The sequence below is a fragment of the Martes martes genome (genome assembly GCF_963455335.1).
Source record: "Martes martes genome assembly, chromosome: 2".
Lineage (NCBI taxonomy): Eukaryota > Metazoa > Chordata > Mammalia > Carnivora > Mustelidae > Martes > Martes martes.
Genome location: NC_137889.1, coordinates 195,367,048 through 195,428,315, shown reverse-complemented (window position 1 = coordinate 195,428,315; position 61,268 = coordinate 195,367,048). Strand labels below are relative to the sequence as shown.

Genomic DNA, 61,268 nt, shown 5'->3' with positions numbered 1-61,268 from the left:
CTAACTCATTAGGAACATCTTAAAAATTCAAATTGTTTACAGTCAGAATTGCTATATCTTAAAATTAAACTTTTCCATGAAATCTTGACATATCTTTACCTCTAAATATTAATTTCATACAACATTAAACCGATACAAAGAAAGAGTAATTCCTATGGGTGAATCTTAATATTATGACAAAACTCCAATATTTAAGTTATTTTAGGAGTGGTTCTTCAAGTACTGACCCAGCATACTGTTTGTAAAAATTGGGTCTATTCTTTAGTATTGCAGATTAAGTTGCAAAATCAGTTTTCTCCTTGGTATACAGTCACATTTTCAAATTACAAAGTACAAATTACAAGTCCCACATCTTTTAAAAAGACACTGAAAATTTTAAAGTTATAAATGATATATGAAATGATTATACAATTTTAAATATTTTATCTGTGATATGCAGGCTTAAAACTCAGCATAATTATTATATAAAATTTATTCCAATTTCTTTGTACAATGATCTGCAGTCTTTAAATTCTTATTGTTCATTTGAGTGAAAATGTTTAAAAAGTAAAGGCTGTTGTTACCTTAAGCTACTTTTATCTTAAATATTGGATCCATTTTTTTCTTACTATCCCTTCAATCAAAAATATCCTATAGTAGTTGAGATAAAATTCAAAAGCTATCAGGGAAAGAAATAAAATTAGAAAACAAGAGATAGACTTTGATTTTTTAATTATATTTAGCTGTAAGGTAATTAAACTAAATTTTTAAAAATTAAATAAAACCTATACATCCAAATGATACTGTCTACTTCAAAGTAGTGACATCAGGCACTACTCCTTTATTAAGTGATGCTACCAATGCTCAAAACATTTTCTTCTGCAAATTCAGAACCTGTGGCAGTCTTCTCAACTTTCCTAATGGTTTAGTTCTAAAAAAAACAGCAAAGTAAAGTTGGTTTGGTGACTAAGATAGGTCATACCAAGCTGCCAAAAGTTTTCAGTGCAACTAAAATGATGAATTTTCTTGCATAGTCATAAACCAATTCTCAGGTATCACTAAATGTTCTAAAAGCATTAAACCTTCAAAACATAGCTGGAAAGAGTAGTGCTCCCCCAGGAACCACTCTGAAGATCAACTCTCATTTGGATATTTAAGGTATGACATACTTACTTTAAAAGAAACTCCTACAACTTAATAATTGTATCTCACATATTTTACCATTTCAGTGGTTATCAAAACCTCTCTCAGAGAGGGTGTACACAAAGGTATAAAACAAATGTCATTTTGCTATTTTCCCATAAGCAAGGAAAATGCTAATACATAAAACGGAGTTTGGTGATTACATGTAAAATATAAATATCCACAGCATCTGTATTTCCTGAAGATAAGAGATTGTAGTGTTTTATCTTTCCTGATAACCAGGCAGTAACTCAGTCTGAGATATATTATACACTAAACCTGTCTTCTCCCACCCAATACATTTTATGCTGACCCTTTAGAATTTGCAAAGGACAAAAGTAGAAAGAGCAATCTAAAATCTTTCTATTTAAAGTAAACTGACCACCAAAGCCTCTACCAACTAAACTAATACATGCTACTGTTTTAATGCAGTCTAATGTCATGGTTTTTATGGGAAATAAAATAATCAAGTCAGCAAATGAAATCCAGTAGCACCATCTACTGCTTAGTGAAAGATTTTCACTCTTTGTTATTAACTTCTCTCCACCACCATTACTCCATCATTTAAAGTCATTCCTAAAACTTGCTTCATTTCAACATTTAACCAAAGCATTGTGACAATAATACTATGTTAACTTACTATTTTATATTTGAAGCTTTTATTAGTGGGTGAGAAAACCAACTTTTGCTTTTTAATCTCTGTATAAAGAACAAGGGGGAAAATCATTATCTTGCTTATTTATAAATTAAGAGATCTGGAAAGAATCTAAGACACATTCATAAGCAAACTCTGCTGTAAAACCATGATTTGATCCTTATTCTGTAAAGGGCATCTTAATGCTCATGGGAACTAGTCAAAGCAACGTTCTGTTCAATCAGTTATTTCTCACATGCTCCCGTGAGTGTTTCCTTACCTACAGTCATGTAATACCATGTACAATTCCAGGCCTCTCCCTGGGAGAACTTCTCTACTTTGTTACCATATATACACTTACACATCTCCTTACTTCCTAATAATACCTCTGTTGAAAGGAATACTCAGAAGCAGGCACCTGAGATTCTGACACAGTGACAACTCCTATCTACATACAGTAGAAAGTAGGGCCTACTACTAAACATTAATTTACAGAAACATTTTTCCATTTTTACAGTGTACTCGTGTGTAAGGCTTAAAAAGAGCAAGAACAATTTTTCACTATTCTCTACGCATGGCTATTGCAACCCCTTTGTTACTGGGTTGATAGAAAGTCAAATGCAGTATGGAAGACTACTTGAAAAATCATGTGCTTCGTTTTCATAAATAAACAGGACCCCAAATTATTTGACACTAAATTTTATTTTTGAATCAACCATAGTGGCTGATACTACCTATCTGGGTAATAAAAGATTTGTTTTAAGGAAGTCAGCTTGTTCTCACTGCAAACTGTGAAGAAACATTACAGTAAGTGTCCAATATAGTTGCCTCTGCCAGGATTTCCTGTTACTTCTACTATTGGTACTTGGAGAATGATTGTTAGAAATGAAATGGAGAAAAAGGCAGTTCCTAATTATCATAATTGCAATGGCATTAAATTGTATCACTGCTCTCCTTGTTAATGGCAAAAACAAAGTGATTTCATTTTAGATTCTTTCCTACTGACCATTTTTAGTCTATATAATTTCAGAACAAGATTTCTATTCTACAAGGAAAAAGGTGTGTATTTCAAACTGAGGGAAGACTATATATAGGTAACTGAAGGAATGAAATTTACTAGAAATTACAAAATTAAAACTGGAAGCCTGAAAAAGATACTTCTTGAGAATAAAACTGAAGTAAAAAATGCAATTATTATTTTTAAAACTAAGTTTCTGAACTTTTTACTCATGGGAATAATTCACTAGAAAGTCATGACAAATAAAATGTAAAAGTTAATACTACCAAATTAGCACTTTCATTGTTTGATATCACTGCAAAGAAAAAGATTTCCTTTCACAGTGGAAAAATCAGAAGTCAGAATGCTTCAAATTGGGCCTATCATAAGCAAAGAAGGTACTGTATCATTTTAAAATGACAGGCAAACACCAGCTCCATTCACTGAATGGAAATGCTGGAGCGTGATCAATTCCTCCAAACGGTCCTTAAATTCCATGATTAACATCTACACCTAAAATTAATAATTTATTTTTAACTTCTCATGGAAGTTGATTCTTAAAAGGAAGTCTCTAAGACTTTGTTTACAAGAAATTGATTAAAATCTTCATGCCACTCTATGCAAGGATTTTAAGACAAGACCTTTTGAACTTGACTCACCATACTTATCCCATCTATAGCTCCCCACACAAATTAACCCTCCCAACCAAGCACACACTCCTATCCATCCCCTCCTCTTCAAAACAGAAGGGAATTCTATAGACTTATGGCTCATTTGGCAATTGCTAAGAAACCTCACAGTTCAGCATCACCTCTGAAGATGGCAAACCTATATATAACCTGAAATTTTACACCTACAGTGCAGTTAACACGTGGAAAGAAGCTAAAATACAATAGGTATTACACTTCAACATCCTCAAGTTTTAATATCACAGATACCAAGAGATGGAAAAAGACCTGCTTGTAGAACTTTAAGCATTTGTTGAACAGAATTACCACCAATATCAAAAAATAATACTAATTTTTTATGTTCTACATGCACACCTTTACAAATTGTGTTTCTTCAATGTAGTAAAAGCTGGAGATCACCAATTTAGGTAAACTATGGCTTTTATCACAGATGTTTTAAAACATGCATCAGTAAGTGCCCTGGGTAGTATTTCTAATATTTCAAGCCCTGTTCAGTTCTATGTCTGTGCTTTGCACCTCAGAAGTGAGCCTGCCAAGGCACTTAAAAACATAAGTCTCTTGGGGACTTCAAAAACTGGCCACAATTTACACAACACAGAACCCCCATCCATCAGCAGTCTAATCAAGTAAGCATTTTCTTTCAACACACAGTATTATCAAAAATTCTGCAAGTAATCAAACCAAGTAAAAAAACAAAAACCGTATGCCAGCCACTAAGACAAAATTTACCCCTATCAAATATATAGAAAATGGTTCTTGGCTTCCTCTAGCAACAGAGTATGGTTTCATTTATTCAGAATAAAGAAAATCAAACCCAAACAAGCCCCCCAAACCTAGGACAAAAATGACTGAGATAAAAATAAAACACAACAAAATCCATACACTCAACACACTTCATCTGAGGAACAACTTGCACAGCTCTTCATCCTTTTATCTGTCCTTTGAGGTGAGTTTTTCAATCAGTTCTTGGAGTGGTGCAAGTTCTCTTCTATCGATAAGGTTGAATTCCTACGCATGTTAAAGACAGGAAAAAATAGTGAAGATGTATTACATCTCATTCCAAAACAGATTTCTATTAACACTTTTTGGAAATTAGCTTTCAAGGTCAGTAAAAGTCTAATCTTTAAAAAAAAAAAAAAAAAAAAAAAAAGTTTTTCTCTTCCCTAGCTATGTTCTCCTTAGACAAATCACTTAAGCACTTCGGATATTATGTTGTACATGTCTATAATAACCGTAGAGTAAATCCCCCTACCTCATAAAATTACTGTGGGGACTAAATGTGATCCTGTGTGCTAACCACTTCGTGTAATCCCTGGCATAAAGTGGAAACTCAGTAAGTGGGAATGCTTTTTTTGTTTGTTTGTTTTAAGATTTATTTATCCATTTGACAGAGAGAAACACAGCAAGAGAGGGAACACAAGCAGGGGGAGTGGTAGAGGAGAAGTAGGCCTCCCACCGAGCAGGGAGCCCCATATGGGAGCTTGATCCCAGGACCCTGGATCAGGACCCTAGCCGAAGGCAGACGCCCAACTACGCTTAACGACTGTGCCACCCAGGCTCCCTGTGAGTGCTGCTTCTTGTTAAAAGGGAATAACCTGAGTATCATTCAGATATAGTTAACCAGGTGGGGACTAAAAAATCTAGTATTTCAGGCAATTTCAGGATTATAAAAAGAGTGAAAAGAGTTAACATACCACATACCTTCACAAACCGCTGCCATCTGACTAGGCCCTAGATCTAGAGGTACACATATCAGAGATATGACCTTCCCTTGAAAGAATGGGCCCAAGGATAAGGTCCATGCAGACAGTGGAAATAAAAATGGGACCATGTGGAAAGGAAATTCTGAAGTGTCAGGTACCTAAGCACAAACCAGTGGAATCTACGAGATATGTTCTTTGCCCTGTGGGTCCCTTACACTGTGGGGAGTACAGCTAGAGAAGGGTCAGAATAGGGTTCTCTAAACAGTATGGCCCAGGGCAGAGGCCCCTCTTGCTCAGTCAAGGGGTGACTGTATAATTGATGGACTTACCTCTAAGATGGTCACAGTGTCTTGAGATATAAAAAGCCTCAGATGTGGTAAATGCTTTATTTATCAATCCCCTACTACTTGCTAAGAGTTGAGAGATAACATTGCACTTTAAGATATGATCATACACGGGTGCATGGATGGCTCAGTTGGGTGGGCATCTGACTTCAGCTCAGGTCGTGATCTCGGGGTCCTGGGATCAAGCCCCGTGATGTGACAGGATCCACACTCCATGGGGAGTCTGTCTCTGCTCTCCCTCTCTCCCTACTCATGCTCTGTCCCTCTCTCAAATAAATAAATAAAGTCTTAAAAAAAAAAATCACACAGTAAGATAAAACTAACCCTTCTGGTGGAAGAATATCCTCTAAATCACTAAAATCTGAACATTGGCAATCATGTTCTGCCTAAGCCAAAGCAGAAGAAAATTCTGAGATAACGTTTTCTTTGTTTCTGTGGGTGTCTACAGATGGCACTCCATGGTAAAGTAATTGCTCCAAGCAATAGTTTTGGCAAGTTAAGATCTCCTAAAATGTGTTTATATAGGTGAAATTAAGATACAAAATGTGTGTGTTCAGTATGAGAGGTTAAGTATAGAGGGAAAAACAGACACATTTTTCTTTAGTGGAGAGAGGGTAAGGGGAGGGCATTTATAAGCATATGCCCATAGATATATTAAAAAAAAAATTACACAGATTCAAGACTTGGACTTCTGCCTATCATCAACCCTCTCAACTTCCACCCAAAAAGAGCTGGTCAGCTTAATCATTTTCACCTCTTTTTCACTCCTTCCTAATTATTATACAGCAGGATGCAAATATCCAACTTCTCTTAGTCTACACCTCTGAGAACTAAAGGGAAAAGGAAGAGGAGGTCAACCAGAGCCAGAAAAAAAGACTAATGGACCTCTGGAATAGCAACACTCTGTGGATATAATGAGTAGTACCTAACTTAAAAATTACTCAGAATATGTTTTTAGAAAGGAGGAAAAAAAGGTATTATACACAAAGGCCATTTCTAGGATAGAATACGCTTTAAAAAAAAAAAATCTAGGGTAGACAGAAATTGAGGGTTCAGATGAATAGAAGGAATGTTAACATGCCAAAGGTACCAAGTTCATCTATAGACCTTCTAAACTAGTCGGGTTCCTAACTCAGTCCCTCATATGGCTTGTTAAATGAAGCAAATTCAAGGCAAGACCCCTCAGATCTATTTTACGAGACTTGCATGCCACCAACTTAGATATGAATGGAATGCAGAAACAAAAGGCTTTATCATCATGGCACGTATAAAAGACTAGAGAGAGAAAGCAAATTTTATCCTAACCATATGGATGCAGGATCCACCTCGGAACTCTGCAGATAACTGGTTTTACTGAAAAAAAGGCCTCCTAATTCAACTTACCTGGACAAAAAATATAAAGTGCTTGAAAGATGTATTGAGATGCGCTTCCTCCTGAAGTTGGATCACAGGGTCAAAATGCTGATGATAAATGTGAGCATACACCCTAAAGAGGCGTTTGAGTATAGTTTTTGCCACAGACATGAAATTCTTCGGAAACGGGACACCTAATAAATAGATAAACAACAGCCTCTATTAACAAGAAACAAGAACAAGGCAATGAGTTTGTCAACAAATGGCAACATAAATTAACAAGACAAAGCTGAAAAGAAATACTTGTAAATTACTAATAATATCCACTATACTTTTCAGAAGGTTTCAAAATATCATGAATGAAAATAAACTTTAAAACTTCCACAGAATAAGAACTAGACATAAGCAAGCCCCTTAAGCCTCTTATTTACCTACAACTTTACTGAAATGAAATAAATTTATGCCTAAGACGGTAGTGAAGCTAAAACTCACACTCACATCCTCAGATTTCTCAACATCAAGAATCAATACAAATCTCTGCTGAACACAGTGGATTAACCCTGTTCGGTTCTGCGTACAATGTTAGCAATATACTTTTATATTTTCTCCATGGAAATTATTTCATTACACTTCCAGCTCTACATTTATTCTGAAATTAGCTACGGTCCCTCTCAATGAGGCTCACTGTTTTACAAATAAGAGCACTTTTACAGCATTAAACAAATACAAGACTAGAAAAAAAAAATTCCATGTCCTTTGTTAAACTGGCTAAATGACACAAGTCAAATACTAATACTTCTGGATTCGGTGTTATCACATTTGCCTACCACTCATTTAAAAAATATTATAGGTCACCGGGCACCTGGCTCAGTCGATGCAACTCCTAATCTCGGTCAGGGCTGTAGTTCAAGCCCCATGTTGGATGTAGAGATGACTTTTTAAAAAAGTCTAAATACATACGTGTGTGTGTGTGTTTAAGAAACATAAGACAAACCAAAATGAAGGAACATTATATAAATTAGTATGCTTATACTCTTTGAAAAGATCAATGTCATAAAGGACCAAAAAAGACTGAAATACATGTATTACCTACTAAAGAAAGCTACAGAAACATGACAAGTAAATGAAAACAAATGTCAAGGATTTTCTTTTACTATAAAGGATGTTATTGGGAACATTTGAAAAATCTGAAGAAGATCTGTAAATTAAACAACAGTATTATATCATTGTTAAATTCCTGATTTTGATAGTTACACTGTGATTTTCCAAGAAAATGTACATTGAAGCACATTTTGATAAAGGGGCATCATACATACAAGTTACTTTCAAACAGTTCAAGAAAAAGAAAACATGATGTTGGGGGGAGGAGAGAGATGACAAATATGGTAAAACATTAGCCACTAAAAAGTCTGGAAGAAGAGGGGCGCCTGGGTGGCTCAGTGGGTTAAAGCCTCTGCCTTCAGCTCAGGTCATGATCCTAGGGTCCTGGGATCGAGCCCGCATTGGGCTCTCTACTCAGCAGGGAGCCTGCTTCCTCCTCTCTCTCTGCCTGCCTCTCTGCCTACTTGTGATCTGTCAAATAAATAAATAAAATCTTAAAAAAAAAAAAAAAGAGTGGGTATAAACTCACTAGCTCTTAAAAAAAAAAAGTCTGGAAGAAGAAAAAAATTCTGGAAGAAGGATATACAGGGATTCTTTGCACAATTCCCACAAATTTTCTAAAAGCCTAAAATTCAGTCAAAATAGAAAGTTATAAAATATATTATGGGAGATAAAAGATAAGGTCATAGCATTTAACCAAAACGATTATGATGTATGTAAGTAATGAAGTCCTGAAAAACAGATCTTTTACTACAAAGGCTCCAAAGCCTTTAAAACATTCAATAAATGTGTTTAAAAACAATCCATAACAGTAACTATTTATATTGCTATCTCCTCCACCACATCCTTCTTTCAAACTCTAAAAGCATAAAATACAGTCAAAAAGTTGTCTGTTGATAGAAGAACAAATTCTCTTTTTTTCCCCAGAAAACATAACTTTTTTAGAAAAACAAGAAGTTTGAGAGGGTAAAATCACATGAATTACCTAGATGTGAACAATTTCTACTTGAAAGAAAATATAATTTCCTTAAAAGCAAATATAAAAAAAGCAAAAGTCACTCAGTAGATAACAAGCCACCCTCTCAAATCCTGCCTTCTTCTCACCTAGCTTGATTGCAGTCTGTAAGATTCACACCGTATTCATAAATTCAAACTACCTCTCTGCCACAAATACACTGTAAAACTGGATGTAAGTCCTATAAACTCCTTCCCTAAACAAGAAACGGATATGACTGTGGCAGATGATACTCCCTGCCTACCTAATATTCAGTCTCTTTTCTCTGTAACACAGGGCAAATTTTGTTACTAAGCAAGATACACTACTCTTCTTGTTGTTTAAAATTACAGAGAGCTTTCACTTAATGTTCATGATAAACCTGGTGTGAAAAAGATAAGACACTTTCATTTATTAATTTTTTTCTTTTTTTTTTTTAATTTATCAGACAGAGAGAGCAAGAGAGCACAGCAGGGGTAGCAAGAGAGAAGAGGGAAAAGCAGGCTCCCTGCTGAGGGAGCCTAATGTGGGCCTTGATCCCAGGACCCTGGGATCATGACGTCCAGGATCATGACCTGAGCTGAAGGCAAACACTTAAGGCACCCCAATACGGTACTTTTGAATGTATAAGATTATAAATATTTTGATAGATATGGTAGTCTAGTTATGGTTCCTGGAATAGAGAGCCAATAAGCTCTAAAAACACATAAAATTAGATAAATCACAATGGATTCCAATTATACAAAACAATTATACCAATTTTTGATGGAAATAATGTCTCATCATCCAACTGGTCCTGTACCCAAGTCATTAGGTAATCAATATACTTTGGCGCAGAGCACTTAATAGGCTTCTTTATGTTTGTTCCATCTGCCCAATGATACTCATATCTGTATTGGAAAAATAACAGACACAGAGTATTAGTATGTACCTATACAAAATGTATATATTTTATGTTATATATGTACACATATGATGAATGTACATACACAGGACAGGTTTTAAACAATCTGCTCCTCTAAATAAATTTTGCATTTGGCATTTAAATTTAAAGCCTTTAAACTGTAACTGAACTATTTTACATTATCATGATCCAAACTAAGCAGGTCCCATCAAACTCATTTTTTGTACACCTTTCTTTATATACAGCATTTATATTTTAGAATCATAATGGTAGAAAACCTAGCTAACTTTCCACTTCTCTGATAACCACCTTTAATCTTTATGGTTGTTTTTCTTCTTTGAAAAACATTTCTCCTTATGCAATACAATTCTTTTAACTTGGGGCTTTAAATTTTGGGTTAAGGATAGAGAATGACATGGAAGTTCCAAAGTAACATGCAACAAGAACAGAATGAGTTAATATCTAAGTACATTTGGTTGAGGAGCTAAATATGCCTTTAAAGAAAAATGGCAACCCAAATAAAGATGCCTATAGGACCTGGGTATTAACAGGACACTATTCTTTGGTATAATCAACATTAAACGTGCACCTATAGCGTGATATGAAATACTGTTCTTGACCAAGGGATACTAAAATGAAAGACACTTTCCATACTGTCAAGGAAAATAGACTAGTAGAGGAGATAGTCTTGTAAATGAGTAGGTAGAAACAGTCTGGCAAGAATGATAATAGAGTTATACACACGCCCACACCCACACACAACCACAACCTGATTTTTAAGACAAGGAATAAGCACACAGCTGAAACTCCAAAGCATAAAAATCTCTAAATTGAACCACCTCATTTTGTATTTTAGTTTCCAAAAGATTACTTCTACCACTTAGCTTCTCTCTTTGAAGCTAATTTGTTTTTGTACCAGTCTGAACTAACAAAATGATAGGTCAGTGTGTCTAACGAAGAAGGTGAAAGAAATACAATGGAAAAACATTACAGAGTATTTTAAATGATGAAAATGATCTTGAGATAGGTCAAATAACAAAGCTTTCCATTTAATCATAGCTACTTACATCTGAACAATAAACCTCAACACCATACACCTGAACAAACATTCTAATAGCACACCTTCCTGCCAACCCTGGGCAACAGGGATGACTGTCAAGTCCACTTTGAAGGTCTCCAAGAGGAGATTCCCCAACATTTGGCATTCTAGTCCACTGCTTAATCACTTTCATGGTCAAGAGATCCTTTCTAATCTGAAATTAAAGTTCTGAGGGGAACTCAGGCCTGTTCTTATTTGATCCTTGAGAGACAGAGACCATGAATGGTAGAACTTTCAGCCATAATTACTCTTCACTTAAAGACAGGTACTTATCCATGTTTTCTTCCACATGTTAAGAAACCTGAAAATTTTTGCCTTTCCTCCCAAACATATTTTTCATTTTGTTAGTGACCAGGGGTTACATATTCACTTTTAAATGCAAAAATCAAAAGCAGACACAGTTGACCTAAAAATCATTTTCAATTTTCTGAAGTTTTGAAGCATACTAACTTTCAATATCCTAAAGCTTTTTGAAAAACAGAACTAGGGGTAAAAGGTGGGGTGAGCCTGGTGGTGGGTATTAAGGAGGGCACGTATTGCATGGAGCACTGGGTGTAGTGCATAAACAATGAATTTTGGAACACTGAAAAAATAAAATAAATTCAAAAAAAATAAAAATAAAAAAATAAAACTATATACTGCTTACACTTCCTGATCCATTCTTCTTTTGTCATGTTTATACTTAAGATGACTTCATCCTATAACTCTATTTTGCCCACACTGATTTTTTTTATTTCACTTTTGACAGACCATTCTCTTTGAAATGTATTTCTGTCATCATGGTAAGTTCATACCCATCTTTAAAAAAGAAAAAGAAAATATTTTGCAAACTGCAAGATATTCTTCATTTCTTGATAATAATAAATAATAACTGACAAAATCCTCTGAGCCATCACTCAGTAACACTGTGCAAGGGGCCAGTACTAAGCTACTAACAAATGCCTCTCCTTGGTACAATGCCAAGCATCGTCTGCTAAAGATGGCAAAGCATGAGGACAACTGTGTCTTCTCAGCACTAACAATGGACAAAACTTAAGACTCTCAAAATAAAAAGGAAGGGAGGCAGGTTAAGGGGAGGGAAAAGCAGAAAGAAGGGAGGGAAGAAGGGAAGGAAGGAAAAGGAAGGATAGAAGGAAAGAAAGGTAGTTGGACAGACAGACGACTGGAAGGAAGAAGAAAAGGAAGAGTATTTTTTGTTTTTATATTATCTTTATAGAGATCCTAAGCCTGCTACTTTTGAAGAATTACATACGTTCTTCCTAACCAGCAATTTAGGTAAGGTTTCTCTGAGCAAGTGATCACAGCAGTATTCTGCGTGGCAGTAACTCTCCCTAGTTCACGGGTATTGGTATAATACCAGAAAACCTTACAGGAAAATACTAGTCAATTTCAAGGGGGGAATGGCAAATTTGAGGTAAAGAAACCTTGCAGACACTAAGATGATAAAGTAATCAGGGTTAACATCACCAGTGATGGCATGGTTGACATTGTGTGCCCCCTGATATGATTCACTGAGAAAAAACATGATCATTTCTATGGCGTCCTGCCAAGAATGCATAGTCTGAATGTGGTCATAAGGAAACATCAGACAGACTGTGTAAGGAAGGGGTCCCCAAGATCACCACCAGGTTTGATGATCTGCTAAAAGAACTTACAGAACTCAGCACACAGTTGTACTCATAGGTATTGTTTATTACCATGAAAGAACACAAACCAAAACCAGCAAAAAGAAAAAACAAATGGGGCAAAGTCCAGAGGAAATCAGCCACAAGTTTCCAAGTGTCTTTTCTCATCGGAGTCACAGGAACGCATTTAAATTCCCCCAAGACTCAGTAATGACAGCACATGTTAAATACTGTCTACCAGGTCAGCTCATCAGAGACTCGTGTCCAGGTTTTAGTTATTGGGGCATGGTCAAGTAGGCACCCTCTGGGTGGCACACATTAAAATTCTAGATTCCCAGAAGGAAAGCATTAGCCATACTGTTTGTACGAAGAGTTTAGGCACAGTGACCCAGTCTTGAGTTGGGGAGGTGGGAACCCTTTTGAAATCCAAGTTCCTGGGGCACCTGGTTAAGTGTCTACCTTCCACTAGGGTCATGATCTCAGGGTCCTGGGATTGAGCCCCGCCTCGGGCTCCCTGCTCAAAGAAGAGCCTGCTTCTCCCTCTCTCACCACCCCCTGCTTGTGCTCTCTCACTTGCTGTCAAATAAATAAATAGAATCTTTAAAAAAAGAAAAAAAAAATCCAACTTCCCAGTTGCTGTCCACAAGGACAGCAACTTTTAACAGGCGTTTTAAGAGTTAACCGTCAGGCCTGCTATGTTAACTCTTTTCCATGTAAAGGGCAATACCAGAAAAAGACTGAAAAATTATTCTAAATTATAGGTACGTAAAGAGATAAGTCAAATATATGCAATATATATTCCTAGATAGGATCCTGAATCCTGGACCAGAAAGAGAAAACTGAGATACTGCTGAAGCAATTATTTAATGTGAATGGTGTCCAAATCACTAGAAGAAGTGATCTGGACGGTCTATATGCCGATTACATAGAAGAGTAACCTTGATTTTGGAAAATACACACTTGAATATGGGGGGAAGAGGCATTAATGTCTACAACTTGCTCGAAAGGTTTAGAAAAAATTAACTTTAATGAGTATACACACAGAGTAGGTGATGAAGCAGATGCACTAAGATGTTAATAATTGGGGAATTTGTTGCCAAAGAAATATGGGAGCTCTTCATGCTCTTCTGGAAACTTTTCTGTACACCTAAAATTATTGGAAGTTTCAAAGTTTAAAATAGTATGAAAATAAATTCTTTTAAAAAAAATTACCTTAGGAAATATTCAAATCATATTCTTTTGAACATCTCTGATGATGGCAAACTGTCAGACCTCTTTAAAAGTCCTGGATTCCAAGAAACACCTAAACTCATTTGGAATTAATTTGAAGGATAAGGCAGACAACTCCAAGTAGGTAATACTTTGCTCAATATGTGAATTTGGTCAAAAAATAAAGTATGACTATGAACTAGTAACACTGAATCTCTTGGGTAGTCAGTAATCTCACTCTTTAAAAGTCACCAAAAATAGTCTACAATAAGTGATTAGCAATCTAAGGCCACAACTTATAATGATAATACTCCTAAGCACTCCTAAGCTTGGGCAGTGCTGTTTTGCTTTATTTTTTTTTAAAGATTTTATTTATTTGACAGACAGAGATCACAAGTAGGCAGAAAGGCAAGCAGAGAGATGGGGGGAAGCAGGCTCCCCACAGAGCAGAGAGCCCAACATGGGGCTCAATCCCAGGACCCGAGATCATGACCCAAGCCGAAGGCATAGGCTTAACCCACAGAGCCACCCAGGCACCCCTGTTTTGCTTTATTTTGATATTTATACTATATATATGATAAGGGTGGAGGATATATGACTTTTTATATATGTATATGTAGGATATATGACTTTTTATAAAGTCAGCACTAAAAATTAAAACTTCTCTTTATGTCTTATAAATATCAATTAATATCACTTATAATAGTAAAATAATAATAATACAATGTAGCAAGTAAGAGTAGAGGCACTAGAATCAAAGCCACTTAGATTTCAATTCTGGTTCTCCAGCTTCTAGATAATAGGACCTTGGACATGTTACTTAACCTCTCTCAGACTCAATTTCTTTTCTTATCTCATAGGGTTGCTTTATGAAGTAAAAGATGAAATGTATGAAAGCCCTAATATTTTAGGTAGCACTAAATAAATGGTAGCAGTCATTATCAGCCATAGTAATAATAAAATCCAGTTTCAAAAATTTATTGATCGAAGCAAACATTTACCAAGTGCTAACTAGGTGGCAGGCACTGTTTTTGCACCAAAAGGGATTTAAATGAAGAAGGAATCTAATAGGTTAAATAAGACATGTATAAATAGTGTAAGTATAATATAAAATAAAGAAATGTAATCACAAAGACAAAAAAGTTAAATAGATCAGATCTAGTGTGAAAAAAATCAAAAGGTTTCATAAAGAAGCATTTGATGTGGGCCTTGGAGATGGGTAAGATTTTTTGAAATATTACCAGATAATGACTGGAGAGAGATGGGAAGAGAAGAAAAATATCCAAGAGAATAATGGAATGAGCAAGTTTTCAGAGTGGAGGTAATGGAGGGAATAGTGAGGCATTTCCAGTAATCTACCTAGTTTGGATAGACCAGAGGAGATTCATAAGCAAAGAGAGAAAAGGAGGAAAGTGGATTATACAGGGAGGGCCATAAAGCTCAGGCTTCGAAGTCTGGACTTAATATTTATCAGCCATTAGTGAACCACTGAAGGAGATGCTGAATAGAGAAATTATATGGTCAGAAACTTTCTTCTTATCTAAGAACGTTTAAGTAAAAATGAGAATTGATCATAAACCATGTCTTACTTTGGGCCAGCTGACATCACTGGACAACTTTCCTCTGTACAGAAATCTGTGATTGTTCCATAAAGCATATTAATCTGATTGAAGAAATCCACAGCTGCAAAGCAAGCATTAGTTATAAGAAAAGAATTAAATTTTAATTTTACTCAAGCAGAATCATATTATCAGTGTTCTTTCCTCTACAAGGAAGAGGTGAAAAGTATACACAGAAATCACAATACTTGGCTACTCTGAAATTAGGGGCTTCTATTTATTAAGTGACTCCTTTAAGAGGGTAAAAAAAAACAAGCACAGAGTGGGAGAAATTCTCTGCAACACATACAGTCAACACAAATTTGGGGACGCCTGGGTGGCTCAGTCAGTTAAGCAACCAACTCTTGATTTCAGCCCAGGTCATGATCTCAGGGTCCTGGGATCGAGCCCTACACGACTAATGTTGCTACCTGCAACAGTGTGGATGAATCTAGAGGGTATAAGGCTAAGTGAAATAAGTCAGTCAGAGAAAGACAAATACTGTATGGTTTCACTCCAATATGGAATTAAAGAAACAAAACAAAGAAAAGAGACAAACCAAAAAACAGACTCTAACCTATAGAGAACAAAAGAGTGGTTGCCGGAGGGGAGGCAGTGGGAAGGGGGAAACAGGTAAAGGGCATTCAGAGTACACTTATCTTGATGAGCGCCGAGTAATGTACAGAATTGGTGAAACACTACCGTACATCTGAAACTAATACAACACTGCGTATTAACTAAACTGGATTTAAAAATTTTTTTAAAGTCTACCCAAAAATAAAAGAGTATATCATAAACGTATTTTACTAACTTCACAAGATCATTATTGGTTTCCTTTTTTTAGGGGGGAAAAAAAGGCATAATGTAGACAAATAATTGAGTATGCTACTGAAAGAAGCAATTTAGCATAGTGGCTAAAGTACAGTCTCCACTTGTCATGATGAGCACTGTGTGACGCGTGGACATGCTATATCGCTGTATCATACACCTGAAACTAATACAACGCTGTATGTTAACTAACTGGAATTAAAATAAAAACGTAAAAAACACAGTCTCTAAAACCCTAAAGCTCTATTTATTTGAGCCCAGGTTCTACCATTTGATAGCTGTATGACCTAGGCAAATTACTAATCTTTCTGTCTCACCTTATCTATTTTAAACTGAAGTAATACTAGTACCTACATCATGAGATTGTAAAGATGAAATATAAATAGTCCATGTGGAAAGGATAACAGAGGGCCAGACACAGAATTAGTGTCCCATAAATATTAACTGCTATTAGCATTATCATTTTTTCTACTGAAGACTATGCTCTGTATTACATTGTAACAGGAGACAAAAATTTCATAAAACTCCATACTCACAATAAAATAACATAAAGGCTAAAGTGGACTGAGGTATCACTATAACTGTGGCATTAGGCTGGTAGCTAGATCCTTGAATAGACAACACGCCAACACTCACCTACAATTAGGCTATTAACATAATTTAGAGTCTACCTAGGAACAGACAGGCTACTTACTGTTCACTGCAACCCATTCATTCAGATCTTCCCCCTCAGGAAGCATGACAGCCATTCGGAGATTGCCACTACCAAGCGTGGCTTCTGCGTGCTTTAAGAGTTCATACTGGTGAGAACCCTCCGGAATGTTCTTCTTTGGTTTAAAAGTTTTAGAGGAGCGGCTACCACTATGAATAGAAGAGAAAAAAGAACCTCAATATTTAAGGCATGACTTTCAACAGAGTATACCACACTGTACTACTGAATAAATTAACATTGAGGTGACGCTAAAGTCCACAAATAAACAGCCCTAAATTGTACCCATGACATTAAATCCCAGCAAAATAATGTTGTAGCTACCATGTTTGATACCCGAAACTCCCACAAATCTTCTCTACATTCCCTACTACGACTTCCAAGGAGAAAGTGAATTTTTAACTATAATTTATCCAGCTTTTATAATTTTTATAAAATTATAAAATTTTATAATTTTTATAAATTAGTGATTCAGAATTACAGAGGTTGCAGTCCATAAAAACAAAGTATTTCTGTGATTGTTTTCAGTCATTTTATTCCTTTTCACCCCTATTAAGTCTCTTGTTCTAGTACAAATAATTTATTTCCTTCATTAAAGATATAGTTTTACATCAATAAAACATAAAAATCCTAGAGTGAGAAAGAGAAGCTACATGTTCTATGTTTGCCCAATTATAGGAAGCAGCAGCAATCTTAATGTAGAATTCCACATATGCAGATAAGTAGCTAGACCTTAATATGGTTGCCTCGCTAAAAGTTTCTGAATTTGTGTGGATACACACATGCATTTTTTTCAATGGGTCAAATAAAACTAGTCTTAGAACTGGTTTAAGAGTTTTTAAGAGATGGATTCTTCCATTAATGTTATCAAATTCTTATCAAACTGTATTATACCCCAGTCATCCTTCTTAATACTTCCCTTTTCTTCTCTTCATATAAAAAGGAACAGTTAAGAAGAATGAATTCGAGGAAGGTGGGTAAGTGGGAACCCAGTAAAGTTTAATATTACTAAATCCATACCACCAAAGTCTTCAGACTTGTGGAGCTTATGAATATGAAAGGGGAATTCCAAAAAGAACAGAGGAACAATAGTTATACTTTCCAAGCTCTCCATAACTTTTCACTCACTACCCCCTTTTCTCCCAAGCTTAACCCCATGATCTCTCCTGTCTTCCCCAAGACAAAGGATAGTTCTCAATGTTGGTTACATATTATAGTCACCTGATGTACTTTCAAAAAGTACTAAGGATCCTGAGATAAACTAAGAATCCACCAGTCAACCCTAATATTCAATTCAAATGACTAGTATTTTTCATTTCTAAGGCAACAGCGCTCTTTAACTGGTCTTTCCTCAAGTGTTCAACTGGAGTAAACTGAGGGTCTTCAACTCTAACACTGGCCCCCTCTCCCTGCCAGCTATCTCTACTTAACAGTCAAGGTATCCTTAAAAGCCCTGATCAGACAGACATAACTCCTCTGCTTAAAACCACTCAGTGGTTTTTCCATTGCTCTCAGAGTAAACAGAAATGTCAAACGTCAGACACAGTAAGTCCCTGGACCACCACTAGAGTGCAGAAACTCTTCTTCGGTCTAATCAGGTAATGCACTAAACACCAAATTCTCTCCCAGCATTTCTAAAATATAAAAACACAGAAAGGACCATTGTGGCTACACCAAGCTTAAGACTTACTTCATTTTCCCGCCCTTCTCACCCTTTGTTTATAAAAATTTAGTGTGAGAAACAACAAAGACATTTCACTAATCTATGTGTGATTAATTACAAAAATAACTCCTATGACTAATCTGGTACATGTCTTCCGGCAGGGTGTAAGTTAAGTACACTCCCTTTAATTCGCCGCTCTTTAGACTAATACAGCAACTGAGGATGGGACAAACTGTTGAAAGTGACAGGGACATCAGTTGTGCCTGCACTCGGAGGAGGGTCAGAGCCTCACCTGCCGCCTATGTACTGAATCACTCTACTACGAAATTTTAGGCTTCCAGATGCTTTTTGATTGTTGTCCTATCCAGAACTGGTCTTCCACAAAGCTAAATAAACCCACCTCAGAAGACTTCATTCTTGAGTAGAAAGAAAAAAAAACTCTGAGTTCGATTTTGTGAGGGCCAAGGTATGTAATCTCAGGCAAACACCCCAATTTTCTTGAGTCTATTCTTTCTTAAACAGTGAAAGCCTAATAAAAATAACAAAACATCAGCACTATCTGTATCTTAAATCTGCTGCAAAACGAGAAAATATATGTGAAAAAGTTTTTAAAACTGTAAAATGCTGTGCAAATAAAATGTTAGTTTTTTTAATTGTCTTCCTGTTTCTGAACCAGAATGACAGCGTAACAAAGGAAATGGTAGAGCAATACCCGAAGCTGAATTCAACCACTATTCCCACCCTCTTCTCCTAAGACTGGGGCAAAACATAACCTAAACTTTGGAAACAAATGCTTTTACACATCAAGTTTACAAAAGAAGTTTTAAAACTTTTGTTTTGTTTTTTGATGCTATTCCCATAACAAGGTTCAGGTGATCTAATGCTAATTGTGGGGCTAGACTAGAAATCAAGAAAACAAGGTTCTATTCCTCATTTTGCTATTTTCTTCTCACATTACTTAGGAAACCACAAATTATCATCTGGGCTTCAATGTCTTTATTTTGTCTTTTGAAAGTCTGGAAAATAACTTTTTATAAAAGGGTATAATTTAAGAGATGAGATAATGTTTATAAAATGATTTTAGTTCCTAAAAACTAAAACTTTTTCTTTTTTTAAAAGATTTTATTTATTTATTTGACAGACAGAGATCGCAAGTAGGCAGAGAGGCAGGCAAAGAGAGAGAGGGGGAAGCAGGCTCTCTGCTGAGCAGAGATTCCCCCATGCAGGGCTCCATCCCAGGACCCTGGGATCATGACCTGAGCCGAAGGCAGAGGCTTTCACCCACTGAGCCACCCAGGCGCCCCCTAAAACTGTTTTTAAACCTGTTGACTCCTTTCTCTGTTCCTCTTTTCCATGTATACTCAAACCTCCCAAATGTTCTCAAGTCCTTTAATTTTCTTTCTCTCTAACGTTTCTGCTTTATTCAGGCAGAATAACCTAACCATTTCAATACTCCATATTTTTTAAATATTATTTTTAGAAACCACATTCAGCTTTTTCAACCTGAAACTTCTACCAGTCTCCACCCTACCTCTGGAAGGTCAGTACTGCTCCCCATTTCTAGGTCAGAAAGACCAATGACAGAGTCCTCAAGTTCAAAAGCACAAATATGAAAGCATACACGCAAAAGTCCTTATCGATGAGTACAGACTCTTAAAATAACAATGTATGGCCAAATGCATATATCTCACATGGCATTTTAAGACATTTGATGCAAATATTCAAAAACATCTTCGGGGCACCTGGGTGGCTCAGTGGGTTAAAGCCTCTGCCTTCGGTTCAGATCATGATCTCAGGGTCCTGGGATGGAGCCCCACATCAGGCTCTCTGCTCAGCAGGAAGCCTGCTTCCCCCCACCCCTGCCGCCTGCCTCTCTGCCTACTTGTGATCTCTGTCAAATAAATAAATAAAAATCTTAAAAAAAAAAATCTTCAATACCAGAAAGTATGCTGCCTCCCATCCCACCCTCCTTAGAAGAGACCTGTGTATCAGAAGAATCTCAGAGAAGTATCTTGTATATCTTTCCAGAAAGTCTATGTCCAAACAAGGCCAAGAACACTTGGGCCTGTTTTGTGTTTTTACACAATTGCTGCATGCTATACTATACTAAATAATGTTTTTCACTTAATATATCCAGGAGATGGTTGTATATTAAGACAGAAGTAGATCTAACTTATTCTTTTTAAGATGCAATAGTACTTCCTTATATAAATGTGTAATACATTTTCATCAGTCACTTAATGATAAGCATTTAGGCTGTTCCAGTCATTTGTTATTACAACACTGAAGTAAGTATCCTCCTGCACCTGCATATATGAAGGATCAATCACTAAAAATAAAATTGCTGTGCTAAAGGACATCTACATTTTTAGATTTTATATAAGCCTATTTTTCCCCAAATAAGTTGTACCCTTTTACAGTCCCATTAACAATGTATGAAAATGTCTATGCACATTTTCAGTCTTAGAGGAAAAGGATTCTACCTATTCTTGTACAGCTCCAAACACAGTATCATAACTTTATGAGAATTTGGGGTTTTGGATTAAAATGTGAATGATACATTACACATGAGGGAATAAATTTCCCTTTTTGATAATTCATGGCATTACCCTGAGGTTTTTTCTTTCCAAGTAAACAACAAGGATTCGGGATTGTTTGTCCTGGTCGGTCCTCTTAGTCACATCAGAAGGCCAATTAATTTCTAAAGCAAGACATGTTGGTTTGACAAATAACTGCGTCCTAAGGGAAAACCCTGAACCCACCTCCCTTATAATTAATTAGTCATCCAATTTGATCTACCTTTTGTAAGTTTCTTTTTTTTTATTTTTTTTTAAGATTTTACTTATTTATTTGACAGACAGAGATCACAAGTAGGCAGAGAGGCAGGCAGAGAGAGGAGGAAGCAGGCTCCCCGCTGAGCGGAGAGCCCGATGCATGCGGGGCTCAATCCCAGGACCCCAAGATCATGACCTGAGCAGAAGGCAGAGGCTTTAACCCACTGAGCCACCCAGGTGCCCCACCTTTTATAAGTTTCAAGAGCATTATTTATTTCCTCTTTGAGAACCTAAAGAATAGATTAGCTCCCACAGTGATACCTAGGTTAATTTCCATAAACCATTTCCTACCATCTCAACACTGTCACATCCATTATTACCCTTAATTTTAACCCTTTATCATCCAATCCAACTATGATACTTTCAAATTTGGATAGGAAAATCTTAAGACTAAAGGAAATGGGGCAAGGGGGAGATACATAGAGAACTTAAAACTGGGGCATTAATATGGGTTAGAATAGGTATCTGTGTATTTTGACACTGAAGAACATGTCAATTATCTTGAACAAGTTACTTAATATTACCAAGCCTCAGCTTCCTCATCTATAAAATGGGAATAATAATATCTACCTTACTACTGAATCCTGTGGTAAGAAGTTCTCCTTGCTCTAACTCTAGGTACCAACCTGTTACTCACATCAGTAGCTCCTTCCATAGATCTAAGTCCAATACTAAAGATCAGGTACTTGATAAACACTTGTTAATTGACAGTTCCAATGAAATTCAGGCTAAGAACTCCTACCTCAGGACAGTAATGATGATGATTAATATTAACTAACATTTACTGCAGGCTTTGGGCTCAGAAGTATTTTACATGTAATATCTCATTTAATCCTTTTAACTCTATGATGTACAGGCTATTATTTTATTTTATGGGTAACAAAACTGAGGCTTAAAGAACTTACATAATTTGCTCAAGATTATAAGAGTGGTAGATAAAGGAGCCAGAATTTAAATCTAGGATTTAAATATTTAAAGCCCATTCTTTCACCCACAACTAAAGACTACATGATGCTTATTTACCTTTATCTTCCATCCAATTATTTCGAACAATTTTCTTCCTAAATCACCAAAGTTTTAATCAAGCCACTTATGAAAAAGCACAAGACTAATTCATACTGAGGGAATTATCAGACACATTTTTAAAACAATCTTCCAACTACTTAATTCCATTTCTTCTCCTCATATCTCTTCTAATTTATATGAATATTTAGTACTACCATTAAGGAAAAATAAAATCCCGCCAGAGAGCAATTTCTCTCAAAAGGCTGACAAACATAACTAATGCTTTCAGAAAGGCAGATATGTACCAGCAAAAAATGTTAGAAATTACCAAAATCAAGTAGAACATGTTCTAAAAATAATAAAGCTAAAGGCTATAGGCTAAAAGCTATGAGTATCAAAAAGACCATCTTCATTCAAGAAAGTCAGCAATCTGAACAAACATACCTACTTACATTTCTGCCTAACACAAACATTCTTTTCTTTTTTAAAAAGATTTATTTTAGAGAGATAGAGTGCACACACATAAGCAGGGGAAGGGGCAGAGGGAGAGAGAGAATCTCAAGCAGACTTTCTGCTGAGCATGGAGCCCAACAAAGGGCTGATCCCAGGACCCCTGATATCATAACCAGAGCCAAAACCAAAAGTGGGACATTCAACCGACTGAGCCACTGAGGCACCCCATGTCTAACATTCTTTTTAAGTCACTATTACTAGTGGTACTACTCCTGCTATAGTTAATGTTAGGAAAGTAAAAAGTCCTTACCATTGTTAGATACCCTGAAAGAAGGCTATCAGCAGACCAGCAATTGAGGAATTCTGATAAGATTAAAAAGCTGATGAGAATATACCTGAAACTAGGAGGATATTATATGTCAATTATACTTCAATTAAAAAAAACTAGATTAAAAAAATGTTGATGAGATACACTAACAGAGAAAGTCTATCTTAAAAAAACAACAACAACAACAAAGGATGTCTGGGTGGCTCAGTGGGTTAAGCATCTGCCTTCAGCTCAGGCCATGATCCCAGATTCTGGGATAGAGTCCCGCATCAGGCTCCTTGCTCTGTGGGAAGCCTGCTTCTCCCTCTGCCTGCTGCTCCCCCCTGCTTGTACTCTCACACTCTCTCTGGCAAATAAATAAATAAAATCTTTTTTTTTTTTTTTTTTTAAGGAAAGTCTACAAAACCTAGCCTAGGACATGCCCAATGATACATGGTATAGCATGAGTGAATCTTGGTAATATTATGCTAGCGCAAAGAACCCAGACACAAAATATGTAGTATCACATATTGTATGACTCCATTGTATGAAATGTCCAGAATAGGTAAATCCATAGAGACAGAAAACAGGGGCTGGAGAGAAAGAAATGGAAGAGTGACTACTAATGATACAAGATTTCTTCCAGGGTTTGATGAAAATGTTCAGGAATTGGGGCACCTGAGTGGCTCAGTGGGTTAAAGCCTCTGCCTTCGGCTCAGGTCACGATCACAGGGTCCTGGGATCGAGCCGCATCAAGCTCTCTGCTCAGCAAGGAGCCTGCTTCCCGCTCTCTCTCTGCCTACCTCTCTGCCTACTTGTGATCTTTATCTGCCAAATAAATAAAATATTTAAAAAAAAAGAAAAAGAAAATGTTCAGGAATTAAACAGCCAGGGTGGTTGTGCAACTTTGCTAAAAATCCATGAAATTATACACTTTAAAGGATGAGTTTTAGGGTATGAATTATAGTTCCATTTTTTACATTTTTCAAAGAATAATCTTTATTATTAAAAAAACAATGCTCCTAAAACAAAGAGAAAGAAAAAAGAAGGCAAAAAAATGCTCCTCACCACCTTAATAAGTGAGTTTCTTTCATCCACTGATCCACTCTTACGCTCTGTCTTCCAAATAAAATACTCTGACCACCATCTATGTTCTAAGTAGCACTCTTCTAAGCCCTAACATGGCACTAAACAAGAAAGACAAGATCCTTGGTAGGGATGGAAAAAAGAAGAAAGATTCCAATATTTGTAGGTAGAACCAAAAAGACTCACTATTGGATTTCATGATTTGTGGAAAGAGGTAAGGAATCAAGGATTCCTATGTTTTTAGTCTTAAGTAGGTAAAAGGCCATTTATTGAGATGGATTTGGGGCATCTGAGACATCTATCAGACATTCAAGTGGGTGTATGTTAGGTAGGCAGCTGTATTTACAAGACTCGGGCTCAGAGGAAAGATGAAACTAAGGGTAACAGATAATTTTGCTATCTTCACTGGTTAGCACAGTGCCTTTAAAAGATGCACAAGTGTATTATTAAATGAGTATTTTATAAGCTATGAAGTCCTACAGTAGTAAAGAAAATTGTTTATGATTTAGCCCAGGGCTTCCCAAACATCTTTAGTCATGGAAACTTTTCTTCCACATTTTAACATCTTGCTCTTTAACTATTATAGGGAATATTTCACCAGTGTATTAAACTGATAACTGGGTTGCCTCAGTGTAAAGCAGGTTCACAACACAACCTTAAAAAGTATAATTCAGTGACTTCGTATAAGAACAGGTAAAGGGTTGGTCAATTCACTATTTAGTGCCCCATGACATTTTATAATCTAACCCTTAGAAAATAATAAAGCACTTCACACACAAAGGCCAATTAGTTTCCACACCTGTGAAGTAATCTGAGGCATTATCTCAATTACAGGTGAAGACACTAAAGTTTAATCACTCATCTCCAATCACCCTCTGAGCTTTTAAGCGGGATACAGACCGCAGTTTCCTTTGCCCAGCACTACGTTCATTATCCCAGTCAGTAAACAGGTACTGAAGCCACAGGAGATTTTAGAAGTACCCAGAGTCAAATATCTGGGTGATTTCCATGCAGCAGCAGTGACTCCATTTTCAGAATCCTATACAATTTGCGCTGTTGAAAGGAGGAAACTGAAATTTGCTTGTGCAGAGCTCAGAATAAACGTGAATCTAGCACCTGAGTTGGCAGTAATTCCAAATATACTGGTATTTCAACCAAGAAACATCTAGGGAGCTTAAACATCACTTCTTTTACAAAATTTTTTCCTAACCTCCCAGGAAAAACTGTCCATTCTCTCTTGTGTTTTACTACAGCTTAATGTACCTCTAAAACTTTATGTGTGCACTTTTGTGTTTGTTAGTATACTGGAGATGATATCACCAATTATGCTGGATTATTATGATAAATGAGTGAATACAGGGACACCTGGATGGCTCAGTGGGTTAAGCCGCTGCCTTTGGATCAGGTTATGATCTCAGGGTCCTGGGATCGAGTCCCGCATTGGGCTCCTTGCCCGGCAGGGAGCCTGCTTCTCTCTCTGCCTCTGCTTGCCTCTCTGCCTGATTGTATGCTCTCTCCCTCTCCTTCTCTCTGACAAATAAATAAAATCTTTAAAAAAAAAAATGAGTGAATACATTTAAAGCAACTTAGTTTTAAGGTAGCTGTCACACAGCATACGCGCAGTATAGGAACTGACAGCTTTAAAATGCTCAGGGAATGAGTATGTATATGAATATGTATATTCACATTCACATGCATGTATATACACATATGTATAAATAAAACACCAATCACTTCATCACTGACTTAGTCTATTCAGGCTGCTGTAACAAAATATCACAGACTGAGTGGCTAATAAACAATACCAGTTTCGTTCTCATAGTTTCAGGGGCTGAAAGTTCAAGAACAGGGTGCCAGCACGGTCAGGTACTGGTGAAGGCCCTCTTCTGGGTTTGCTGCCTGCCTGCTTCTCTTCATATGCTGGAAGGAGTTAGGGAGCTCTCCAGTTTGTTGTTGGTTTTTTTGTTTGTTTGTTTGTTTTTAATAAGGGTACTAAACCCAGTCATGAGGGAAGAGCCCTCATGACCTAATGACCTCCAAAAGGCCTCACCTCCTAATGCCATTACATTAGGCATTGGAGTTCAACACACGAATCTGGGGTCACACATCCAGAGCACAGCAATTCTACTGCCACACTTATACTAATCGATAAAGGGTCCACTTAAAACATTCCCTCTCTTGCTTATTTGTTTGCATTTTACACTAGGATGTTAGTCAAGAATATATATAGATCATGTCTTAGTCACCCTTGAATCCCAAGTACCTAACACAGAACCTGGGATGTAACAGATACCTAATAAATGTTTACTTAACTTTAAATAATGATGTTGAAAGGGGAGAAAAAAAATGTTCTTATTGCAAGGAGCAGTTGTTCCCAATATTAAAGAAAAAAAACTGATCCATTGTCCTTACTTGGCACAAGAAATCTAAAAGATTTTAGCTGCAACAAAAGAAGCAGCAGATGGATTGGGGTTAGCTCCTAATCCTAATGCCAAAATTTCATTTTCAATCTTGGGCCCTTTGTAGTCCGGCCATACTTAAACCTTGGTTTAAAAACTCGTCAGTCAAAGCAAGACATCTCAGCAATTTTAAGCAAGCTTACTCCTCCCACTGCGGGAGAGGGAAAGGGGGAAGTAGTTTTTATACTTTTGTAAATTATTGAAATATAATTGATATACATCATTATATTAGTTTCAGGTGTACAACATATGGATTCAACAATTCTATGTGCTACTCAATGTTCACCACAGTAAGTGCAGTCACCATCTGTCACCATATGTTATTACAAAATTATTGACTATATTCTCTTCACTATACTTTTTATCTCTGTGATATATTCATATATATATATTCTTAATAACTGAACAGATTCCCATATCCTCCCAAACTTTAATCACACTTTAAAAGCTAACAGGCACTTCCTTGTAATAATAGGATCTTTTTTCTTTTTTTCCAAAGCAAAACAGCAGAATTACTCTGGTATTCAATCCAATACTATGACCCATCTTAAAGGGTGCAATAAAGGATCAAGTCTTCAGCCTTGGCAGTAATGGAACAATCTTTTCTCTTTTTTTTGGTAGGCTCCATGCCTAACATGGGGCTTAAACTCACGACCCCAAGATCAAGAGTCACATGCTCTTCCAACTGAGCCACCATGCATCCCCTGGAACAATTTCTGTATCAGATATAGATCTCAAGTAAACACTACGGCAAAGATTCACCTAAAATTCCTATAGCCTACCATTTGCCTACAAATACAAAGCAATAAAACAATAGGTATACAATGCAAAATACAGCAGTTTTGTGGTCTAAACGCTAGGAAATTAAATTCTTAAAATAACACCAGACTGACTAGAAAAAAAAAAAAAAAATGAAGTCAAAATGAGAGCCTACTCTACTTATCCCATGTACTGTTAGCTAAACTTTTTTTTCCCCATTGGTTGTCTAGTCATCCCTAGAGAATTAATTCAGGTATCATTTTCCTCAGGAGGCTTCCCTGATAGTCTAAACTGGGTTAAGGAAGCCGCCTCTGTGTTCACAAGGACACTATCATACGTCTCTATTTTACAACATACCATGAGTTTCTCAAAGGCAAGAACTATTTCTAAGACAACACTGCATCTCCAGAACCTAGCAGAAGGTATAGGCTAAAGCAGAGATCTTTGATAAATGTCTGCTGAGCTAAACCAATAAAGCACTCCAAGCTAAAAATGGTAAGGTAGAGCAAGTATTTTGGCAATGTTTGCTAAATTCATTTTCTGGGCTTATAAAATTAGGTTCAGTCTTGGGGCACCTGGGTGGCTCAGTGGTTAAGCCTCTGCCTTCGGCTCAGGTCATGATCTCAGGGTCCTGGAATTGAGCCCCACATCGGGCTCTCAGCTCCGCGGGGAGCCTGCTTCCCCACCTCTCTCTCTGCCTGCCTCTCTGCCTACCTGTGATCTCTCTCCCTCTGTCAAATAAACAAATAAAATCTTTAAATAAAAAAAAGGAAATTCAACACATTAAATGGTCTTAAGAAAAATAAGGAAGCTCATGTTTGCCTATGAAAAATAACAAAGTGTCCAGGAAAATGGGAAAAGCCTTTATTTCTTTTACTTAGTGGAGATGGAGAAAGGTATCAGAAACATGAATACAAAAGTTATAAATCACTTTCTCTTATAAACATAATTTCAGGGGCACCTGGGTGGCTCAGCCAGTTAGGCGGGAAACCCTTGGTTTCTATTCAGGTCATGACCTCAGGGTTGTGGGATCAAGCCCCATATCAGGTTCTATGCTCAGCTCTAAGCATGCTTGAAATTGTCTCCCTCTCCCTCTACCCCTCCCCTTGCTCTTTCTCAAATAAAACAAATAATAAAATCCTTAAAAACATAAATATATATAATTTCAAATGCAGTTGATTGGTTTTTGTTTTTAAATAAAACAGAGATCATTCCTGATTTAGAGATATATTTTAACCAATGAATAATTAAAATCAAAGACATTAAAGATTTAAATGAGATTTGCTAAAACATACCTCATAAGAATAATCTGAATAATGTAGAGTATCAGTGAAGACTGATAATAAATTTTTTTAAAGTTCCTTACAGCTCAAATTTGGATTAATCTGTTTCCTTGTAAAAATAAGTTATTAAACCCTGTTGGCTGGAAAAAGGATCTTTAGACTCACCACCAACTAATACATCACTGAAACAAAGCAATTCAAAAAACAATAGTTTAACACAAAAACAATTTCCTTTCACTTAGAGATACCATACAATTGTTGATACTTAACAGAATATGGCAATAAAATGAATTAGAACTTATAATAAGACTATTTTGAAGAGTGATAGTTGAAGATAGTAGGCTACTAGTTTCTATTTCCTCCTCAAAATGATAAAAAGTGAATTTTTTTATTTTTTTTAAATTTTACTTACTTATTTGAGAGAGAGAGAGAGTACAAGTGGTAGGGAGGGACAGAGGGAGAGAGAAAGAGAAGCAGACTCCCTGCCAGGCAGGAAGCCCAATACAAGCTCAATCCCAAGACCCAGAGATCTGACCTGAGCTAAAAGCTGATGCCTTAACTGACTGAGCCACCCAAGTGCCCCTAAAGTGAATTTTTAAAAAATCATAGTCCCATAAGGACAAAGAGAATGAAAGAAAAGACAAAAATGAAATTTTGAAAATTAAAAAGTAGATGAATAAATAACTGAATTAACATACCTAAGGAAACCTAATCCTAAACTTGGAAGCAACCTAATTTACACCACAGATCCCACAAAAGGTTCAGAAATAAAGCAGAGTACTCCGGAAGTGGGAATGGACATGGAACAAGACTTTTACATCCTAAGAAATTACACACTCAAATTCCCTCTGCAGTCAGCACAGTGGGCTTCAATACTATCTCCATCCTAAGAAAAGACTAGGAGCTGAAGTTATTCTGTGAAAAGGGCAAAACAGAAAGGGTGTCTGGCTTGGGAAATCACGCACACATGTGCAGGCAAATGTACCATACCTAACACTGGGAGATTGGGTAAGTGTGGAAAATCAATGTCAGGGCCTCTATCTGGCTTCCCCTGCACCCGCCCTCCCCAACCACAGGATCCCCAAAACCCTGCAGCCAGGATAATAATCTCCAAGCAAACACCAGAAGAGCTCTTCCAGACAAATCTGACCACCCGTGCACAAAGACCTAAAAAGATTCATACTCGGAGTTCTTCAGGGAAACAGCCTAGCCTTATCACCCTTCACTAAGACCACAGTTGAAACGGCCTTCACACACACGCACACAGATTCCAATTAGCTTTTCAGTTGTCCTACTTGTAAATAAAAGAAGAAAGCAAAAGGGTTGCCAGGCACTTGCAGGAAGCCTCCAACATGAAAGAAGACACTAAAATAGAAAACAGCAACTTGAATAAACAATGCAGAGAAATAAAAATGACCCCATTCCAAAAAAACTATTAATACAGGAAAAAAAGAACGCTGCTTTGTGAAATAAGAATAGGACACTACATAAAAAAGAAACTAAATGGGACACTTGAAACTTTTAAAAAATTGGTAGCAGAAATGAAGAACATAATAGAATAGAAAATAAACTTGAAGTAATCTCTTGGGACACAAAGAGATGGAAAGCAAAAAAATTAAGAACCAGTCTAAGAGCTCAATATCCAAGTAAAAGAAATTCCAAAAAGATATAACAGAAAAACAAAATATTTAATCATTAAAATATTTTATCAAGAGTAAGAGACCACCAACTCAGTGGATGAAAATAGACCCACACCAAAAGATGCCATTATGAAACTCCAGAACTGTATGTACAAAGAAAAGACCCTACAATGGTCCAGAGAACCAAAAAAAACGTTTTATACAAAAAGTTGGGAATCAGAAAGGCATTTGGACTTTATAAAACAACCAGAGCTTAGACACCATGTAAATTAACATTGAAATTCTGTGAAAAAATTATTTACAACCTAGAACTCTATATTCTGACATAATAAAAATAATATCAAGTAGGAAGGTAGAATATATCTCTATATACCAAAGGTCTCAAAATGTTTACATTCCACTTACTATTTCTAGGGAGTTTTTAGAGATCTACTCCACCACAGTAAGGGAGGAAACCAAGAAAAAGGACATAAGATCTAAGAAACAAGAAATTCAAAAGCCACGCAAGGGGGAATCCTCAGGACAAAGTGAAAGGATTCCAAAAGTAACGGCTATCCAGTAAGACTAGATAACATCAGCCAATACAGACAGACTAGAGCAGGTCAAAAAACCCCAGCAGGCATCTACTCAAGAAAATAGTCAAAGAATCTGAATGTTTTTAAAGGTTAACTGAGGAAATACTGGGGGATCAAAAGAACAATGAGTACATAGAAAATAAAACATTTCCAGAGATGGCTTAGAGTTGTTCAGGAAATGAAAAATAAAATTGTAATATGGGGCGCCTAGGTGGTTCAGTTGGTTAAGCAGCTGCCTTTGGCTCAGGTCATGATCCCAGGGTCCTAGGATCAAGCCCTGCATTGGGCTCTCACTCAGCAGGGAGCCTGCTTCTCCCTCTCCCTCTGCTGCTCCCCTTGCTTGTATTCTCTCTGAAAACAAATAAATAAAATATGTTTAAAAAAATTACAGGGTGCCTGGGTGGCTCAGGTGATTAAGCGTCTGCCTTTGGCTCGAGTCATGATCTCCAGGTCCTGGGATCAAGCCCCACATGGGGTTCCCAGCTCAGCGGGGAGTCTGCTTCTCCCACTCCTTCTGCCTCTACCCTTGTTTGTGCTCTCTCTCTCTCACTCTCTGAAATGAATAAATAAAATCTTTAAAGTAAAAAAAAATATATATAGCGTTTTTATAGTACTAATCATATTGAGAAACTGGCAGAATGGGAAGTATGTATATATGTGATATAGAAGAGGGGTATGATATTTTCTTCTTGCATTATAAGGATTCAACCCTGAGGGGCGCCTGGGTGGCTCAGTGGGTTGAAGCCTCTGCCTTCAGCTCAGGTCATGTTCCCAGGGTCCTGGGACCGAGCCCCACATCGGGCTCTCTGCTCAGTGGGGAGCCTGCTTCCTCCTCTCTCTCTCTGCCTGCCTCTCTGCCTACTTGTGATCTCTATCTGTCAAATAAATAAATAAAATCCTTGGGAAAAAAAGGAAAAAAAAAAAAAAAAGAATTCAACCCTGAATAGCCAAAATAACGTTAAAAAGGAACAAAGCCAGATGTATCATCTGGAGTCCCACGTCGGGCTCCTTGCTCGGCGGGGAGCCTGTTTCTCCCTTTGCTTGCTGCTCCCTCTGTTTGTGCTCTCTCTCTCGTTCTTCCTCTCTCTGATGAATAAATAAATAAATAAGTAAATAAACAAATAAAATCTTTTTAAAAAATAATAAAATAATAATAAATGAAGTGAGAGGATGGAAAACCATTTATCATCCTAATGGACATCAAAAGAAATCTGGGGTGACGACCTTTATATCAGACAAATTAAATTTTAAACAAAATACTGTAATAAGAGATGAGGAAGGGCACTGTATCATAATTAAAGGATCTATCCAACAAGATCCAACAACTGTAAATATTTATGGCCTGAACAGGGGAGCAGCCAATTCTATAAACCAATTAATAACAAATAAACACATTAATAACAATACAGTAACAGTAGGTGACGTCAACACCTCCTCACTGCAATGCACAGATCACCTAAGCAGAAGATCAACAAGAAAACAAGGGCTTTGAATGGCACATTGAATCAGATGGACTTCACAGATATATTCAGAACATTCCATCCTAAAGGAACAGAATACACATTCTTCTTGAGTGTACATGGAACATCCTCTAGAATAGATCACATCTTGGGCCACAAATCAGGTCTCAACCAGTAACAAAAGATTTTGATCATTCCCTGCATATTTTTAGACCACAACACTTTGAAACTGGAACTCAATCACAAGAGGAAGGTTGGAAAGAACTCAAATACATGGAGGCTAAAGAGTCCTACTAAAGAATGAATGGGTCAACTAGGAAATTTAAAAAAAATTTTTTTTAAAGCTCATGGAAACAAATGAAAATGAAACACAACTGTTCAAAACCTTCGGGATGCAGCAAAGGTGGTCCTAAGAGGAAAGTATATAGCAATACAAGCCTTTCTCAAGAAACAAGAGAGGCCTCAAATATACAACCTAACCTTACACCTAAAGAAATTGGAGAAAGAACAGCAAATAACGCCCAACCACAGCAGGGGAAGAGAAATAATAAAGATTAGAGCAAAAATGAATGAAACAGAAACCAAATGAACAGCAGAACAGATCAACAAAACTAGGAGCTGGTTCTTTGAAATAATTAATAGGATCGATAAACCCCTAGCCAGACTTATCAAAAAGAGAATGGGCCCAAATAAATAAAATCATGAGTGAAAGAGGAGAGATCACAACCAACACCAAAGAAATACAATTTTAAGAACATATTAGAAACAACTATATGCCAACAAATTAGGCAATCTGAAAGAAATGGATGCATTCCTAGAGTCGTATAAACTACCCAAAGTGAAACAGGAAGAAATAGAAAACCAGAGCAGACCCATAACCTGCAAGGAAACTGAAGCAAGTGCCTAGGGCCGGATGACTTCCCAAGGGACTGCTACCAAACGTTTAAAGAAGAATTAATACCTATTCTTCATAACCTATTTCAAAAAACAGAAATAGAAGGAAAACTTCCAAACTCTTTCTATGAGGTCAGCATTACCTTGATTCCAAAACCAGATAAAAACACCACTAAAAAGGATGATTACAGACCAATATCCCTGATGAATATGCAAATTCTCAGCAAAAATTCTCAGCAAAATACTAGCCAATAGGATCCAACAGTATATTAAAATGATTAAAAACAGAAACCAGTTGCATTTCTTTTTTTTTTTAAAGATTTTATTTATTTACTTGACAGATAGAGATCACAAGCAGGCAGAGAGGCAGGCAGAGAGAGAGGGGGAAGCAGGCTCCCCGCTGAGCAGAGAGCCCGATGCGGGGCTCGATCCCAGGACCCTGAGATCATGACCTGGGCCGAAGGCAGAAGCCTAAACCACTGAGCCACCCAGGCACCCCACCAGTTGCATTTCTATACACAAACAAGGAGACAGAAGAAAAAGTAAGAAGTCAATCCCATTTACAATTGTACCTAAAACCACAAGATACTTAGGAATAAACCTAACCAAAGAGGCAAAGGATCTATACTCAGAAAACTATAGAACACTCATGAAAGAAACTGAGGAAGACACAAGGAAATGGAAAAATGTTCCATGCTCATGGATTGGAAGAACAAATATTGTTAAAATGTGTAGGCTACCTAGAGCAATCTACACATTCAATGCAATCCCTATCAAAATACTATCAACTTTTTTCACAGAACTGGAACAAACAGTCCTAAAATTTGTATGGAATCAGAAAAGACCCCAAACAGCCAAAGGAATGTTGAAAGAGAAAACCAAAACTGGTGACATCACAATTCCAGACTTCAAGCTCTATTACAAAGCTCTAATCATCAAGACAGATGGTACTAGCACAAAAACACACACACATCAGTGTGTGTGAATAGAGAAACCAGGAATGGACCCTCAGCAATATGGTAAAATAATCTTTAAGAAAGAAGGAAAAAAAATCCAAGAGAAAAAGCCTCTTCAAATGGTATTGGAAATTTTGGACAGCCACATGTAGAAGAAGGATACTGGACCATTTTCTTACACCATACACAAAAATAAACTCAAAATGGATGAAAGACCTAAATGTGAGACAGGAATCCATCAAAATCCTAGAGGAGAACATAGGCAGCAACCTCTCTGACCTCAGTTGCAGCGACTTCTTGCTGGACAAGTCTCCAAAGGCAAGGGAAACAAAGGCAAAAATGAACTACTGGGACTCCATCAAGATTAAAACCTTCTGCACAGCAATGGAAACAGCTGACAAAACCAAAAGACAACTGACAAAATAGGAGAAGATATACGCAAATGACATATTAGATAAAGGGCTAGTATCCAAAATCTATTAAGAACTTAGCAAACTCAACACCCAAAGAACAAATAATCCAATCAAGAAATGGGCAGAAGACATGAATAGACATTTCTCCAAAGAAGACATCCAAATGGCCAACAAACACATGAAAAGGCACTCAACATCACTCAGCATCAGGGAAATACAAATCAAAACCACAATGAGATACCACCTCACACCAGTCAGAATGGCTAAAATTAACCAGTCAGGAAATGACACATGTTGGCAAGAATGTGGAGAAAGAGGAAACCTCCACACTGTTGGTGGGAATGCAAACTGGTATAGGCACTCGGGAAAACAGTATGGAGGTTCCTCAAAAAGTTGAAAATAGAGCTACCCTATAACCCAGCAATTGCACTACTGGTTATTTACCCCAAAGATACAAATGTAGTGATCCCAAGGGGCACTTACCCCCCAATGTTTATAGCAGCATGTCCACAACAGTCACACTATGGAAAGAGCCCAAGATGTCCATCAACAGATGAATGGATAAAGAAGATGTGGTACACACACACACAGACACACACACACATGCGCACACACTGAAATATTATACACCCATCAAAAAAAAGAAACCTTGCTATTTGCAATGATGTGGTTGGAACCAGAGGTGGTATGCTAAGCAAAATAAGTCAATCAGAGAAAGACAATTATCATATGATCTTATTGATATGTGGAATTTAAGAAACAAAACAGAGGGTCATAGGAAAAGAGAGGGAAAAAAAAAACAAAACAAAACCAGAGAGGGAGACAAATCATAAGAGACTCTTAATCATAGGAAACAAACTTAGGGTTGCTGGAGGGGAAAGGTGGTATAGGTATGGAGTAACTAGGTGACAGACACTAGGGGTAACTGGGTGATAGACACTAAGGAGGACATGTGATGTAATGAACACCGGGTATTACGTAAGACTGATGAATCACAGACATATCCTCTGGAACCAGTAATACATTATACGTTAATTAATTAAATTAAAATTTTTAACCCACTGAGCCACTCAGGCGCCCCTGAATTAAAAATTTTTAAAAGGCACAGGAAAAATATTTATTTATTTGAGAGAGACAGCGCCCACACATGCACATACAAGCAGGAAAAGAACATAAGGGAAGGGAAAAGGAGAGAGATAGTACCAATATCAGACTCCACAACAAGTTCAGAGCCCACACTGAGCTCGATTCCACATACCTGAGGTCATGACTTGAGCCAAAACCAGAAATCAGATGCTTAACTGACTGAGCCACACAGGCATGCCAAGGTTCCAGTGTTGGAAAAACTGGACAGCTACATGCAAAATAATGAAACCGACCACTGTCTTACATCATACACAAAAATTAACTCAACATGGATTAAAGACTTGAATGGGGGGCCAGCTGGATAAAGTGACTGCCCTCAGCTCAGGTCATGATCCTGGACCCAGGACTGACTCCCGCCTAGGACTTCCTGCTCAGCAGTGAGTCTGCTTCTCCCTCTAACCCTCGCCCTTCCAGTGCTCTCTCTCCCTCATTCTCTCTCAAATAAATAAATAAAATCTTTTAAAAAATAAAGACTTGAATATAAGACCTGAAACCATAAAATTTCTAAAAGAAAACAGTTGGTTAAGTCCTTGACGTCAGTCTTAGTGATACACTTTTTTTGGATCTGACCTCAAAAGAAAGGGAAACAAAAGCAAAAATGAAGGGGATTCTTAAAAGCAACCTACTGAATGGGAGGAGATACTGGCAAGCAATACATTCATTAAGGTGTTAATATTCAAAATACATAAAGAATTCATACAACTCAGTAACAATAACAACAACAAAAAATTAAAAAACAGGTAGAGCACCTGGATAGACATTTTTCTTTTTTTCTTTTTTTTTTTTTTTTAGATTTTATTTATTTATTTGACAGAGGGAGATCACAAGTAGGCAGAGAAGCAGGCAGAGAGAGAGAGAGGAGGAAGCAGGCTCCCCGCTGAGCAAAGAACCCGATGCGGGGCTCGATCCCAGGACCCTGGGATCATGACCTGAGTCAAAAGCAGAGGCTTTAACCCACTGAGCCACCCAGGTGCGCTTTTTTTGTCAAAAAAAGACAAATAGATGGCCAAAAAGCACATGAAAAGGTGCTCACCATCACTAGTCACAGGGAATTGCAAATAAAAAACACAATGAGAGATCACCTTACATCTGTCTGGATGGCTATTACCAAAAAGATCAGAAATCACAAGTATTGTGGAGGATTTGGATAAAAGGGAACCCTCGTGCACTGTTGGTGGGAATGTAATCTGCAACAGCCACTCTGGAAAAGTATGGAGGTTCCTCAAAAAACTAAAAGAACTATTAAATAAGCCAGCAATTCCACTACTTACTGAGTGTCTATGCACTCGGGAGGAGGGAAGCAGTACTAAATCAACAAGATATATGCACTCTTAACATTTACTGCAGCATGATATACAATATCCAAGATATGGAAACAGTGTTAAGTGTCCATTAATACATGAATGAGTAAAGAATGTCTCACACACGAGCGTGCACACACACATAAATAGTACTCAGCCATAAAAAAAGAATGAAATCTTACCATTTGCCACAATATGGATGGACCTACAGGGTATTATGCTAAGTGAAATAAGTCAGAGAAAGACAAATAAATACCACATGATTTCACTTAAGTGTGGAATCTAAAAAGCAAAACAAAACAGACCCAGACACATAGATATATAAAACAGATTGGTGGTTGCCAGAGGGAAGGGGCGACAGTGGGAGTGCAAAAAGATCAAGAAATACAAAGTTCCAGTTATGGAATAAATAAGTCATAGGGATGTAATATACAGCATAAGAAATATAGTCAATAATACTGCATCACACTTTGATGACACATGTTTAACTAGACTTACAGTGGTGATCATTTTGCAATGTATACAAATGTTGACTCAGTCTGTTGTACACCTGAAACTAATACTATATATGTCAACTATACTTCAATAAAAAAAGAAAGAGAATCTAATATTTAATGCCTAGAAATGAAAAAAATAAGTAACAAGAAATTAGAGATAAGAAATTAAAACAATCAGATAAGAGTTCAAATGGCTATATCCTGAAGCAGGAAAAAAGGGGTTGTTTTTATGACAAGACTTATAGAACTATTTAACTCTAAACTAAATCATGGACATGTATAATAAGAATAAAATTGTTTAAAGTACGAAAGCTTAAATTAAAAAAGTGAATGCTTATGAAAACATGGCAATAGATTGTTTACAGAAATGTTAATAAACTGCTCTATCTTTAAAATCAAAGCATACTATGCAATATATTTATGACATCATATTTATAGTACACCAAAGATCAGTAAGCCAAAATCACCTATATATGGAGACTTCTCATCCTAATGGCTTATTAGCTAGCTAGTGGCTGCTATTGCTTAGGTCTACTATCAAATTATTTCAGAAAGATTCATTCACCTTAGAAACTGCCAGATTCAATCAACTTGATAAAACAACGGCCTTTGAGAAAACCAAAAGCAATCAAATTCCTATCACCAGTAATCTAAGCATGAGCTTATGGCACCCAAGCACTGGGCAATTATTCCTCTAAATGAAAGCTAACAAGAACAGCCTGTAGTTACTAGTGTGATGTCAGGAAGGCCCATATGAAAATAATCAGATGCAGTCAAGCTTGGGAACAGAAGGCAGAGAAAGGTCTATATAAAACTCCAGGGGTGGTACAATTAAAAAAAAAAAAAAAAAAGCCCCTTCAATCCTAATACTGTAAAAATGACATTTTTGCATTACCTGGGATTCAGCAATGCTCCCTAGTACCTGCAATGGACTTCAACCTCAGCCATTTATAACTGTGAAAGGGGGGCACCTGGGTGGCTCAGTGGGTTAAAGCCTCTGCCTTCGGCTCAGGTCATGATCCCAGGGTGGAGCCCCGCATCAGGCTCTCTGCTCAGCGGGGAGCCTGCTTCCCCCTCTCTCTCTGCCTGCCTCTCTGCCTACTTGTGATCTCGGTCTGTTAAATAAATAAATAAAATCTTTAAAAAAAAATAAATAAACTGTGAAAGGGGGGCGCCTAAGTGGCTCAGTGGGTTAAAGCCTGTGCCTTCAGCTCAGGTCATGATCCGGGATCCCTCATCAGGCTCTCTGCTCAGCAGGGAGCCTGCTTCCCCCCTTCCCCCACTTGCCTCTCTGCCTACTTCTGACCTCTGTCTGGCAAAAAAAAAAAAAAAAAAAAAAACTATGAAAGGATAACACAAATCAGTGAAAACAACCGAAGAGGGGAAAAAGAAAAAAAATGCATAAAACTGCAAAAATCTCTCATCACCCACAGTTTCTTCTTTGAACTAAGTGAAATGTAAGTATCAGAACTGCCATTAGAAAAAGGAACAAATACATCGGGCTCTCTGCTCCTTGGGGAGCCTGCTTCTCCTTCTCCCTCTGCCTGCCTCTCTGCCTATTTGTGATCTCTCTCTCTCTGTGTCAAATAAATAAATAAAATCTTAAAAAAAAAAAAAAAGAAAAAGGAACAAATGTATTAAGGTTACCAGGATTTCTCATATATACAAATATGTTTACCGATAAAATGATAAAGTGTTCTGAGTTGTAACTTTCTCATGCTTAAAACAGTCAACCTTAATGCTCAAAACTATAAGCACTTCGTAAAAGCATACGCTTCAGATTCAACAGCAACTGAAATACTACTATTTACTCATATTTTAGGGAAAAAAAATCTACTTTGAAATAATACAGAGAGCAAAACCCGGCAGAGCTCTCTCTCAGACTCCACGAGAAAAGCAATAAATATGTTAAAAGTAATAGGTGAAAAGCTTCAGAATCCACAAGGCATTTTTACAGCTCCACGTATGCCATCTGCTTCCCAAACATATTCCTTATTTGCATTAAATTATCAGTTCATTATCTGCATTAAACTATCAGCAAAAAGAAATTCAATTAAAGTTAAATATTTCATTTTATAAAACCCCCCTTACAGACTATTATCTGTGCACCTCTTGGAGAAAATTAGTATTTTCCTATTAAGTTATTAATATTTTAAATTATTAATTCTGTGACCATTAAGCACACAACAAAAAAAATTTTAATTATATTTTTTATATGACTATTAAGATTTAAATTTCAATTATTAACAAAGAGCTCCATTCTAAATTGTAACATAAAAAGTATTATTTTACCCTTTTAAAATAAAAGAGTAAAAAGACTGATGGTAATAGAAGCAAGCGCCTAACTACTTTGTTAGAAATAAAGAGGGGGGCTCCTGGGTGGTTCAATTGTGACGCATCTGCCTTTGGCTCAAGTCATGATTCAGCCCTGCATCAGGCTCCCTGCTCAGTGGGAAGCCTAGTACTCCTTCTCCCACTCCCCCTGCTTGTGTTCCCTCTCTTGCCGTGTCTCTGTCAAGTGAGCAAATAAAATCTTGAAAGAAAGAAAGAAAGGAAGGAAGGAAGGAAGGAAAGAAGGGGGGAAGGGACGGAGGAAGAAGGAGAAAGAATGGGGACAGAAATTCTTTGGAAGAATCTTTACCACTAACTTGTTTACTTCGGGGGCACCTGGGTGGCTCAGACGGTTAAGCATCCCACCCTTGATCTCAGCCCAGGTCTTAATCTCAGGGTCCTGAGTTCAAGCCCCACACTGAGCTCCATGCTGGGCATGGAGCCTACTTAAAAAAAAAATTTAAAATTTAAAAAAAAAAAACCTTGTTTACTTGGTATTAATATGAAAAGCCCAAGAAACCAAGAAGTTTTCTTGATTATTCTTCTTAAGTGAAATGGTGGTAGGGATGCAAGGAAATGGGTACTCTCACTCACCGCTACTGGAACGCAACTTACAGCGGCAGGTAGGAAACATGCCTGGCATATAGAGATCCTGAAAAAAGGGTAAGACAAGGAGGTCTCTCCAAAACTGGGACATGGTTTTCTCTTCCCAGAAGACATCGAAGGGGGAGGGTGCATGAGTTCCCATGGGCAAGCAGGCCGGGTGGCAGAATCCGCCGGCCAGTCGCTGAGCTCTTCGAGGTGCAACAAAGGCTCTGAGATGAAGAAGACTGAAGGTCGTCCTGACGTTTTCCAGAAACCCCCAAAGGATGGCTGTAATAAAACCACTTGGAGCACAACTGCATGTAATGAGCATATAGGTAGATGCAGATGAATATTCAAGTCCATAATTACTGTGGTTAAAATTTTTCATTGCCTCAAAGGTATGCAATTAGAAGGAAAAATGAAGAATTGGTCAAGAAGACATGAATTGAAACAGATGATGAAAATTAATATTTTATTTAACACTGATCACCTCACAATAAGTTATGTAGAAAAATACATGCTTGAATACTTGTAACTGCTGGGCAATAAACACTAGTATCTTAAAATATTTTTTTTTAAATTGTGAGATAAAGATCCAAAAAACAGATGTTCTAAACCTCCCTGTGCGTGGTAGCCACCTACGCATATTTCCCAAGAAGTCTCTTGAAAGTCAAAATTAGAGCAGAATAAAAGGAATCACTCACACCTCCATCTACCACCATGAAAATACCTGAAAATGTCACTGATTTAAACAAAATTTTTGTTACTGAGTATGTAACATATACCAGGCACTGTGCTACGTGGTAGAGATTTTTTTTTAAAAGATTTTATTTATTTATTTGACAGACAGATCACAAGTAGGCAGAGAGAGAGGGGGAAGCAGGCTCCCTGCTGAGCAGAGAGCCCTATGCGGGGCTTGATCCCAGGACCCTGGGATCATGACCTGAGCCGAAGGCAGAGGCTTTAACCCACTGAGCCACCCAGGCGCCCTAGTTGGTAGAGATTTAAACACAGCTTTTGAAATTGCAAGGTCACACATTCTGATGAAGAAAGGCCTGAAAACTGACAAGCACAGTATCTTTTCGATGAGGGCTATAATAAGGAACACGAAGGAATCTGAAATGGTAGCCAACAAGTTGAAAGGGGGCACAGGGCACAGAAGAGGACTTGGCTCTTGAACTGAAGCAATGTGGGTGGGAAGGAGAAGGGCAGTCCAGCCAGCAGAACAGGAAGAGCATTTAAAATGCAGGCAGACCGGGGAGAAATGCCATGGTAAGAGAAATGCAAATCGGGCCCCCTGTGTGGCTCAGTGGATTAAGCATGTGACTCTCGATTTTGGCTCGGTCCTGATCTCAGGGTTGTGAAGCCCTGAACTCCACAAAAGGCGTGAACCCTGCTTTAGATTCTCTCTCTCCCTCTCCCTCTGCCCCTCCCCCGCCAAAATAAAAAATAAAAGAAAGAAATGCAAACATATAAAGTGGCTGGGCTCTGTGGGGGGCAGGACGGGGAAGGCGGGCTCCGATGAGACCGGAATGGTAAGCAAACACCGCATCACAGAGGCTGCCCTGGGACTTTGGGCAACCACTCCCAGCAGACTCCAGTCTCCACCCGAAAGACCCGCGTGAACTGCGGGAAGAAAATGGCCCAAACACCCTGGAAAATGAAACAGTCAATAAACCCTATGAAACTTACTGTCCAGAAGGGGAGAAAAGCCTTAATTAAGAATTAAAACAATCACAGATGTACAAAGACAACCAAGGGACCTAACCTCCTTGAGAGAAGTTAAAGAAAGAAAACCAACAACTGTCGAAGATGGTGCGGCAAACTTTATTCAAGAACAATGAGCTAAATACAGGAACCAGTGGAATGGGATTTTTACACTGGGGGGCAAGGCACAGGTGGAGACTGGGTTCAAAGCTAAGCACAGCGTGTGCGAGTGGAAATTCCAGCACGTGGGAGCAGGGTGCGGGGGTGAGCGGACAGAAAATTACCAGGAGAAAACATCAGGCTTAGAAGGGTTCTGGCTAAACTGACCCAACAGGATTCTTGATGAAGACAGGCCAGGTGATCGAACATCACCTGAGGGACGGCGGATGAGACGAAGCTAAATCAGATACTGAAATTGCGGGCTTCTGGTTAAACTGAACAAGCAAGGTTCCTGCTAAAAGCAAACTTTACACAGAAGTGCGCAGGTGAGCCTAGGAGTAGGTTCTAAGAGCCTGACTGAAGTCTGGTCAAGCACTGAATCTGGCAGGGCCTCACAGAATGTCTCAAGAACAGAGGTACTGTTATTTAGAATCTCAAGGATTTTTCTACTTTACCTTATTTTGAATCATCTACCTCAATACACGGGCATCGTCCACTTGCTATTATCTAAAGCTTCTCAAACTTGAATGTGCTTTTCACATAGGAATCTTAAAATTCATTCTAATTCAAGGTTTCGGGCCTGAAATCTTGCTTTCTAACATACTCCTAAGTGATGCCAAAGCTCCACCCCTTAAGGACCTAGAACAGACTTAAACCAAGAGCTGTAATTATGTAGAGATACTGATCTCCTCAGTCCTGGGGGTAGCACTGTGTCACCAGAGAGCCAAAAGCAGACCTTCTTCCCAATGGTATTAGTGGTACTTTTTTCTAAATGTTGAACAGCATTAAAAAATTGTAATAATGGGCGCCTGGGTGGCTCAGTTGGTTAAGGGTCTGCCTTCAGCTCAGGTCATGATCCCAGGGCCCTGGGATCGAGTCCCACTTCAGGTTCCTTACTCAGTGGGGAGCCTGCTTCTCCCTCTGCCTCTGCCTGCCACTCCCCCTGCTTGCACTCTCTCTGATAAATGAAATCTTAAAATAATAATAATAATAATAAAGTTATCTCTAGAACCTATAGTTATCACTAGACAACACAGTCCCAACACCCAAATTATGTTCCCACTTAACAAAAGCTAAAACTGGGGCGCCTGGGTGGCTCAGTGGGTTAAAGCCTCTGCCTCTGGCTCAGGTCATGATCCCAGGGTCCTGGGACCAAGCCCCGCATCCAGCTCTCTGCTCAGCAGGGAGCCTGCTTCCTCCTCTCTCTCTGCCTGTCTCTCTGCCTGCTAGTGATCTCTGTCAAATTAAAAAAAAAAAAAAAAAAAAAAGCTAAAACCAATACATCTCAATTGAGGCACATTTTGGTTCCCAAATATCTAGCAACTTAGAACTGCACTTTTGGAATAGGTTGTCTATAACTGGAGTTTGGAAAAAAAAACTTAATTTTGGTTCTTGATAACTTTTCATTTCCCAAATTAAAAACTGCAAGGTTAGAGTACCTGGCTGGCTCAGGCGGTAGAGCTGGAGCCGCATGTGGAGGCAGAATTTACTTTAAAAAATAAAAAAATAAAAAAAAATAAAACAAAACAAAAAATGGACAAGGCTGACCAATAAGACCCCTTTGGGAGTCCTTAACAATAAACTAGAGACAATCGGCACTGGCATCGGTCCTCAAAACAACGCTGTGCTCCAGTGGAGAGAATTCGGTTCTGTCAAACCAGTTTGTTGTTCATGGATTCAAAAGTGAAATTTTGAAGAGCTGAAAATAAGAGGCCCCTCTGAATATTTGGCAGGATGTGGGGAAGAGCTACAGAATGGAACCAGTCATATGTGAGTAAAAACTATAACCGTGGCGAGTTTTTAAACAAAGAGTTACTTCAGTAGCTGAATGTAACGCTACAGGGCACTACCAAGCAGATTCCCCACCGAGGAGAAAGGCCAAGCTGCTGCTCCTCTGTCTGGAACACGATCTAGGCACCAAGATACCAGAAAAGTTGCCATAAAAGGCTTTCACCCCTACTGCTTCTACTTAATCATCCTGTATTTACACTGAACATTAAGAATGTATTTGGGGTTTTTTGTGTGTGTTTTTTTTTAAGATTTATTTATTTATTTGAGAGAGAGAGAGAGAGCGCGCGCGCACGCACGCGTAAGCAGGGGCAAATGGCAGGCAGAGGGAGAAGGCGGCTTCCTCCCGAGCAAGGAGCCTGATGCAGGACTCAATCCCAGAATCCTGGGATCATGACCTGAGCAAAGGCAGACACTTAACCAACTGAGCCACCCAGGCATATCCCAAGAAAGTCTCTGTCATACAATTATCTACTTCTACAAAGAAACACACAAAAAATATTCCTCTAATACTCAATACTACAACTACCGAACTATTCCTATCAAATTTCAATTTGAGAACAAAGGATTTAGGCTGAAAGATAAAATAACAGTAGCAATAAAAGCAAATTCAAACTTCCCTTTATAAATAATAAGGCCACTTGGCCAGGAGGGAACTATTACCCAAATAGTCGCTTACCTTCAAACCTCCGTTTTTTAAGTTCTAACTGCAGAAAATCAAAGCGGCACCGATACACATGACTATAAACCTACAGAAACTGGCCATGATTTAAGTAATCGGAAATGATGAATATGTCAATAAAAAATAATAACAGCTACGAGCAATCATGACACTGCTGAATTATCGATAATGAACTAGTTACCACTGCTGTACTTAACTAGAATTTATTGAGCTAGGCCTTTTACATTCAGTATCTCTAATCCTCCCATCATATCTGAGGTATTGATCCTAAACACAGGATTCATGGGGAAAAAATTAGATTACTGTCACACTTAAACCATACACAGTGGAGTCTCAGACCGCTTTCAACCATAATACAGCTAAAGCAGAGGCCTACACATGCTCAGGAGACATGGATGACATTCGGAGGCCCAAGGTGCAAGAAGGGTGGCCGGGAAGGGTTAGAAGAATGGCTATATACAGTGGTTTGAGCAAATACATTATGTTGAGGATTACAGGAGCCTGGCAGACTAACAAAGTGAAAAATATGTAGAGGGAGAAGGCTAGGATGAACCCTGTACTACTTGGCTCAGAACTGCGGGTATTAATATGCACCCGAATGTTCATAGCAGCAATGGCCACAATCCCCAAACTGTGGAAAGAGCCAAGGTGCCCTTAAACAGACGAATGGATAAAGAAGATATGGTCCATACACACGATGGAATATTACTCAGGCGTCAGAAAGGATGAATACCCAACTTTTGTTATCAACATGGACAGGACTGGAAGAGATTACGCTGAGTGAAATAAGTCAAGCAGAGAGAGTCAATTATCATACGGTTTCACTTACTCATGGAGCATAAGAGAGAACATGGAGGACATTAGGAAAAGGAAAGGAAAAGTGAGTTGGGGGAAATCAGAGGGGAAGACAAACCATGAGAGACTGTGGACTCTGAGAAACAAACTGAGGGTTTTGGAGGGGAGGGGGTAGAGGGATGGGTGATCCTGGTGGTGGGTATTAAGGAGGGCACGTATTGCATGGAGCACTGGGTGTGGTACATAAACAATGAATTTGGAACACTGAAAAAATAAAAATAAAATAAAATAAAGAACTACAGGTATTAGTGTGAACTCATTCAATATATACAGATATTGATATCTGTATCTATATATCTGTGTCTGTATCTATATATCTATATATATCTATGTATGTAAATCTGTATGGATTATGTTGTTTTCTAGCACCGTCCACTGAGAGAGTCTGGGAACAGAAACATATCTTAGTAATGCGCATACTAATCACCTAGATACTTACCACCTGTTTCCTAAATATTATTTCTCAGTAAACAGAACCAAAATCCTTAGACAAATGACCATTTCCAGGGATAGGGCAGATAAAGTGTAGGATAAACCTGGAAGATCTGGTTGTGCCAGAAAGCTACAAAGTGCTCAGAAAAAAAAGACAGCGCCAAGCAAAGAGACACAGAAGTCAGCTTGAATGGGACTCTCACTAGCCGAAACTGAGACATTATAAGCACCAAAACAAATATAGTTATAGATTATAACTCATTAAATAAAATAGGAATCTAAGTGTCCACACTGATAAATAAACAGGAAGAGTTAGTTCTCAGTAAAAATTTCAAATAATAAAGGTAAAAGCAATGACAGAATTAGGACACAACCATCATAATAATAATTCAGACAAAATACATCAATGAACACTACAACTAGTGTGTGAAAACAAAATGAGGAATGAGACAGTCACACAGTCTCAAAACACCTCCCCACAAAATATTAATTAGTAGGAGGAAAAAAAAAGATCTAATAACTTCACACTGGAGAACCTCTGTAGACAGTTTAATCAAAGGATCACTCCCAATAATGAACAAATATACATTACATGCGCCTGGTAAGAAGCTGTAAGATAAACACATAACACCTCTGTGGTATTTTTGCCCCTAATGTATAACCAGTTGTAACCACAAGAAAACATGACAAACTCCAACTGAGGGATATTCCACAAAATGACGGGACTGTAATTCTCAAAAATATCAAGGTCCTGAAAGACAAGGAAAAACTAAGGAAACATTTCATTTTGAAGAAGACCATAGAACAAAATTGGGTGTGATTCATGACTGGATCCTCCTGCTGAGGGTAACATTATGGGAGCAACAGATGACACTAAATGGGGTTTCCGGATAAAAACTATGTAGGAATTCTTTTTACCATTCTTTGCAACCTCTCTAAAAATTTGAAAATCCTTCAAAATAAAATTTAAAAATGGGGGCGCCCAAGTGGCTCAGTGGGTTAAAGCCTCTGCCTTCGGCTCGGGTCATGATCCCGGGGACCTGGGATGGAGTCCCCCCATCACATCAGGCTCTCTGCCCAGCAGGGAGCCTGCTACCTCCTCTCTCTCCCTCTACCTGCCCCTCTGCCTACTTGTGATCTCCGTCAAATAGATAAATCTTAAAAAAAAAATTTAAAAATGACTTTCTGCAAATGAACAGGCTTCACAGCTACACTTTAAACCTTCTATAAAAGATGGCCTTAAGTTAGATAACTGATACAAAACAAAAATGCAAGTTGTACACTTGAAACTAACACAATGTTATACATTAATTACATCTTGAATTTTAAAAAACGGAAATATGGAAAGAAAAGGAGAGTTAAAAAAAAAAAAAAAAAGGAGTTCTCTCTAGGACTTAATTCAACATTCTGAACAGGTACCATATTTTTCAAGCAACCCCCAGTTATTCTGCCCCAATACTTCCTAATGGAATATACAGCTGAAAAGATGTACTACATGTACGTTTGTATATTAGAAAATTCAAAGGTACAAAAACTCTTCAACTATATGGAGAGGAAAAAAGCCAATATTGGTAAAAGTAATCACATAGTAATTATTTTGCATTCAGTAATGTAAAGCAAAAGCAATCCTATAGAGAGGAAAAGTAAACTAAAGCCAGACAAGTCTCTACAGTTCCCAAACTGTAGTTCTAAAAAGATGACCACACTTACTCTACTTCCTCTGCCCCTCCAAAAAAGCGTAACATATTAAATCAGGTTATCAGACAACAAAACTCCTAACACTTGGTCAAAAGCCATTCAAAATGATGTTGCAGAATGATGTTTACTGACATAAAAAATCTCCAAATGAAAAACCTGGTCTATATATGGTAGAAACATGGCAGAAAAGATTAGGAAACTGTTATCACAAAATACAAATAACACTCATTTTGGAAGGTGTAATGATTATGAGTGACTTTTATTTTCCTACTTTTCTTAGCACTATATTGTGATTTCTCCAACATGTGTATTATTTTTACATTAAAAATGGAAGTCAAAAATAATCTTAAAGTATTATTTAAATTTAAAAGTTTATATTTTTTCTTTCACCATTATATTCTTGGTGACCCGTAGCAAACAGTGCAGGAGTATGAAATATTAATGCCCAGGAAAAGGACACTTCTCTTAAAAACAAGGCCTATTTAAATACTATCTTTTTATATAACTTTATCAATTATAGATACAACAGTATGAGGCAGGATCCCTGGATCTAGACTGCTAGGATTCAGACCCCCATTATATCACTGGCTACATAATTTTGAACAAATTACCTGACCTCTCTTTGAGAGCTTCTTCATCTATAAAATAGGGTTCCTGCTACTTACTGAATTGAGTTAATCATTTGAAACAGAGCCTGGCACATGGTAAATACTTAGCAAGACTTATTATTAGTAGTAATATTATTATTAACTTCCTTTATAGGTGAAAATGCTAAAGCCCTTAAATCAACTCATTTGCCTTCATGATGCTGGGATTATTTGGGAGGGTGGGGCGGGAGGCAGGCAGAAAGAGAGGGAGACAGAGACAGACATAAACACAGCTACACCTCCTCTCCTAAATAGCTAGTTTTTGTTTTTTTTTTAAGATCTTATTTATTTATCTCTTAGCGAGGGAGAAGGAGAGAGAGAGTGAGCACAGCAGGGGGAGCGGCAGGCAGAGCAGGCAGAGAGAGAAGCAGGCGCTCCACCGAGCAAGGAGCCCAATGCGGGACTCAATCCCAGGACTCTGGGACCATGAACTGAGCAGAAGGCACGTAACTGACTAAGCCACTCAGGTGTCCCCTACACTGCTATTTTTTAGAAGAGATAAACTGAATTTAGCGGCACCTGGGTGGCTCAGTCTGTTAAGTGTCTGCCTTTGGCTCAGGTGGTGATCTTGGAGTTGCGGGATCAAGCCCCAGATCAGACACCCTACTCACCCAGCATCCAGGAGTCTGCTTCCCCCTTTGCCCCTCACCTGCCTCATATGCCCTCTCTCTCTCAAATAAATAAATAAAATCTAAAAAATAAATAAATAAATAAATTGAAGTTACCTAGCACAATCCTCAATAAACATTTCCTTATTTTCCCAAACTATCTCTGTTTCTTCCTATACAGAAACAGACCTGGTTTATATTCATTCACATCCCTAAACCATCTTTCCTCCAGACTTCATTTTAAAGTTAACTACAAGTATTTGTTTTAACTCTGTTCCAACCAAGCCCTACATCAGGAAATAATACCTTAGTCTTTTCCAAGTCAAATATTTCTGTGAAATTCTATTGGTTAGGAGAGACTAGCAATTTCAAAATGCTAGAAACACAGAGAACACTCAGTACACTTTGAGTGAATGTTGAGAACTCACTCTGATCCTAAGTTTCCCTGGATGTTGTTATATGCATAAAATGCCAAGACCAGAAAAACCCTGAGAGGGCTGTGTTCTGATTCAACCCAAGCCAGTAATTATACCAGTAACCTGACGTCGGTGATTTTGCCATTTTACTAAAAGGTTGAGCAAGCTAGGTTACGGATGGATCCCATCTAGCTCCACAATTCCACAGCCTCTTGGACAAACCTGAAAATGGGCAATTCACAAGCAAGTTCATATCTCTATGATGCTTCCTCTGACTGAAATCTTCCAGTTCCCCATACCCTCTCAGAGAACCCCTGTTACAGATTCCATTAACTGTCCATCGCTTCTTTCATGAAGCCTTCCTCCAGCCCAAATAAAACAAATTGCTCCACATTCTTCAGACCCCCCATGACTGCATCACAATCTACTAAAGATGATCATTTATGAACTGAACTACGTTGGAGTCCCACACCTTGCACCATGCTTAGCACACAGCAGGTGCTGAGGATGTTTAAAGATTTGAGTCTACAAAATCAAATTAGTTCCTGTGAAGTTTCCCTGTGTACATTTGGGAGTTTAGCTTATTAACTTGAAGATACACAAAGGCCAGTCTGCAGCACAACCAAAGCTTTGTCCCAGTCGTATCTCCATATGCTGTACAAATTTATTCTGAGCGTTTGGACAAACGCTACAAAAGGTATCACTGCTGCTGATTATCTGGGCATCCTCTGGAGATTACCTAATCTACCTCATCTCCCTACCCAAAAAAAAACCTCTTTATCCTGCCCTACTTTGTTCCATGGCACTTACAGCCTCCTACCGTGCAATATAATTTACTGATATTCACTGTTTATGATCACTTACCAAAACATAAGTTTAACTAATACAGAAATTTTTGTTGGTTTTGTTCATAAATGATACCCAGTGCCTACCTCAGTGCCTAGTACATTAAATGATGGGTTTCTTTTTTAAGATTTATTTATTTATTTATTTGACAGACAGAGATCACAAGTAGGCAGAGTGGCAGGCAGAGAGAGAGGAGGAAGCAGGCTCCTTGCTGAGCAGAGAGCCGGATGCAGGGCTCGATCCCAGGACCCTGAGATCCTGACCTGAGCGGAAGGCAGAGGCTTAATCCACTGAGCAACCCAGGCGTCCCTAAATGATTTTTTTTAATCCATAGTTCTTTCCTTCTGTCTTAAAGCCCTCAGGAGTTCTGAGTCAGCACCTTCATAAACCTACCTCACACTGCCCTTATTTCCTCAGCTCCACCCACTCACAGTAGCCTTAAAAGTAGGATTCCAAGAACTGGAGGTAAATATTTATATTTATTTCCTAACTTGCAACCCTTAATTTTTCTGCTCACCTACCTGTAGAGAAATAATATTCAGGAAGCTATACCAAATAACATATAGATGAAATAACCAAAACTTTATTCTTTCATGTCTGATAATAATTATTTCCATCTATGAGGTCTTCCCTTTAGATTTGAAACTACTGGTGGACAAAAACCAAAACCAAGTTGGATTTATTTTTACAGACTGTCAAGCACAATGGCTAAATATTTTGGGACTATATTAACTGCTACATGAGACCTGACTGAAAAATTGTGCTCCAAATAGTACAAATACTGAAAGGTGCTTATACATACATACATTCGTTATGGCAAGATTTTTCTTACATAACTAGTATGCTTCAGGAGAAATGAACTAAACCACTGCATTTCTGTAACTATTAAATACTGAGCCATGTAAAATAAGGATACTGTCCTATTTGTATTCAGAAAATACCACCAAAACCTTCTCCATCCCCTAGTTTCAGCCAAATATGGTTCTTCCCTGCTCCAACCAATTTAGCTATGAGTTCCAAGAGTCATAAGCCCATCAGCAACAGTCACGGACATCACCTACGGCTATTTTGAAGGCACCTTTTAAATTCTTGAAGAAATAAAACAACAGCAATGTAAAATACAGTCAAGATGAGAAGTTTCAAGCAGAGATACCTGGATATCTTGATTCAATCTAAAATAAGAAACAAAGTCTTTCAGACGTCACTAGGTCCTCTCATATAGCACTACCTACATGACAAACTCAGAATCAACTTCTAGGATGAGCCTAAGAAAGAGATTTCCCAAACTCAAACTCACATGTGGTGGGCAGGGTGACACAAGCCAGGCCTCTTGTGCCTATGAGAAACATTAGCGATCTGGCCTGCGTTAGCCTTCTGTGATCACTCAGTTTTGCTTAACTGCTCAAAAAAGGACTAATATTCTACATCTGAACACGTAAAATTAGGGTTAGTTAAATTCTCGGGATCCAAGTGCCAATGTGGTGACTAAAAATTACAGGTGGGGAAAGAAGAGAATGGGAACAAAACTGCTATTGTTATTGTTGTGAAGAAAAATGCTATTCTGTCCACAAGAGTAAAGGAGTATACGGTGCAAGTTTCAATCTGAGTTTTTATGAGCTTTCTAACCACAGATTAAACACAGGTGAATCACAATGAAGCTTTCAAAAGAGGAATTTCAAGAGTGTATGGCCTGTTTACTGACGACCTGAGGCTGTCTGCTGCCTCCATACCCCCAAGTGGCCATCCCAGCTTTCTGCCCATCCCCCAAATTCGTCTACAATAAAGGATAAGTAAATGAAATAACGACCAGCCCTAAATGTGACGTTAAGTTGGCATTTACAAACGACTTGCAAAACCACTCCCCAGCGGACCTAATCAACCCCAGGGCACACTACTCAGACTACTACTTGGTGGTTGTCTAAAAAGATAAAGCCCGTACTTTTCAGGGGAGCACACTGGGAGGAAGGGCGCCTCGGGGAAGCAAGGAGCTGCTCCAGACCCCAAGACCCTGGGGTGTCATCATGGGATCCCGACCCGAAAGCAGCCTCATTAAGGGTGTTACATCCACAGGACTTGTCTCCCCAACTCTGCACTCCTAAAATCTAAGAAGTTAAAAGGGTGCTGGGGTGACGGGGAAAAGTACAACGCCCGATCTTCTATTCTTGGACCCAGATAAACGCAATGGGCAAGCGAAACGGAGACAGAGCCGCCGGGCAGGAGACGCGTGAGGGGCATAAGGGGGAGTGGGTGGTACCTATGCTGGGCGGCTAAACCCACAAACCCAAGAGAAGAGGGAAGAGAGACCTCGGGGTGATGGAGAAATGCAGGGCCAACCAATCCACACACCGGGGTGTGTCGGGACTTGGGGTCCGGGGAGAAAGAGCCTCCTTGGCGGCTGGAGGGCTCCACGCGAGCTCGAAGCGGGCTGGGGAGGCGACTGGCGTCCGGCAGCGCCCGCGCACCGGGCAGGCTCCCGCAGCCCTGCTGGATGGGAACGCCCGGCCCAGGCAGCGAGGGCCAAGGCGAGCTGCGGCCCGCGGCCCTGGTCTCCCGAACAAAGCCCGCGCGCGCCGGGCCTGGCTACTCACAACAAGAAGCTCATGTCGGCGGCGGCGTGGGCTGGGGGGCTCGGCGGTCTCTCGGCCTCCGGGCGGCGGCGATGGCTCGGGCGGCGGCCAGGGAAGAAGAGGGAGGGAGACAAGAAGAGGAGGAGAGGAGGAAGAGGGGAAGAGCCGGCTGCTGGACGGCCACAACTTGTTCGGCTTCGCTCGTTCCAATGGCACGCGGAGGGGGCGGAAGTGGGAAGCGCACGGCCTGAATCACGGCCGGCGGCGGGGGAGGCGGAGAAGACGGGGAAAGGGCCGCCCGCCGGCTCCCCGGAGAACAGCTGCCGCGGCTGCCGAGCTGCTCGCCGCGCCTCCCCCTTTCTCCTCCTCCTCTCCTTCTTCCTCCTCCTCCTCCTCCTCCTCCTCCTTCTCCACCAGCACTCTAGCCCCCCGCGGCCCTCACCCCGCGAGTTCTCGCGAGAGCGGCGCGCGCCCACCCTCGTCCAGCCGGGGCTGCGGGTCCGCCAAGTTCTGGACGTCTTCGCAGCCCGGGACCGCGCCCAAGCAGGGCGCTGGGGCCACCAGGCCCGTGAAGGCCAGTCCGCCCAGTTGGGGGTCGTGGCCGAGCGCCCCGGACTCCTTGGCTGGGTTTCAGCAGTCGGGAAGGGAATGGGCTCCACTCCGGGATGTCTGGCTTTGCAGTGAGGGATGGAGTGGCCACTAGAGCTTCTGCCCGCCCTAAGTGTGCAGCAAGGGATGATGAAAGGTTATGGAGTCCCTTCGCTAGTATATAAAAGCAGGAGGAGGTTTAACGTGTTTGGAATGTGTGGGTGTGGTTCGGCCAGAATAGAGAAAGGAGTCAAGCTCCCCGTCGTTTTATGGTTCTGTCTTAAAACCCTGAACGAGGAGAGGAGAGGTCAGGGTCCAGCCTTGTTTCAACAGGCGGGTTAGGCTGTCATCAGTAGCTGGAAAGACTGCGGTGGTGACATATGCAAGGTCTGTGCAGCATTCTTAAACAGATTGTAAAGCCTGACCCTGAGCCCCCGACTCTGAAATAAGGGAGACTGAATCTGTTTTGTGCAGCAGAAGGCCCAATGTTTATAATGGTCTTGGGCCCCATAAATGCGTAATCAGCATTGCCCCTGATGAGCAGCCTACCACGACGTTATCCCTTTGAGTCCCCACTTATTTTACACAAGAGACGTCCATCTTCTTTATTCACAACACCCATCAAATCCACAAGTAAGTTTTCAAAGTATCAGAACAAAACTTAAATAATGTACAGCTATTAACCCACCTTGGGTTGGGTTACTTGGAAGAAGTACCAATATGAAATATAGTCTGTTGAGTTGGTGCGGTATTAGTTCAGTACCTCAGTAAATCAAACCATTTTCTTTAAAACAGAAGGAAATATTGGAATCTTGACGCTCTCTCGGAAATAGTAGTCATTGGAATAATTTGAGAAGTCTTAAAGACTCAAAAGATGGAGGAAAGAAGGGGGGAAAGGATTTACCTTAATATAGTGAAACTAATGAATTTGTGACAAGCCCAGATCTTGATTTGGTACTACTATTGTACTATATAATTCCTAAGGGTCTTCTGAAAGTAAAACTTGAATTACCAGATTAGGAAATTACGTTTGGGAAGGGTAAATCAGTTAACCTGCTACAACAACAGTCTCATCCCTGTTAAAATGAGGGCCTTGAATTTTTACATGATCTGTAAGATATCCTCCAGTTCTAAAGTCCTGTCTTGTCAGGATCGTCCTTCAAATGTCTGGCGGACAGTTCCCATCAGCTCCCTGATTTGGTAGCTGGCTTATGTAGCTTTGCTTTTGTTCTAACACAGTTTAAATGAATTCTAAGACACTGAATCAGGATAACGATGGGCAGAGAGAATCTGCTAAATTACCTGCTGAGTTCTGCTTTTCATATCTCAAGGAGAATTGGCTGAAATTAACAGCTGATAAAACTTAAATATATTGGTCTTAGAAATGACAGAGGTGTCATATTAATAATACAGATTATAATGCCAGAGGTTAAACATTTAAATCAAACCATGGCTGTCACTTAAAATTACTCAGCTTCAAAAGCATTGGGAAATTTAGAATCAAATAGAGGGTATATTCAAATAGACGTTTCTAATTCCAATTTCACCTTCCCCAATTCATATTTCATATCACTGTCCTCTTGAAATTTCAAGGAGTTACTCCCCTGATCAAAATTATTTTGTTTGTAAATCTTTCTTTATGAAGGAAGATGATTAAAATCTGTAACCAATTTTTCCAAGAATTGATACTATAACATGAATGGAATAGAACATGTGTGGGTATGCCTTCAAGTATCTTTTAAAAAGATTCATTCAAATTTATAAGTGAGTATATTTATATATGTAAATGTAAACAAGCAAGATAGTTATAAATTGTGGGAAGACAGGAAGTAGACAGAATAATGTAATAGCAATGGTGAAGGGAGAGGATCTAATTTAGATGCGGTGGTTAAGAAAAGCCTCTTGGGGTGCCTGGGTGGCTCAGTGGGTAAAGCCTCTGCCTTCGGCTCAGGTCATGATCCCAGGTCCTGGGATTGAGCCCCACATCGCGGCGAACCCCACATCAGGCTCTCTGCTCAGTGGGGGGGCCTGCCTCCCCCCCCCTCTCTCTCTGCCTGCCTCTCTGCCTACTTGTGATCTCTCTCTCTCTGTCAAATAAGTAAATAAAATCTTTTTAAAAAAATACTTTTAAGAAAAGCCTCTCTAAGAAGGTGACATTTTTGTTAAGACCTGAAACAAGAGGAGGAAGCAATCTTGCAAAGAGTGAGGGGATGAGCATTTTCTAGCAGAGGAAATAATAAGCACAAATGCTCTAAGATAAGAAAGAGCTTAAAGAGTTCTTAGAGCTGAAAGGTTATGGCCTGGGCAGAGTGAGCAAGAAAAATGGCATCAGATAAAGCTGGACATGGAGACAGAGGGCAGGCTGGGGTAAGATAATCTGAATAACGTTTCATTTTTTTTTTAATTTGGAAAATTTCAAACATATACAAAGGGGAGGAAATTAACATAATGAATCCATCCTACAGCTTCAGCAATTATCAGTTCATGATCCGTGATTAACATTTTGGAAAGATCACTCTCCCTTCTTGTGCAGAATGGACCAGAGGGAGCCAACAAGTCAGAAGGGAAACCAGGAGACTGTTCTAATAGTCCAATTGTTTCTCAGTTGTGATTTGGTTCAGCGTAGTGTCATCAATAATAGAAGAAATTAATAATCTCAGGGTAAAACCAGCAGCACTTGGTGATTGATTGTGGAGGTTGGGGAAAGGAGATTACTCCAATTATTTTTGGCTTTAGCAACTAGTGGAAACAGCCATTTATCGAAACAGGGAAGATATGAGTCACAATTTGGGGGTTAAACTAAAAGTTCCATTTTAGATGTGTTAGCTTCGAGATGTCTACTAGACATCAAAATAGTCAAGTAGAGTTTTGACTACTGTGCCAAGGCGGAGGAGAATCTGAACTAGAGACACGAATACAGACCTCAGCAAGTGAACAGTATTTGAAGCCCTGCACATTGTTAGAGCTCGGAGTTGAGGCTGGCTGGCCAGAGAACTCACAGGTGTATGTAGTGCACTACACGAGGGGCAAGTCTTTTGCTAATACCACAAGCGTCTCTGGCCCAGTGAGTGGAGTTTGATAGAAATTCTTGCTACAAGTAAAGTACAAAAGGTATTTGAAGCCATAAGATGGGCTTCCAAAAAGGAATTTACATGCCTAATAAGGATAGACAAAGCAAAGTGTTACCCGTAAGCATCTGGGTTTTTTCTTTCTTTACTTCTGTTCCCCGATATCTCTGGTTTCTGATCACCAGTTACCCAGTTGTGATGATGATGTTGTAGTTATGGTTTTGTTTTGATTTTTTTAAAGAGCCCATACACTTTATAAATATATGCTGAAATAGTTATAGGTGAAATAATATGCCTGGAATTTGCTTCAGAATAATGTAGAAGAGAGAATTAGGAGTATTGATAAGATGAGACTGACGCTGAGTTGATAGTTGTCAAAGTCAGGTAGATAAGTACATGAGGATCCTTATACTCTCCTGCCTACTTTTGTTTAGCTTTGAAACTTTCCATAATAAAAAAGAAAAATAAGTAGCAGGTCTCCTTTTGAAGAGGCCAAGAAAAGTATTATTAATGGTAGGAACTTAAAACCTGCTGATATAGACAATGATTCTTTGGACTGGAGTATTCCTTCCTTGCCTTCATATTAGCCAGGTTTTTTTCTGCCTATATATTAAGATATTCTTTTACATGTAAAGGCAAAAGCAAATGCCGTCAATGCCAGAGAGAAGAAACACTGAATTCAAACCCTGTGGCTAAATCTGGGTGTCCGTATTTCTTGGGTGGCTGATCCCTTCTGATTCAGGAATGTCATCTGACTGTGAAAGAATGGATACCTGAACAGCAAATACTAGAGAAAGTACAGCCGGGCAACAAACCTGTAGTGACTTGATAAAATGCATTCTGTTGTGCAGCAGTATTTTGGTTATATAACATCTAGGCTGATGTGGTAATTATTCCATCTAATTAGTTTATTACATAAGATTGTTTTTATAGCTACAATATTTTGAATATTTCTTTTTTTTTTAAGATTGTATTTATTTACTTAGAGAGAGAGAGAGTGAGAGAGAGAGAGAAAGCATGAGAGGGGAAAGGGTCAGAGAGAGAAGCAGACTCCCTGCTGAGCAGGGAGCCCGATGCGGGACTTGATCCCAGGACTCCAGGATCATGACCCAAGCCGAAAGCAGTTGCCCAACCAACTGAGCCACCCAGGCGCACCAATATTTTGAATATTTCTGATGGTCTAGTCACTCCGCTAAGTTTTTCACATATTTTGTCCCTGTTTACCCCCATGTTTGTAAATATGTTTATGTCATTTATTCCTTACCCGGCCCCATACGGTTGGTGTTAGGTATTACTTCCTCCATTTATAGGTAAGGAAATTAATGCTAAGGGGTTATGTATGTAACTTGCTCAAAATCATATAGCTAATAAGTACAGTCTGAATTCAATAAATCCGATTTCCTTCCCCTGCTCCATTCCCAGGATGACCTAAATTAGAATGAATATATGCTAAATGAATTTTGGCATCCTACATGATCCCACTTAACACACCTAGCAATTTAACCTAACCCTTATTAATGCTCTTTAGATTTTAATTCTATACCTTGCTTCATTAAAAACAACCATGTATGATTACTCACAATCCAGTGTATGGTTATAAATACTTCTCAAGGACATATTATTCTGATATAGTAGGAAAGAATAGAAATATAAAAGATTGGTTCATGAAGGTTGGTGTCTCTCAGTGCATTCATTTATCACTAAAAACCATAGAGTATCAAACACAAAACTTATTTAATGTATTACAATGGAAGAAGAAATCTTCCATTGATTCCAAAACTAAGCCAATACCCTCCCTTCAAGCTGTTCATTCTTTTGAAGATGAGGTTTGCGCAGTAGAAGGCTAAATTTAAGACAATGATGAGATGCAAGTCATTTATCCACTGAACAAGAATTTATTGTCTACTACGGCCTCTGGGAGCAAAAAAATTACGAATCCTGTAGGTCATTGGGAAATATAGGCAATCAAATAAATAAAAGCAAAATTAAAAATTGTGGGGCGCCTGGGTGGCTCAATGGGTTGAGCCTCTGCCTTCGGCTTGGGTCGTGGTCTCGGGGTCCTAGGATCGAGCCCTGCGTCGGGATCTCTGCTCGGCAGGGAGCCGGCTTCACCCTCTCTCTCTGCCTGCCTCTCTGCCTATTTGTGATCTCTCTTTGTCAAATAAATAAATAAAATCTTTAAAAGAAAATTAAAAATTGTATAAGTTTCATGAAAGAAAAGTCCATGTTATATGTGAGCGTTTATTAAGGGGACCTCACCTATTTCTGGTTGTCAGAAAACTGGATCCTGCGAATTCAGAAATGAATAGTACAGGGACACCTGGGTGGCTCAGTCAGTTAAGCATGTGCCTTATATCTGAGCATCTGCTCAGTTTGTGATCCCAGGGTCCTGGGATTGAGCCCCGCCTCCGCCATCCTGCTCAGCAGGGTGACTGTTTCTCCCTCTGTCTCTGCCCCTCCCCTTGCTTGTGGTCTTTCTCTCTCTCTCTCTCTCTCTCTGTCAAATAAATAAATAAAATCTTGGGGAAAAAAAGAAACGATAAGTACATATTTACTTCTTGCACTTAAATCCTGTTATGTTTATAAACAGCATGATTTAATAAAACTACTAACCCTCTTATAATTGCCAACCCACTTTCAGTGTTTTGAAGCACGGTGACATTGAAATTGATTTTTGTTTTTGAGAAGCCAGTCTTAGAACTTTTTAGGTGTTATTTTCAGTACAATTGTTAGAATCTTAGTTCACAGGAAAAAAATCATAAAAGATTTCTTGCATGCACTCTGCACCTGCTCAATAAATATTGAATTTCTTGATCTGTCAAGTTTATTATTGGCCATAATTAATTGTTCTTCCCACTAAACTTGCACCACGTAGCCACTTTTCCAGGCAGCTGCACTGGGAGAAGGAAGAGGAAGGGTCCTTTTTGAACCTATTCAAAAATGCTTTTCCCAAATTGATAGGACACTGCCAAGGTCAGACAGTCTAAAATTAACTCTACCAGCTGTGTTTTGGTTTGCTTTGTACAGCACATGGGCTCAGGGGGCTCGGTCTGGTAGGCTGGCTTGCCGCTTCAGCGTGCTGTGCCCTTAAAATGTGTTTGCCTGGAGTGCACGTTGTGCACAAGACACGGTAGCTAAGCAGCTTGAAACTGCATGGGGACTAAACAAATAAGTCTCTTCTAACCTCAAGGAGGCCTAGCAACCGCGTGGGGGTGGAGGGAGAATGCAAGAGTCACCACTGAGTATGTCAGATGTGCAGCTTGACTTTTAACCTTGCTCAAGTCTCCCTGAGGGCAAGCTGCTTATGTGCTGTCAGAGACCCAGAGATGACGGTACAGTTTCAAGGAGTCTATGTTTTCAGCCCACCCATCTCCATGAGGTCCTTGAGCATGAAGGACCATATATAGGCATGGAGAGTATCCCAACTGGCTGCAACTTAAAAATATCCTAAGAATCAGCAGCTGTTACTTTCACCCACACAAATTCACAGTTGGCTTAATTAAATAGTGCCTATTCTCAAGAGCTGAAGCCCTTTGGGTTACGCCCAATGTTCTTAGGCTGCTTCCCCCATCTCCACTCCCCTCCTCAGAGTTACTTAAAGCAAAATTGACGAATAATGGAGATTAGTTAAGAGCCATCCAGGCTTTGTATCAACGTGAACAATGAAATGTGGAAGTCAGATCTTCCAATATAGTCTTGACTCCCTGCCTATACAACCACTCGACTCTAGGGACCCTAGGCAGTGCCTAGGCCTGGCCATTTGTTCTCCCTTGCTTATGGTCATTACCGCACCCTCTTCTTGGCATTCTCTCATGTTTTTCACAGTTGTCATGGTCACAACCATAGCAACCTGAGCAGGCCACAATCCTCTTATAGCTAGAGACGTGAGATACTGCTTTATACAATTCCCCTGTACTGCACCAGCAGGAATCTGGGCCCAGGGAGTCAAACCATTTGTTTTTTCTTGGGGGAAATATTTCTACTGTCCCAAAATGTCACTACTTTTAAGGTTTGTATGGTGTCAGGGTAACCAGGACGCATCTATGGAGAAGCAACCCAGGATAATCAGTGCCACCTTGAAATCTGACCCACTATTTCCAAATCCCTTGTTTGTAGCCTCTACTCTGTGTTTCCACACTAATCATTCCATTTGAGTACAGGGGAAGGGCTTTATAGAATGAAACCATAGTGAACAAGAAGATTTCCTGCCCAAAATAAAGCATTTAAAGGAAGTGATCTTGTAATGCACTCCTTACAAGGGATCTGAGAGCTTTCTAGAGCCCTGCAGGATAGAGGATCCCTCGTTTGCAAAATTCATTCATTCTGTTAGTCAGTAAGGTTTATTAAAGATCTACCATAAACTAGTCACCATGCCAAGGATGAGGATACAAAAGAAAGACAATACAACCCTCAAGGAGCTCACTTCTACTGCCAGAGACAGATGTATAAACAAATAATTTCAGCACAAAATCTAACAGGATCGTGTGCAAAGGGCTACAGGAGCTCAGCTGGGGAAAGAGTGAATTTGAGAAGGAAGATAAGGGTCATAGAGACTCTCACCAAAGAAGCAAGGCTTAGAGAGTTAGTAGACTTTCTCCAAATCAGGAAGGGT

At 38.8% G+C, this 61,268-nt stretch overlaps 1 protein-coding gene across 1 annotated transcript; it reads right to left on the bottom strand.

Annotated features, from left to right (window-relative positions):
• Positions 1-3,693: 3,693 nt before the first annotated feature.
• MOB1B (MOB kinase activator 1B) lies at positions 3,694-53,399 on the bottom strand. The gene is made up of 6 exons (XM_080796834.1): positions 53,022-53,399; positions 16,934-17,100; positions 15,403-15,496; positions 9,733-9,866; positions 6,912-7,075; positions 3,694-4,489 (listed from the first exon to the last, which is right to left on the bottom strand). The coding sequence occupies exons 1-6, from the start codon at positions 53,033-53,035 to the stop codon at positions 4,412-4,414; spliced, it is 651 nt and encodes a 216-aa protein (XP_080652960.1). The 5' UTR covers positions 53,036-53,399; the 3' UTR covers positions 3,694-4,411.
• Between the last annotated feature and the right edge of the window lie 7,869 nt (positions 53,400-61,268).

Bases quoted from the DNA above. Each gene is read 5' to 3' on its own strand.
- MOB1B (XM_080796834.1), bottom strand. The intron at 7,076-9,732 runs GTATAATTGTTT...TCTATTTATTAG, and splicing joins ATTATTTCCATCAAAAATTG to GTGTCCCGTTTCCGAAGAAT. The intron at 4,490-6,911 runs GTAAGTTGAATT...TAACATGCGTAG, and splicing joins ACTTTATATTTTTTGTCCAG to GAATTCAACCTTATCGATAG.